We start from the raw sequence: 72089 nt of genomic DNA, 5'->3' as shown, positions 1-72089 counted from the left end.
CTTAGGCCATGTTTGGTAGTGCTTAAGTTAAAAATATGTGCTTAAAAAAAGTGCATATTTGAATATGCATTTATTTGCATTTGACACCTAATATTTTTAAGTGCTTATTTTTTAAAATAAACAGTTATTTTTTATTGAGCATTTGGTAGTCTTTTTCTCTAGTAAGCACTTAAATAAGCATTTGTGACTATTTTGTCCTTCATTTTCTTTTAAATTTTCAAAATAGTCCTTTGAAAAAACTTTTATTAAATTACTTTATAAAAACACTTTTATGAAAGTATTTTTATAAAAACACTTGTTATGAAAGTACTTTTATGAAAGCATTTTAGAAAAGCATTTTTAGAAAAGTACTTTTATAAAAATACTTTTATGAAAGCACTTTTATGAAATCACTTTTATGAAATCACTTTTATAAAAGTATTTATATGAGACAACTTTTATGAAAGTACTTTTACGAAAGCATTTTTATGAAAGCACTTTTACGAAAGCACTTTTATGAAAGCACTTCTATAAAAGTACTTTTAGAAAAGTACTTTTGTAAAGTGCTTTCCTAAGTGCTTCTATTAAAGTGCTTTCATAAGAGTATTTTTGTAAAAGTACTTTCGTAAAAATGCTTTTATAAAAGTGCTTTCATAAAAGTACTTTCATAAAAGTGCTTTCATAAAAGTACTTCCTTAAAGTTCTTTCGTAAAAGTACATTTATAAAAGTGTTTTTGTAAAAGTGATTTCATAAAAGCACTTTTACAAACACTACTTTTATAAAATAACTTTTACGAAATTACTTTTATGAAATTCAACTAGGGATAATATTATAAGTGGTATTTTAAAATTCAACCAGGGATAATTTTGGAAGAAAAAATTGAGTAAGTGCTTATTATATAAGCACTTAAAAAATCTAAGAATTTGGGGCTTAAAATATAAGCCCTTATTTTTAAAATAAGCACTTATTCCCCAAATACCAATAAGGGTTTAATGGCCCAAATAAGCACTTATTTTTCAGCACTCCAAAACATGGCCTTAAACCATTTAAACATAAACATAAACATAATAATAATAATATCAACGAAAAGAACAAAATAGTCAGATATTTGGTGAGAGGGAGGGAGGGTGATGGAAGAAAGGGGGTTCATTCAAAAGAAATCTCCTCTATTTTTTTTTTTTTTTTGTTGATAGTTGATACATTTTCAATCAATGGATATTTCATTGTTCATATCTTTGGGTAAAAATGTTTTTTTATGCTTAAAAGCATGGCATCATTAATTTTTTTCTATTAATATCTCAATGTCAGGCAAGGTGCAAACCAGCTAGTTGGTAAAGTATCCTGCTGGTGGAACATAGTGGAGACTTGGGATCGAATCCCACCTGCACTTGAATTGGGAAATGGGATACCCCCATTGTGTAGCCCTTCAAAAGAAATAAAAAAACAAAAAAAAAAAAATCTCAGTGTCAGCTAACGGAAGGGTTTAACTTGTATAATTTATCCAAAATATGGAGGTTTTGAAAAGGTCAATGTCCAATGGATGTTAAAGAAGTTGTCAAAGACTATGGGGCATTAGGGGAGACCCACATATTGTTGCATATGAACTTATATATTAGGTGTTGAATTTAATAATATCTTGAATTAATTATCAAAAAAATAATATCTTGAATTTTACATAGTTTGTGTCTATTTTTATGTTTTAATCAAACAATCAAAATTTTTGATATTTTCTCATGTTATTTTGCTTATTTATTGCTTATATGTTATAGAAAATAATAAGGAAATTGGATGTGGGTTTTGGACAAACCCACCAACCCTCTACGGCTTTTAGGGAGTAGGGACGGAATGGGTTGGAAGGTTTAGAGAGGTTTTTCTTTTGGTAATAAGTCTAGAGAGATAGGTAGGGTTTAGAATTTACAAAACCCTTCCTGTACCTAGGACTCTTTCCATCCTACGAACAGTTCTAAAGAAAAAACAATGAAATTTTGATTGTACATCACTTGCTGATTATGCTTCAATACGACAACAATAATGACATATAAACACCGTGTTACCAAACTGTAAACCATATTAAACTGAATTGTTAATAATATCTTTATTAATGTATATAATATATATATATAATACATATGTTATGTGTATGTATGTATGTATGTATATATGTATATACATTTAGACTTGTTCATGAGATGAGCTTTAGGTTCAACCTTACAATATTTCGAGCTCCGGCTTCAGACCAGGCCCATTAGAATTTTGGCAAAAGCTAACCCTGAGCTTGACCCATGAACATGTATATATGTATTCATTTAACATTTCATACATATATCGTTGTTGTTTGTTTCAATTTTTAACTTGTAATTTGATGCCCAAGGAGCTATTAATGCTTGAGAAAGTATCAATGTAACTTGTATAATATTAAGGGTTTCTAGCAGATAAGGGCAACTTTTTGCCCTGAGTATAATAAAAAGTAATATTTTTATAAAATAACTAAAATAGAGTAACTTTTTAAGAAAAAATATCAAAAAAAGGGCAGTGATATTGTTCATCATCTTCCTCTACTGATCTCTCAAGAGGAAGACGATGGAACATCGAAGCCGCTTTCGTTGACATGATGCATTGCCACAATACAACTGGGCCCAGGCGTGAAGACAGCCAGCTCCCTTGAAAAAGACATCCCCATTGACAGTAACAACCAGCAACACTCCCGACCACATCAACAAAACCAAAATGACCGAGTACCCAGAAAGCACGTTGTTGGCTGCTGCTCTTCCTCAGTTCCTCTTCCTTCCGCAATAGCCGTTGGTCATGGCCCATGGACCTCCCTCGGTTCGGCGACGACATAGTTATTCTCAGATGGTTTTCCCAAACCACATAAGCCTTGCTTTCTAGATTTGGGGAAACTAGTGGATTTGGACATGGTTGTCGTCTATGGTTTAGGGAGAGTCATGAGTAAAATTTTCTTTCTCTCACTCACTCCCATTTGAGTAGTGAGATTTTTTTTTTTTTTTATATAGAGGCGAAGGGGTATGAAGTTTGAAAAAAGATTTGAGGATATGTTTTTGCAACTACAGGCGACAGTTGGAGATCCACTTGCCGGTGTCCGACTATCAACGACGCTTTCTCGATCGTCGGAGACGACAGTCAAAGGCAGTTGTCGGAGATGATAGTCAGAGACGTGCCAAAGGCAGCGGCGGGCGACTCTGATGAATAATCTACAAGAAGAAGAAGATGAACAATAATTTTGCCCTTTTGTGATATTATTTTTAAAAAGTTAATTTATTTTTGAAATTTTATTAAATATATTACTTTTATTGATATTAGGGCGAAAAGTTGCCCTTATCTGATATAACCCCTATTATTTATAGGTGGCACTTATTAAGATTTCAATTTGATATTTGAATTATATTTGTTATTTATTTAGGTATGCATACTATTTAGTCTTTCTAATTGGGTTAAGCCTTATAGAATGACCCAAACCATATTACAAACCAGATCAAACCATAATAGAATAGTTTGGTTTGATCTAAGAATTTCTCAAACTGTAATTTACTGATTTGGTTTGAGATCTTCAAATTGAACCAAACCAGATTCGAACACCCCTATTTGTAAATATAAGATGAGAGAAAATGGATAGAACCAATAATTAGTGAGAAAAATAAGTGGAGGCTTTTTTTTGTTGATTGAATAGTTATATATGGTGATACATAGTAGCAAGAAAGATTTAACGAGAGCAAGAAGTAGAAAAGGCTTTTTGACACCTATTGCACAATGGTGGATTTGAGAGGTGAAAGGCTTACTTTAGTTTAACTTTGGCTGAGCCAGCATGAATCGTCACCAAACATAGCTCTTCCGCAAATGAATTTTATTTGCCTTAGGTCAGTTAGTTTGCTGCACAAATTTCATTTGCACTAGCATAAATGCATAAGAGTGCAAAAATGTAAATTCTTATTTACTTTTGCTTCAGTTTGACTTTGTCATGTTTAATAAGAAGTAAAATGAAGTAGTCCCAAGTTTATATGGAAAAGAATGGAGGTTGGAGGATGGTTATTTGTTTGAGTCAAGTATAACATAACCCCCACTTTATATGAAAGAGAATTTAGGTAAGCGAAAGGTGGTGCAAGTTTTGCATCAGCTTTTGCATATTATCCATGCTACTCACACTTATCACAAGACACTACATTCGGAACATCTCCCCATGAATGACATTAGATATTCCCAATGTGCTGTAAGGTCCTTTGGGTAGGTGTGGGTAGGGATGGTAATCTGATCCACCTCGCCTTAATCAAAGTGTTATTTTTTTTACTGTTGACCAGTTCAAGGTGGCCTTTGGGGAAACTTGAAACTTTGGTGACCAGGGATGGAGCAAGAGAAGTATTTGATTCACTCGGGATTTCCTACCCACTCTCTACCTGCTGTGAATTGGAGCCACACATTTCTATTATGAATTGAGAGATATGTGACTTCAATTAACTGCGAGTAGAGATGGATAAAAAAAGTGAGTAAGAAATCTGGGCTCGATCAGCACGCCCCAATAGAGAATATGTATAATATACTATTTTATATTATGTTTTATATTTTTTATAGAAATATTATAATACATACTACATATAAATATTTATATTATGTACTGTGTAAAATAAATTTTATACACATATTATATAACATGCTATAATATGTTTTAACTCAAAAAATAGCGTTGTAACTCGTAAGTAGGAATGCTTGGGGTAGGGCGCGACAAATTCAGAGTTAGGATTTCCTATTGAGGTACGGGGCAAGGATGGGGTGCGGTATGTGTGTTCAGGGTTGGGAATGGGTATACAAAAAACTGGCCTTACCCTGCCCCATTGTCATTTCTAGGTGTGGGTAGCAGATCTGAGCTTGTTTTTTGGATGCAAAACTTGAATTGCAAATAGTACAAATTTTACATCAGGTAGGAAAAGTGTTTTAAAAGCAGACCCAGAGGTCGAACTGTTTTTGCCTCTAGGTCACGGGTTAGACCGTGTAACATCAGAAAATACAACACCCACACATAGGTATAAACACATTTTATCTATAAATAATGTATAATAATATTGTGCATGTAATGTATGCATTATTTTATATTTGATTTATTTAATTTAATTTTTATTTTTTTTTATTTGTAAAAATGCTAAAGTTTGTTATTTGAGACCAAAAAGGAGGTTTTAGTGTAAATAATTGGGTGAGATGCATAGATATCAAAAAGTTATCCAAAATTAAAAAAAAAAAAAGATCACATCAATCCAACATCGAAACACAAAGTTATGGCCTCCAAAAGTTTACATACACATTTAGTCTGTGACTTATGACCTAGTCGTCGGGTTGAACAAGAAACCGCCTAAGTTGGGTAGATTTTTTACCACATCAATGGTTTTTGACCAATTCTTGTATTATAGTATAACTGAACCTGAAATCATGGGTGGGTGACAGTTCGAATGATTCAACAAGCCATGTCAACAATAGGTTGAAGACACTAGATAGAAGTACAAATCATAATTACAAACAAATAGATGCAAAACTGAACCTCTCTCTCTATCTCTTTCTCTCTTCCAACCAACTCTACTTGGGTTGTTCACGGGTCGGGTTGGGTCGGTTTATTGGCGTTTTTCCAACCGACCCGACCTGGTCAGTTTACCTAGAAATGAAACCAAAACCGACCCAGTACTAAATAAAACCGACCTAATCGGTTTGAATCGGTTTGAGTCGGTTTGGGTCGATTTAGGTCGGTTTTGTGAATGATTCTCTCGGTGTGAACGATAAAGGATTCAAGTCTAACAAAACGAAGGCTGGATGCCTGAAAATTAAAAATGATTTGATGGATTAAAACTAATATTTTATATATCAGAAATTTTATATATAATATGTATATTTCTGAAATAAAGCTGAAATATATATATTTCACAAATTTATATCTGAAATATATATAATAAAACTGAAATATATCAGATATATATATATATATATATATATATAATATCTGAAATATATTATATATATAATATATATCTAAGCCGGTTTGAGTACCGAACTATCGGTTTATATTTTTTTGTAACTAGAAACCGACTGATACTTAAGAAAAACCAACCAACTCGGGTTGGATCGGACCGGTTTGGTCGGTTTGGGTCTTGTTATGAATAGCCCTAAGCTCTACATGTCAAGAATCCGGATTTACTCCTTACAAAGCATGCTTCACACCAATCTCACAAACAATTTGGCAAAGGGGGAGTGATAGAATCATTTGATCCAAACTCTCCAAAATGTCACCTTTTCGGAGCTCCAACAACATCACATTGAACCATTGATGACACCTCCAAATACTAAGGAGCTACACAATATCGTCAAACTCAAGAACCCTCACAAAGCTCTAGGACCATATGAGTTCACTGCCTTCTTTTATCAGCCATCATTGGAAATGCTTGGCCCAAAGATATTAGACATGGTCAATGCATTCTTTGTTACAGAACAACTCGCCAAAGAAATCAATAATACCAACTTGGTATTCATCCCCAAGAACAATTTCCTAGTGGACACCTCTAGTTACAAGCCTATTAGCCTTTGCAATATGCTATACAAGATTATTTCTAAATGGATGGTCCAGAGATTGCAAGAAATCATCTCTCCATTCCAATCAGCCCGCTTCCTAAAGAATATACAAAGCTCAGATAATATTCTATTGGCCAAGGAAACCACTCGTAAAACCACATTGCAGCAAATGGTGCAGTTTAATTCATCAATGCATCTCTTCCCTTACTTATTCAATAATGTTAAGAGGTGAAGCACATCACCACTTTCATCTAAATAGAGGTTTGCAACAAGGTGATCCTCTCTCTCCTCACGTCTTCATCATAGGCATGGAGACCCTCACACAACTACTTGGAGCAACATCCATGGAAAGGAATCTTGAAGGAGTCAAATTGAACCAAAATGGCCTAGAAACCACTCATCTAATGTTCGCAGATGATGTTCTGTTATTCTGCAAAGCTGCTCCCTCTCAAGTTTGAACCTTGCCCCACATCTTGCAAAAATTGAAGATTTATTGGGACAAAAAATAAATTATGCCACTACATGAAAAATGACTTTAACTGCCGCTAAAGGTCCCTAAAACTGCTGCTAGAAACTTTACCGGCAATCGGCTAATTGCCACTAAAAGAACTGTAATTATAAGTTCTAGCGGTAGTTTTCACGGCTGTCGGTACAAATGCAAAAATTGTCGCTGAAACTATCTTTAGCGGCAGTCGCGACTGCCACTATAAGTTTGGCACGCTTTTTTTAGCGGCAGTTGCAACTGCTGGTAAATATTTTTTTGTTCATATACTCCATAATTTCTTTGTAAATTATTCCTGATTTGTTTCAAATAACTTGTTTTGTCTACATTCATCTAAATTAGAATGAAATACAAAAATCAATACAAATGCAATTTAAAAGTCTATTCTCCATTCAAAAAATTTTTCGACCAAAAAAAATCAATACACTTGAATCACAAATTAATACATCTTAGTTTCAAATTGAGACATTCTTTAACACAAATTTCATTGTCCATTCTCAAAACTCAAAACACTTGATTGACAAAAAATTCTCCCAAAATTCAACGAAAATGAATACATGCACAAAGGATGAAAACAATCATAAATAAACTTGGGGTAAGAATGAAATCTCAACTGGTGAATGACACAGAAAAATGTATGCTTAAACATAGTTTGAAATAAAGAGAATATTTGTAACTCATGAAAACTCTTCAATATTTGAAACTCAACAAAAATATTTCTTTCACAACATTTATAGGATAGCTTTTCTATTAAAAAAAAATGCAACGCTCCTCTCTTTCCACATGCTTCAGCCAACTGATAAGGGAAATGTGTTCCTCAAGATACATTCTCTAGGGCTTTGATCCCTCACTGGATGAGACAACACCAGGCCAGGGCAGATATTAGAGTCTAGGGTTGTGTATCTAACTGAAGTTTGTTTTTTCCCCCTTGTGTCATTGCAATTCTTTAAGCAGAAGTGTAATTGGATCCTACTTTGTTCAGGGCCTACCCATCCTTGATGATGAATAGTCATAACTTCTTCTGTGTCTTAAGCCTTATAGTTGATAGTAAGGCAACAGATCAACAAAGGCCTTTCCTTCAGAGTGCAAGGACTAGGTGCGTTAAGCCTTTTGATTTTCAAGAACAATAACCTGGATGAGGGTACTGCCAGGTGGAATGAACTTTTCACATTTGAAGTTCCTGGATGAGTGCAAGGAACTTGGTACCCAATTCTTAAGGTTTCAGTATTTCTGTAAGTCAGAAAATATGGAAACTTGCACTGTAACATCAATATGAAAATTGCGCAGATTTTGAATTTCAGAATGGAAGCAAAACTTGAATTGCACATGATTGAGGCAAAAAAGTATTTGATTCCTTTTCCTTCCCTTGCATTCAGCACTAATCTAAACAGAACCTAATGGCTTTGATCTTGGATGCAAGGATCCTTTGTTCACATGCAAACTTACTTGAGCCCTAATTATAAGCTTTCAACACCTAGCAGCTAAAGGCACAACCACCAATTTAGGGTAAATGGAGCACATCATTCATCCCCCTTAAACTAAAAGATTGATGCCTGACAAATTAACCTGCACATCATGCACCAGAAATCTTGGAAAACACATGGGGCAATAAGTAGGAATGTCAACTAGTTGGGTTTAGTATGGGTTTGACACAACCCAACCCAGCTCCAAAGGCACCTGCTATTGAACTTGTATTGCCTCAACTTAATGCGATGGAATTACTGAACCCACCCCAACCCCATACCAATACCAATCTGCTCTACCTCGTGAACGGTACCTTGTTCTTAGTGAAGCTTATTGGTTTATATTTAAAGATTTCCAATGTCACTATGTCACCAACCACATGACCTTGTATGTACGTGGCTACAATAACCCAATGGGTTGGAACTAGCAAAACCCAAAACGAATGCAGGTTATACTCATGTAACCCAGTGGGTTGGATCAAGGTAGCTTTACAGTTTTTTTTTTTTTTTGATGAATAAGGTAGCTTTACAGTTCAAACCAAAGAGTTGACATTCTAGCAATAACATTTATGTTTCTCCAACATGATTTGGCACTCACCTCAAGAGAGGAGATGCATACCTGAGAATTGATTATTTTCTGTCTCTGCAACTCTCCAACAAGATTTCCAATGCTGAAATTAAAAACAACTTTCAGTTGAACATGGAATATCAACAAAAGCATGCTACAATAAAAAACCATATACCACATCTCATACCTTTGCTGGAGACTAATCACTTGAGATTGTAGTTCTTTTTCTCTAGCAGAAGCTGAAGATATCTGTATATTGTGAAAGATAATGAAAAAAAAAAAAAAGGTAGAAATAAGCTACAACATCTATAATCTGAATAAAGTCGATCATGTTCTCTGTTGTTTTTCTCTTTTCCCTTCTTTTTCTAGATAATTTGAAAGCTGGCATACTTCAATCTTTTCTCAATAAGAAATCCTCAAAGTTCAAATTATACTCAACTGTTCAAGCAATCTACCATCTCAATATTAATTTTATTTTCATTATGACAATAGCTGATGAAAATAATGAATAATAGACCTATATTTAAATGGTACAGATATTTCAGGATTTCAAATTTCTATTTCTTGCCTCTTAAACTCCCCCAACCCAGTATATTTCAAAAACCTGCTGTGTTGAACACCCAGGAGAATCATATATAGCTATACTAACCAAGAAGTATACAGCTAAGATTAATAAAAGGGCATTACACAATTTATGTGAAAACTTCAAGACAGTATGAAAGCTCCTTATAGCCAAGCCTAGACTCTAAGTTCTCTAACACAATTAACAAAGTCCTAGCCAAACTAGAAAACTCAAACTTGGGGCATGAAAATCTTTTCTTTAAGAAGGGTATGGTATATCATTTAGATACTCTTGAATATCTAAATTGTTAGAGGTTAGTATGCTACTAAAACAACTGAAAACCAATAGTTTTAGGCTGCATTTGGCATTCCTTATTTTAAGGACTTATCTCCTTTTTTTGCAGTTTAAATGCCCCCATGAACACCGAGTTCTTAACAGCAAAAGGGAGATAAGTCCTTAAAATAAGGAATGCCAAATGCATCCTTAGTGACATTAATTGGCTCAAAATTTTGTGACAATATAATACTGGAAAAGTTACCTTAATTATTAATTAGAAGGCTTTGATGAAGATACTTGGAGTATGTGAATGGGAAGGCAGCAACCCAATGCCTCCAGAATTTTGGATTCTCCCATCCTTTCTCCCCATGCATCCAGGTTTGCATTAGTACTTTTGATAAATCAGATCAGTATATGATTCTTGGTATAAATTCAATATATTTATAACTACATATACAAAAACCAATGACACTAGTTTAGTATTTATACTTGCACATCCCAAGTCATAGCCAAGATGTCAATGCTTGGATTTTTCTTTTATATTCAAAGAAAAAGGGTTTCCACTGCATTTTACAAAATGTGATTGCATTGACCTCTAAAAGAGAAGGTTCTTTGGTGCATGTTGTTTGCTGATAACATAGTATTAATTGATAAAAGTAAGGAAGGGTTAAATGCAAAATTAGATTTTTGGATGAATACCTTCAAAACAAAATCCTTAAAATAAGTAGGATTAAGCCAGATATATGCAATGTAGACTTAATAATAATAGGAGTTAAAATCAAGGTACCTTAGGATTGAGACCAAGACATATCTGAATGTGACCTCTTTCATTACTTTTGTTTGACAAGTTATAGCAATGGAGAAATTGAGGATGTTGCTCATAGTATTAAAGCAGGATTGGCATCTAGGGTCTTATGTAATAAGAGACCCCAAATAAATAAATAATAACAACAACAAGAACAACAGAGAACACTTGGGACAAAAGGAAAATTTTATAAAAAATGTATAAGGCGGCTAATGTATAAGGGACCACAACTCACGTAATTTGAAAAGACATTAATGCCTCTTATTGGTGAAAAAGACCTATGCTGACCATTCTACTCTTACTATCTTAATACAGAAAGCATAATATATAAGAGAAACAGTAACATAATAATAAGGCTCCCTTAAGAATTAGTAAGTTTGAGCCAACTGATTGAACTGTTTTATCTTGTTAGCTAGCCCATTGAACTGCCAAATTGGTTGTAATAAGCTTCAGCCTTTTTTTTATTTTGGTTTTATTTTTTATGTTAGCTACTGATTACTTGTTCAGTTAGCCAGTACAAGTGTACTGACCTCTCCCAATGACCTGATCGGCCTCCAATTGGGGCTTTGACACATTGAAATGACTAATCTAGGTGTGCAAATGCTTGTCAATAAATTTTCTAGTTTGGTAACCTTAAGCTCTTGCTGTTCCATTTTCCAGATTACTAACAGAAGATCCTGGACAGAGACTTGGAGCTAAAGGCGCATCAGAGGTAATCTTGTCTATTAGATGTTGAATCTATTGTTTTCTTGGGTAGAATCACTAAGCAATAGCATTGGAGATTATGGTCCAGGTGAAGCAACACGTGTTCTTCAAAGACATCAACTAAGGCGCATCAGAGGTAATCTTGTCTATTAGATGTTGAATCTATTGTTTTCTTGGGTAGAATCACTAAGCAATAGCATTGGAGATTATGGTCCAGGTGAAGCAACATGTGTTCTTTAAAGACATCAACTAGGACACACTTGCCAGGCAGAAGGTGACATTACATGTAGCTTGTCTTATTTCTCACCACAGCACTGTTCTAACCATTGACACCATGTATCTGAGATTGATCATGTCATCTGAATTACCATGGTTATTATAGGCTGCACTTGTCCCTGCTTCGGAAAGTGCTCTTGATACAAGCTACTTCACAAGTCGGTACTCTTGGAATCCATCAGATGATTGTATTTATGCTGCCAGTGAATTTGAGGGTTCTAGTGACAGTGGCAGTATAAGTGGCTCTGGAAAAACATTGTTATTTTATGTGGGCTTTTTTCGGGCTTAACTTGTATTTTGAGCCTCATTAACAATGATAAACAGGGAGATGACTGTGGAAGTCTTGCTAAGTTCGAGCCTAGCTCATCAGTGAATTACTCATTTAGTATTTTTTCATTTAGGGTATGTTTTATTGGCCTTGCAAAGTCAGTGCTTTGGTTGCTTTGCTTTCAGCTCATATCAAAGTAGTCATCAATCAATTGTTTTCACATAAACTTGGTATTAAAGTAATAATATATGGACATAGCTTTTGGTAGTTGCAAGGCTGATGTGAAAAGAGTTGAGTTCACCTACTCATTAAAGTCATAACAAATTTTTATTAAAAAATAAAGGCCCTGACCCCCCCCCCCCCAGTGTTTAAAAGGTATAATACATTTAGTGTTAGTTAACACAAACAACTTCTCAATCATGTCAATAGATCTTAAATCTAGGAAACCAATATTATATTGTTTAAATTTAATTGCATCATATATGCATAGTATCACCTGCATAGTAAAGACTTAAGGATATATAAATAGTTTTAATTATAAAGCAGATAACTTCGTATCAGATACTAATCAGCATAGAACAACTTAAATTAAGTGGGTAGAGTTAATTAAAAGAGTACAACCCTAACAATTGTTCCAAAATGTTTTGGACCTTACTTTGATCCTCCAAATTGTGATGTGATACTTATGCCTCTACATCAATAGCAAGGTCCAATAATACACCAGCAATGTAATGCATTTGTACAAGAGATGATGTATATATCTACTTGATAAGGCTGAGATCATGGACTTTAGGACAGCAGCTGGCAGTTCCTCCATCCAGATTGACCATAGGACAGCGGCTAGCAGCAGGTGCCAAATAATCACACCTTTACTGCCCAGTCCCTCAATATGCCAATTATTGAGGAAATCATGAGTTATCTTAGGGAAGATCCAATTCAACTGTAAATTGTTAAGAAAATGAACCCAGATTTGTCTGCTCATGGGGCAATGCAGGAAGAGATTTTCCACTGCCTCCAAGTCATAGTTACATAAAGAGAACATTTCAACCACAATGGCCTGCTTGTTAGCTGCAATGTTAAATGAAACTCGGGTAGGATTCTACTAAGAGTCTGTCTCCAAACTAATAATGATGTCAAAATCTTAATCTTGTTCAATTGCCTAGTTTTAGAGTGATGCCTTCAAGGAAATGAGGTTGAGCTTTTATCATTTATCAACAAATGAGGTTGGGCTTTCTGAATACCCTTCCAAACTTATCACCCCCCATTTATAAGCCCATACTTGGCTGCAATCATCTTTCTCCACCAGTTGTCACTGTCAACATCGGATCTTGAGAGGCATTTTCTCAGGAGAGTTATGTTTGTATCTTTGATTATGTATAGTCCCATACCACCCAATTGCTTTAGAGAGCAGATTTTTGCCCAGTCTACCAGGTGGATCTTCTTGTCATCCTTTCACCCATTCCACAAGAACTCCCTTTACAACTTTTCCGGCTTGTTCCTTAATATTTACTATTATTTATCTTGTTCCTTACATTGTATTTTTGTTTGTAAATATTTATGGAACAGTTTTTACTTACTGGTTCTTAACTCAATAATTTTTAGAACTTATACTATTCTTGTTTATTCTGTATATTCTAGTTTCTTATCCTTTGAAGGGATTGCTCACATATTCAAGAATCTGTCTTTGTTTTCTTTCAAGTTGGTATTTGAGGAATTAGCATACAATAGTTTGATGCCTTAATTCAATTAATTTTATTTTCCTGCAGTTTCTTAAAATTCAGGTTGGCATCTGGGCCGGTGATATCAATGACATTGTTCTTCTGGATGTGACACCATTATTTCTATCTCTAGAAACACTTGGTGGAGTTAAGACAAAGATTAGCCCAAGGAGCCCAACATTGCAGCAGAAAAAGGAGAGACAGAAGGGGAAGGTTTAGGACAAGTTTGGGTCTTCCAACGTTACCCTATGCATATTTCCCTTCTCTCTACCAACTGAAAATAAAGTAATTGCAGCATTTTCAAGCAAGTCCATATGAATCAAACAAATTAATAGGATGGAGTAGCAATTACCTTCAGTGGTTTATTGAAGAATAAGAAACCTAACTGTCCTTGGACTTCCGTAACAGTGTCAAAGGCAATAAAACCCCTAGCTAAATCTTCAAGAAAGGGCAAGTTTCATCATATAAATCAACTTTTGCATTCTGTTACGTCTACAATACTTCACCATTTATAAATGAATACTAGAAGCTATCAAGCTTTTATAGTTATTTGGATTTTCAACAAGAACTATAACTGAGTAAACGATGACCGAGGCCAACACTAGAAAAATTCAAATAATAGGAAAAATTTTGCAAAACTAAAATGTTAAAAACAAAATGAGAAGCAAGAAGGAACCTACCTCTAATGTAGTAGCGTTCTAGAGTTAGTTCAATGCTGCGGTGAAGAGACCGAATCAGCCACTGACGTTGAAGTCGCTGGTTGGAGCTGTCCGATGGAAATCTGAGAAATCTGAGACAAACTCCATCGGTCATGAACAGTAGAAAAGTGAGAGAGAGAGAGAGAGAGGGAGAGAGAAAGAGAGAAAAATAGAGAGAAATATTACCTATTCACGCCGGCTGGTGTCGTTGCCTCGTTGGATGTCGTCCCATGGGAAAATGCCGACTGTGAGAGAGAGAGAGAGAGAGAGAGAGAGAGGGCGGGAAGAGAATGGGGAAAACGAAAGAGGAGGGGGAGGGGAAACCAAATTCGCAGTCGCTATACTCTCTAGCGGCAGTTTTAAACGACCGCTGCTATAGAATATTATTTAGCAACGGTCACAATCCAAACCATGCCATGAATCAACGTCAAGATCACACTCCAAACCATGCCATGAAGACCCACATTCCCATTGAGAGAATAAAAAGGAACACACAATTTCCTAGACCAACCTCTGCCTACTAAAGAAAAATGGGGGTTTAGGCATGATTTTGAAAATCAGACCGGAGCATATGATTGGACTAGTTGATTTGGGAACCGGTCAAGCATTTGGTTCTATTTCACCGTAATGGCCTCGTTTGCTTTGAAATTTGACATCTAAAAGTATAATAATTGCATTAAGAGATATATTGGTATTGGTAAACATTTCTTTCCTATGAGCTCTAAATGCAAAGAATATTGCTCTGAATTCTGAAAATTATCAAATATCCATTTTGACCCTATATATGAGAGTTTTTGTTTGTCTTTTTGGGAGTGTCATTGGAAAATAAAAATTTGTATGATTGCATTTGAAGAGATAAGAGGTAAGAAGAAATGAGCAACCAATTTTCTCTTAAAGTTAAAAGATTCTTCTTAAGAGATAAGAGTTAAGAGGAAACGAACGGACCCTAAAATTGCGTTTTAGCCAAAAATCATAGATTTGGTCAATGACATGCTGACCTAAGCAATTGAATCATCGAGTCGAACAATAGTTTTTTGTTTTTTTTTATTTTATTTATTTTTTAAGTCAAAATGGACCATCCATTTAAATTGGACGGTTGAACCATTCGACCTAGGAATAGGTTCTAAGGACGGTTTCATGTTCAGTTCGGATTTTAAAACCTTGGTTTAGGAATGGCAACGGGGTGGGGTGGGGACGAGGAGCTAGTCCCCATCCCTATCCCCATGGGGATCCCCACTTCCCGTGATTTTTTATAATGTCAACAATTTTTTTTGTTTTTATTTTATTTAAAAATAAATAATTAAATAATTAAAATTTAAAATCCTATTAAAAAAGATTCAAACATATTAAACCAAACTTTTAAAAATATTAATATATAGATATATGTATACATATATACATATAAAGATGTATGCATAAATAGATACATATATATTAGTAGGGATCCCACAAGGCGGGGAGTGCTCTCCCCATCCCCGCTCCGTCCCCACCAACAGGGATGAAAAAAACTATGTCCAACAAGAAAATATGGATACTTCTCACTTGTCCTACCACTCCATAGGCCATGGACATGAATGCCAAATACTTTCTTAAAATAATCAGTTTTGGAGCATAAAAAGGACACTCCAATTTAGGATGGTGGAAAAAGTGCATACAACATTTTAGAAGAAATCAAGCTAGCGTAATATCTTTGGATACTAAAAAAATGGTTCCTTAGTGATGTGGAGTAATCTGGTTGCTCCCTGCTGGAGATTATCTAGCTGCCAGATCGACATGAACTAGGTAGTTTGCAAGAGAGGAGTCAGAGATCCCGGGGTGGCTAACCCGACGGGGACACTCCAATGGCTAAGTTAGAACACAGGGGTAGTAGAGAGTTTGAAGATGATAACAGCGAGTTAGAGAGCTAGAGAGCAAAGATTACACACAATAATAAAATGAACATACCTCCACCCCTGGGGGGTGAAGTCTTTATATACTGGAGTCCCTATGGACTGGTGGAGCGGTTCCTGGATCATCGCTATAATGGGATCCGCTTGCGTGTTAGGTGGGCAAAATGTCACCAACCAGTAAGACTGTCCTCTCCGTTTGAACCGGGGAGTTGGTGAACTAATATAGTCGTTGCGAGGTACGATCCCGTAAGACGCGGAACATGGTGGCGAAATCCTCGGGGTTGTCATGCAGAGGTCATTTTGAATGGGAGGCGAGCTGCCTGTTAGGTACCGAGCTGCTTGATGGCGAGCTGACTGGTGGCAACCTTTCTGAGCTCGTGCTCTTTAAGTCCGTTCTGATACGAATGCCGAAGTGCCCTTGGATTGAGGTGGTCTTGATTTGATCTTGTGCCGAGGTAGTCTTGACCCAGGTGGTTCATCTGTTCGGGTTCGATCTTTAGTGAACTCGGTTCCGTTATCCTGGTTGCGACCTGGTATCGAGACGATCTTAGTTCGGGGTATCAGAGTACCCGAGGTCACTTTGTAGCGAACTGATTATGCTGAGCTGTCACTGGCGCCGGGTCACATCCACGTGCCGACCTGACCATGTCAAGTTGTCGCTTATGCCGAGTCATGTCCACGTGTCTCCCTGTCATGAGGTCAGACCAAATTCCCCTTCATCACTTAGTTCACACATTACATGACCCGTGGATACCCTCCATAATGGGGTTCTCACACCAAGTGAAGCAACTATTTCCATCTTGAGCAACTTGAAAGTAAGTGACCTTCTCCAAACTGAACAAACTTGGAACCAATCCACCATCTACCATTTTTTCAAGACATTTAAGTATCCGACACATCTTGCCTATTCAGCTCCACCACAACTTGGGTTTGAATCGCTTGATCTGGAAAACAACACCCTCAAGTAAATTTTCAATTACCTCAGCTTACCACAAGTTCATCTCATCACTTCCATCCTCGTCCACTCCTCACTTCACTAGAAAGGCAGCTTTTGAAAACAAAAATCCCACATAGATGCCAAATTTTTGTATGGAAACTCTTATGGAATAGTGTGTTCACCGAAAGATAGATGTATTGCATATGGCTATCAAATGATGAACTAGACTGCCCTTTCATATGCAAGAGCAGTCTAGCTTTTTTCTTGGGTCAAGTAGGCTTCAACCCTGACAAGAGAGTCAAACCAACATTTTCACACAACAATAACAGGATGGTTGCACTCTTTAAAATGTACAATAGGCAAAGAGGCTCACCTCTATCTCTTTGGAAAGGGGCGTGTTCTACTCTATTTTATCTGGAAAGCGCACTAATGTGGGTATATTTAATTGGCTTGTTGGATCGTGACATGTGACATCAGTAGGGGTATTATTGACTATCGACTGTTCATTAAGGGCACTCAGGTAATTCCCACCCTTAGTGGTTTGTTGAGCACTTAAGGTGGGTGCATTTACTCCTAGGCCAGTAGCATGGGGTCATGACCGGCCGACACCCCTTCATATCTCCTTATGTGACCGCGATACACGGAACGATTACATGTCGTGCATTACTCCCTTGTCAAGCAACTCCTACTATAAAAGGGACACTACAACCAGAGGTATGCACACTTATTGCAACTACCACTTGTACTCTTGTGGTGATCTCTATTCTCCTTAAGCCCTTGGCTGACTTGATCGCCAGAGTCCCCACCCTTGGGAACACTCCCGAGGCCTCTGACGTCTTTTTTACTATTGATAGATTGGGCATTAACCTTCGGACCTCAGGAATTACTTGGCTGCCCTCGGCTCCAAATTTGGCAACAACATTTGGCGCCGTCTGTGGGAAGCAACTTAGATCATTCCCTTAAATAAACATTAATAAATCATCTAATATTTCCGAAAAGAAAGGAAAATGGTTGATAACCAAGACAATGTTCCTCATTCTCATAACTTGGTCACCCAAGAGCAGTTTAGCATAGTGCTCCAGCACCTGGACAGCCTAGCCTAGCAATTGATTGAGTTACAACACCCAACAGGAGGCCTCCCATATGGGAGCCGCCCCGTCAAGGGCCAGGACCAACAAGGCACAAGGCCCACCCACGTATCGGTGAGCTAGCGCTTAAGTGCACGCATTGCTGATGTCTAGTCAAATTCTGGCAGCAGTAATCACCGGGAAAGCAAACACTGGTCCAGCACATCTCGGCTTCCTCCCAACTGAGGTGGAAACCATCAGGACTCATATGCCCACGACGTACCAGAACCATCAAGACCATCATACCAACCTCCTTGCCTCGAATCGCAATAAGGACGGCGGTGGGCATTCAGGCCACTACAACCCCTCTCACTAATCAGGGGATGGTTGATGTAGTGCTTTTCCCCACCCATGTACGACCTCCGTGATTACCTTACTTGTAGAGCTCAAGATCAGGTCAACTCGAAGAATTTTGGAAATTGAGCGTATCTCTCCCGAGGAAGAAAGCCTCTGGACCCAGCCGAAGTCCCCCTCCCTCAAATTGACCAACATATCAGGGACCTCCAAGCACAAATAGGCGCCATGCAAGATGAGCTTAGGCAGGTCAAAGAAGGCCAAGGTGATACGTCCACCAATCAACCAACCTCATCGACTCAGGTGAAGGCCTTTGTCTACTCCATCACCTTAGAGCCCCTCCCACCAAACATTAAAGCACCTACTCTCGAAACCTATGATGGGAGCATAGACCCAGAAGACCATTTGGAGCATTTTCATGCCCTAATGCTCCTCCAACGCACTGATGTGTAGGGCCTTTCATGCCACTTTCAAGGAGTGGCTTGCAAATGGTTCTCCACACTCCCACCTCAATCCATAAGCTCCTAGGATTAGATGGGGCACTTTGTAAGCAGCTAACAATGCTAGAAGATTGTCATTTCCGTGATGTCAGCAAAAATGTGGGGAGAGCCTTTGAGATTATATGAATAGATTCAATCAGGAAGAACTCGAAGTTAAGGACCTAGACCCCTTAGTATCTATGACTGCCACCATTAGTGGCCTTCACCCAAGGCCCCTCAATTGGTCCACCTCCAAAACCCCACCCAAGAACAAGGCGGAGTTCCTAAAGTACAAAGCAGATAAGGAGGCTGAGGCCAACAAACAAGCGCCTTAAGAACCTAGAAATGGGTCCTAGTGAGAAGAAAATGAAGGACAGAGACGGGCCAGTCGATGGCCCAAGCAATAAGAATAAGGAGAAGAAGACACCAGTCCCATCCTTTGACAAATACACTCCCTTGAACGCTTCCCAAACTCATATTCTCATGCAAGTAGGGAAACAGGAGTACATTAAGTGGCCCACCAAACTCAAGACGAATCCCAGAAGGGAAAACCCTAAAAAGTATTGTAAGTTCACAGTAGCACAAACCACTATACTAAAGATTGTTATGATCTCAAAGATGAAATCAAGTCCCTCATTACGTAGGGACACCTAAAAGATTATGTTGGGGGTAAAAACCTAATGTCCTCATTTGCACCAACTCTAGCCGATCCCAGGCCCAACTATCCTCTCATCAAGATTATCGAAGTCATTATTGGAGGCTCGACTATGGGGGGCATGAATGCATCACCTCGAAAGGAATACGCCAAGCAGTACAATGTCCAACACCAGGCACCAAAGAGATTAAGGCCAGAGGACCTCATCTCTTTTTTTGACGACAATTTGAGGGGGGTAGTTGTACCCCATGATGATGCGTTGGTGGTGTTAATGATCATTGCCAACTATGAAGTAAGAAGAATCCTCATAGACAACAATTCCTTGATTGACATCTTGTTCTATGAGGCATTCAAGAAAATGCAATTGACACCAAACTGACTGCTTACCATTGATGTGCCTTTAGTTGGGTTATCCAAAGCAGCTGTTAGACCAAAAGGAAGAATAGCTCTACTAGTCAAGGTAGGAACTGAACCTTGACGTGTCACTCGAATGATAGAGTTCTTGGTTGTAAAGACCAGTTCACCTTACAACGCCATCATCGGTTGGCTGACCCTTCACGCTCTCAAGGCCATCATCTCCTCTTATCATTTCACCATGAAGTTCCCCACAAAGCATGGCATAGAAGTGGTTAAGGGGAATCAATAAACTACCAGACAATGCTATGTTGCAACACTAAAAGGCATAAATAAAGAAACCCTACCAGTAGAAGGGCTCAACCTCAGGGATGAACCTGCCAGCCGACGTCACCTAGTTGAGGACCTCACCTCGGTTATCCTAGATGAAGCCAAGCCCAAAAGACAATGCAAGTTAGGTCACTCTTCCCTCATGATGCATTTTCTGAAGTAGTAAGTTTCCTCAAGGCCAATGCTAACATATTTGCTTGGCCTGTCGCTAAAATATCAGGAATTGACCCTTCGGTCATGACTCATAAACTGAGTGTGGACCCAAGCTATATGCCGGTTTGGCAAAAGAAGAGGAACTTTGTACTAGGACATTGGAAAGTTATTGGAGAGGAGGTGGACAAGTTACTTAACGCTGATTTCATCAAAGATGTACACTATCCTAAATGACAATCTAACGTAATCATGGTTAAAAAATCTAATGGGAAATGACGAATATGTATTGACTTCACAGATCTCAACAAGACCTCTCCCAAAGATAGCTTTCCTTTACCAAGAATAGATCATTTGATTAACGCCACGACAGGATACGAGTTGTTGAGTTTTATAGATGCCTTTTTAAGCTATAATCAAATACGAATGCACCCAGGCAATGAGGAGAATACATCATTCATTACCGAGCATGCTACTTACTATTATAGAGTGATGCCTTTTGGACTAAAGAATGCTAGGGCAACATACCAAAGCCTTGTGAACAAATTAAAGAACATATTGGGCAGAACATTGAAGCCTAAGTTGATAACAAGGTTCTAAAGAGTCTCAAGGCGATCCAACACATTGCCAACCTGGATGAGACATTTGGAGTGCACCTTCAAGGTCACCTTAGGGAAATTTCTTGGCTTGTGGTCACCCAACGAGGCACAAAAGCCATCCCTGAGAAGATACAATCCATACTAGACATGTAGCCCCCTTGGTCAATCAAAGAGACCTAGGAGCCCATTGACTGAGTTGCATCTCTTAGCCAATTCATGTCCAAATCATCCAAAGGTGTATACCTTTCTTTCGGGTCATCAAGAAGCTAAAAGACTTTCAATAGATGGAGGATTGTCAAAAAGTCTTTGAAGAATTAAAAGTGTACCTCGCCTCACCACCACTACTCATGCAGCCTATTCCGGGAGAAACCTTACTCCTATATCTTTTAGTCGGGGACGAGGCGGTTAGTTTGGTGTTGGTCTGAGAGAACGGAGGATTGCAAAAACTGGTATACTATGTCAATAAGGTCCTGCACGATGTCGAGACCAGATACCCAGATGTGGAAAATACAAACTTTGCATTGGTGATTTCTACCAGGAAGTTGAGACCTTATTTCCAAGCCCACACCATCACAATATCAATTGACCAACCCCTTAAGAAAGTACTATCAAAGCTAGAGACCTTGAATAAGTTGGCTAAATGGGCCATAGAACTATCAAAATTTGATCTGCACTACCAGTTGAAACCTGCAATAAAGGCTCAAGCACTAGGAGACTTCCTAGTCAAGTGTACCTTCGACTAAAGCCATATTTCTAACCAAGAGGCTCGGCCCTCTTGGACTTTGTATGTTGACGGATCCTCTAACACCAGGGGGAGTAGAGCTGGCCTCATCCTCTTAACTCTAGATAACAACAAATTGGAGTATGCACTTCGGTTTGGTTTTCCCGCCTCAAGCAATGAAGCTGAGTACGAAGCCTTACTTCCCAATCTCTAGCTGGCTAGAGACCTCGAAGCTGAGCACATTGAAGTTTTCAACAACTCAAAGTTGATTGTGAATCAAGTAAACAAAGAGTACAAGGCCATAGAACCCAACATGACCAAGTACCTGGGTAAATTGCAAGACCTAGTCAGGCAGTTCCAACACTTCATTCTGCATTAGGTACCCTCAACCGAGAACTCCCAAGCCGACGCCCTTTTCGTGTTGGCCTCCTCGGGGTCAGCCCTTGGCCACCTAGTACATATAGAAAATTTGGAATGAGCTAGTATAAAGGAGAAGCATGTGTGTTCCATTGAAGCCGAACCTTGCTAGATGGACCCCATACTCATTTATTTGCAACACAAATAGCTACCACAGGACAATAACGAAGCAAGGAGGGTCAAATGGTAGTCGACATGGTATATAATATTGGAGTTGTACAAAAAATCCTTCACCTTGCCCTATCTCAGATGCATTTGTCGTGATGAAGGGGGATATGTATTGAGAGAAATTCATGAAAGCATCTGCATCAATCACCTCGGAGGAAGAGCCTTGGCACAAAAAGCATTAAGGCAAGGGTACTTCTGGCCGTCCATCCAGAAAGACGCCATTGAATTGGTACAGAAATGTGATCAAAAAACTAGACTAGACAAATCCAAAGGTCTTTGGGCAAAATAACTATCCAGTGTACTATTGATGTACCGAAGAACACCTCAAACGGCCATTGGAGAAACTCCCTTCAACTTAACATGCGGAACAAAAGCTATGATTCCAACAAAGATCAGCTAGCTGACGCTTTGAATAGAAGCATACAATGCAGCCAACAACGATGACGGGTTAAGAAATAGCCTAGGCCAACTAGAAGGTGTTCGAAAACAAGCTCAAATTAGGGTCATCGCCTACCAACAAAGGATAGCAAGATACTACAATTCTCAGGTCAGGGAGTGTCATTTCAAAGAAGGAGACCCCGTCCTCAAGAAATTCATTGTCCAATTGTCAGAATCCCTTGGTTAAATAACCTTGTGAAGGTTTTACGTCTCGAAGGCCTCAATTTGGAGCATATCATTCGCACTCATAATAATCCTTTAAGGGATCATCCCCCATACAAAAAAAAAAAAAAAAAAAAGAAGAGAGAGAGGAAATAATCACAAAGTAAAGAGAACTTGTAAGGGTTCATAGACCCAAGCAATAGAAAAGGAAGTCCAACTACTGGACATCATCCCTAGTACTCTCCTCGGCAATCGCCCCTTGTCCATTGGCTTGAAGAGCGATGTCACCACCCTAGTCCCTGGCCACGACCTCCACTGGCTATTAGGCCTCAAGGAAAGGGTCCATTTGATTGATGTCAAAGTTGGGGAAGACTTTCAACACCTGGATCTTGCAATTCTCGAAGCCCTCTAGGTAGGCATGAGAAGTGAAGCGGGCCAAGTCTCTCTTGTAATCATCCGAGGCCTTATAGTTGGCTATGGCTTGTGGAGAGGATTCCTCAAGTTGCTACTCTAATGAGCTAATGGAAGACAGTAATTCCTTCACCAACTCCTTCGCCGAAATCTTGGCCTCGACGTTCTTCCACCGCTCATGTTCCTTGCGAATTCTCCCCTCGACCGCCTCTTGCCTTAACTGCGCTTCGATCACCTAACACTTGAGCCAATTGATCTCCTCTTGTGATCGGAGAAGCTGTTGAATCAGGACCCCCACCTTGTTGTAGAGGTCGATGGAGTAGGAGACCATCTACGAATAGAAAGGTACAAGTTAGTAGGGAACCAACAATATACATAATAAACAACGAAGTTCAAAATGGTACATCGATCGCTTTGTCCAATAAGGTGTCTCAGATAGAGTTAACAGAATATTGTGTCTAGGACTGATGATCACCAGGGAGCACCATCCCTACAGCAAGTTGCCATCTGATGCCTGCCATTGATAGGATATCCCCTTCCTTGACATTCCAAGATGGCCAGAAGACCTGATATGCAGTCAAAGGCTTGTGATCTTGAGGATCAGAGGAGTGTGGCACAGTAGGACGAGACCCGCTAGAAGTCCCCTTGGCTCAACAATCCCTCACTTGGAGTTTTTTGGTGGCATGCGGATCACAAAAACTTTCGATTGGGCGCTTTTGCGCAATTGCCTTCTTCTTGGTCGCCTCAGCGTCGGCCCTCACCTTGGTCGTTCCCTCTTCTAGTTGCCTTCAAGGGAGGGGGTACCCTCAGCCCCTCCCTTTTTTGCGGTTTTCTTCTTTACGGCTACCTCAGCTAACAATACCGCCTTCATGTTACCCTCCATATCTACAAAAAAATGCGCTAACAAGATACCGATCGATCGCGATCAAGGTCTACGACGACTCCGGACGTGTACTTTTGAAATGGTAGCATAGCGCTGAATATAAAAATCATCAAACTTGCCACGTGTCAAATCAAAGGTCCTTCGTTTCAACCGTCCGATGGGTTCAAGGTCGAGAAAGAAAGGGATAAGGTGATCGGAGCCCAATCCCTCTTCGTTCATCTACTCGAAGGCCAGAACGGAAGAAAAAGAAAGGAGAAAGTAGAGGAAGAACTGAAGAAGAAATGGCTCAGGCACTGACACTGCCCGTCGCACCTTCACTTTCATTGCTCTGCAAGGGAGGAAATCCTTCTGCTTCTCTCTCCAGAGCTGTTTATTTCCCCAATTCAGCCCCTCCAAAGGTACCCATTTCTTCTTCCTCGGAGCTTGTTTGTTTGTCCATTTTTTTAGATTTTTTTCTTCAATTCTTTGCAGTATCGTGGTCTGAACATCCAATGCGCTCGTGTTGGAGGAGTTGAGATCCCAAACAACAAGCGAATCGAGTACTCTCTTCAGTACATTTACGGCATAGGCCGCACCAGAGCTCGCCAAATTCTCTGCGACCTTAACATGGAGAACAAGATCACCAAGGACTTCACAGAGGAAGAACTGACCACCCTTCGTGAAGAAGTCTCCAAGTACGAGATTGAAGGTGACCTGGTAATGCTCTCCTTCTTCTGTTTCATCTCTTGTGTCTGCCCTCTTTCTGGGTTTTCGGCTTATTTGTCAAATGGGTTTCTGGTTTTGGTGTTCCAGAGGCGTTTCAATGCTCTCAGAATTAGGAGGTTGATAGAGATTCAATGCTACAGAGGGACGAGGCATCAGAAAGGGTTGCCTTGCAGAGGACAGCACACGAAGAACAACTGTCGGACCCTCAAGGGTAAGAGGGTTGCGATTGCAGGAAAGAAGAAAGCCCCTCGTTGAGAACTCGGTTGTGTTTTTAATCCTTCAATTTATTTGAATTTCTGGCGCATTTTAGTGTTTTGTAGTATGGATTCAATTGTATTTAGTAAATTCAATGCCTTTTGATCTTCACAACTGTGTTTTCTTTCCTGATATGCATTAATTTTCTCCCTTCATGAGGTCGTATGAAGCTGGAGTCAGATAAGTGCTTGAAATAATTTACTTTTTTTTAGCTGAATCTGTTTGAAACTCAAAGTGGTATCTCTTGTTCATTGTGATCTTGGGCAGCCTGAGCGCTTGCTTATAAGCCAATTCTGTGCTTTCATCTCATAATGCTCAATATATTATCAATGTCTCTTCAGAGGAGAGAACTGCAGCAGTGAATAAAACAAGACCAAATCCCCAAAAAAAGAAAAAAAGAAACAAAATCAAATCTGAAGCAAAAATAAACCAGAATTTACACTATCTATTTGTACTCTCATACATTTACACCACTGCAAATAAAATTCCCACGGCAAACAAACCGAGCCTTGGTGACAATCCCAACTATAAATGGTATGCTTCAGGAAGTTATTGATCAATAACTGACTGTAGAAACACTTACATTCTCCATAATTTTTTTTTATCGTCCTAATCTTGCTTCATTGCCTATGCTGTTTTCCAAATAACCCAGTTTATAGGCAGAAAGTTTATCATCTGCTTTATTGCATTCAACACTCTTCAAACATAAAAATAAACACAGGAAGGCCTACAACCATGTTTCACAAGCATTTTCAGATACATCAGTCAATATTTTGGCCTATAATTAGGCCAGACTATTTTTTTTTTTCGGCTATTCAAATGGAAAGATTTTTACCACTGTCTTTAGGGATAGACAATATGGATCTGCCTTTATTGCCAACTTGAAATAGCTACTGTCATTCACTTATTTGTAAAATCTAAGCATTTAATGGATCTATTCCAGAGATATTTTACATATAATCAGTTAACCACCATTGTCTCTGTATTTTTAAGACTTCTGAATTGGTCTGCATGAACATCATACACTAGGTCTATGTTTGGTTTGATAGAAAGTAAGAGAAACAGAAAGTTGGGGGAAAGTTCTTGAGGGCTTTCTGTTTCTCTCTTGGTTTCTGTCAAACCAAATACATCCCAAGTAAATTAATATACATGAGAACATGGTTAGGAAACATTAAGTTCTTGATTCTCAACCTCAACGGCAGTTTCACTTGGTCAAGCTCAAGCATTATTGTTATGATTACAGACAGTCCTTTTATGAAATAATTCTTGCCATACCTACTCAAGTATAGAAGGATATAGCCTTCAAAAATGGAGTCTAGCCATATAGCTACAGCTTTCTCTGTGGTTGTACTCATGCCAGTGGCTCCACCATGTTATGGTTTTCGTGGAACATATTCTAAGTTTGCTATGATTTTTTGGCACAAGTATACTAGTATAGTACTCCTAAGGCACTATAACTTTATCCCCAAATATATACTAACGTTGAAGCTAATCCCCAATCTAAAGCCATTCCAAGCTAATCCTCAATCTAAGAAGTGAGAACAAAATGAAGAATTTGTGCCAATCCAAAGCCATTACAAGCTAACCCAACCTGATGCAACCTTCAGTTAGTTGGGTTAGGGTTGAGGAGTTGGATTGAATTGGGTTAGGATTGATTGCATTTGACGGAATGCCAAATTGGGTTAGGATTGGGGATGAGGGTTCAACACTTCAATCTGACCTAACCCGGCTTGACTTTCACTGTTTCACATCTAATGTCGAGGGATACAACTAATATGATGTATGTGGAATGCAGAAGTTTGATGAAAATGGCTGGGATTCTACTTGCAAGAATCCCCTAGCTTGTGTAGGAAAAACAGGTATTGACTCGGCCTATTAAATGGGTTGAATCTTACCTTGTTGAAGTGTACTTGTGACAGCAAACTCTGAAGTGCCAAGACTCATCTGAATCAATTTTGATGTATTTTGTTTTGGAACTAGTGGGGATCCGTGCATCTTAAAGATAAACAATAGAAACATGTAAGAGTATACAATTGTTTTATATAATAATTAATAATCATTTATATTTTTAATAATTTTTTACAACACAAAAATAACAATAATTAATTTTAGATGGGGTTGTTTATCAAATTTAGGGATGACAATTTTCCTCATTTCCCCGATCCTTGTGGGGATCTACCCCGAATGGGACAGGGATGGGGATGATTTCCCCCCGTGGGACGGAGATGGGGACATTTTCATCCCTGTTGGTGGGGGGCAGTGCGGGGATAGGGAGAACACTCCCTACCCTATGTGGACCTCGATCCCCGCCCCATGGGATCCCCACTAATATATGTATATATACGCATACATTTATATATGTATGTATGTATACATACGTCTATATGTTAATATTTTTAAAAATATGGTTGAATATGTCTGAATTTGTTCTAATAGGATTGTAAATTTTAATTATTTTTTTATTTTTTAAATAAAATAAAATAAAATAAAAACATAAAGGTTGACATTATAAAGAATCATGGGGAGTGGGGATCCCCATGGAGATGGAGATGTGGATGTGGATGGAGATTTTCGCGGGGACGGAGATGGGGAGAGGGTCCTCATCCCCACCTTGCCCCGTTGCCATTATGAATCAAACTAATGAAACCAACCAACCTGATTTCTAGTATTTTCAGTCGGCTTTGGTTCAACAATTTCCCAACCTGACTAAGTTGGATCATTTTCACTTTGGTCGTTTGTAAACTGACTAAAATCGAACGACCCTACCATACATATATATTAATGTTTTATATTTTAAATATATATTTTTTAATACGGGAAAGTGGAAAATTTTCAATATTTCTTAGGCTAAAATAGTTTATATCATAAATTTAAATTTTAAACTTATTTTTTAATAATGTCATATAAGAGTATACAATTGTTTTAAAACAATTGCATACAACTTATTTTATTTTATTTTATTTTGAACTGATTGACCAAACAAAAATTTGACCCAAACTAATATAATCTGAGTGACCAACCCCCCAACCTATCCATGTCGATTTGGTTGGCCAAACAGCCTACAATTGTACCGAACCAACCTAAAGATTAAGTTTTTTAAGTTATTATTAATAAACAATAATTTTGTTGAAAGTTATTTTCTAGAATTATTAATTGGTATAAATGAAATTAGTTATTTACAATATTATTTATTTATTAAAATAATATCATTATTTAAATTATAGTACTATTAATACATTTTTGTAATTTTAACTATTTAAAATCTAGTTATGTTAAATATTTCGTTATTTAAAATATTTAGTTATTTAACTAAATATTTATAGTCTTAATCTATTTATTATAGTTGAAAGTTTTTTAATAACTATTTAAAATAGATTGTTAATGATTTAAAATATTAATTTTAATATTTTGTCATTTAAGATATTTAGTTATTGAAATGTTTAAATAATATTTCATTTCTAATGTTAGATTTTTATTATTTGAATAACATTTAGATTGAATAGTCCAGAGAATCATAATTTATATTGTTTGTACATAATTTCATGATGAACTTTGTAAAAATATATAATTATTAATAATATGAATATTATTAAATCGATTATAATTATCTTTTGTCTTTCTAATAAATATTTTAAAGTTATTACATAATTTTGTTAGAATATTTAAATAATTCTTAAACTTTTTAATTCAAATTTTCTTTAGAGAGAACTTAGGAGAAAATTAGGAATAGTGGGGGAGGTTGTTTAAGAGAAATTTTAGGATATTAGATTATTTAGGTTATTGGAACCTGTGAGAGAGATTTTAGGAAGATTTTTTGGGAAAAGTAGAGTTTCTAATTGGTCATTTCAAAAATGACAAGGATTAAAAAAAATTTTAAAAAATAAAAATAAAAAAGAATAATTGGTAGTTTCTTATCCGAGCAACCATTTCATGCAACTACTGTATTCTTCACAGACATAATGGTATCTATGCAAGTCTCTCTCTCTCTCTCTCAACAATTTTATTTGTATTTGGCTCCTTGAGGCCACTAGGCTCAACAACTGTGTAGATTATCATAAGAAGATTCAATGTAACATAGCCACATTTACCAACCTTCATAACAAAGTGTAGGTTTTGTTAGATGCACGGAATGGATTTAGGCACTCAATGCTACATGTCTTCACTGTGATCAATAGCCAACGCCAGTGATTTAAACATGCATTGATGGACCAAATGTTTGTTTGATCATACACTACAATGGTAAAATCACAAGTTTGGAGACACAGATATGAGTCTGACAGTGGCCATTCTGTGCTTAAAAATGGATAAGCTCATAAAACTACATTGTCTGCATTTCACATTTTTTATTATGAGTGGAAATGGAAATTGATTTCTGATTTTTATTATGAAATGGAAATGGAAACTTTTATTGTCAAAAATTTGTATCGATAAACCACAAACGTTTCTAGTAGAAGCAGCAATGATACCAAATACAACCCAAGACTCTTTAAGAATCTGAGATCCCCACGAATCATCAAAATTCACATCTTTAAAATTCCTTACATTTTGGGATTTTGTCTCTCATTTAATTAATTGGTTCCAAACCTGTGGTATGAAACAAGGACACACTAGTGATCAAATAGAAAGCAAATCAGTCTGGTGTTTTGAATTTAAATCAACAGAACCTCGGTGTTTCTTTTGGGTTTGGGGGAGGGGTTGCAAGGAAGTGCTGCAAAAAATTTTAAATATTTCACATATTACTTAAATAATTTTACTTAAAATATTACAAACTACTATTTAAAAATAGTAATTAGTAATTTTACTTAAAATTACGTAAATATTTAAAATTTTACATATTTAAATATGCAAAAATCCTACAAACTTTACTATTACTTAAATCTGTAAAATTACTTAAATATTTAAATATTACATATTTAAAATTTTACTTAACTACTATTTTAAATATTACTATTACATATGTAAAATTTAAATTACATATTACTAACTACTATTTAAAATTTTAAGTAAAATTTAAATATGTGATTTTAAGTAAATTTTAAATATTACTTAAATATGTAAAATATTTAAATTTTTAATTAGTAGTTAGTAATTTTAAATATTTTACATATTTTAAATATGTAATATTACTTAAATAGTAGTTAGTAAAATTTAAATATTACTAAAAATTTTAAAAAATTTACATATTACTTAAATATTTAAATAACAAAATATTTAACATGACAAAATTTTAAATAGATAAAATAATGAAATTATGCAATAAATTAAAAAAAATCTTAAAAGTAGAAAAATAATTATAATAAAAATCACAATATTCATATTAATAATAATTTAATATTTTATAAAATTAATAATGAATTATGTAATAATAGTACAATTATAATTGTATGGATTCTTAAATTCGATAAATAAATAATATTTTAAGAATTTAAATAATAATATTATTTCAATAACTAAATAATATTGTAAATAAATAATTTCACTTATATCAATTAATAATTATAGACAATAACTATCAACAAAATTATATTTATTAGTAATAATTTTACAATAATCGTGTATATTCATTATATATTTATATATACTATAATTAATACTTATTTTATTTTTAGTAATTATTTATTGTTTTTTATAAATATTCTTACAATAATAATTTATAAATTTATTTTTATTTTTGTTATTTAATAGAAAAATTTTCAATAATTATTAGAGATTAAACAACTATTATTTAACTTTTGAAATTTAATTTATCGTATTTATTATATTTTTGTTATAAATTTGTTTTAGTAATTGTATATTTTTTTATAATTTATAGATTAATACTTATTAGAGAATAAACTATTATTTAAGATTACACTATTTATTAACTAATTTTATTATATATCTATTATATTTTCATTTATAAACTTATTTTCAATGATTGTGTACATTTGATATAACTTTTCAATAATTATTGGAGATTAAGCTATTGTTATTTATTTGTGATTAGACTATAAATTTAGTTGAAATTATGAGTGTTCAATGATTGGCTCAGTTCAATTGCGGATTGTTTTGCCAACCAAATTGATCTGGTCAAGTCCGTAGTTTTTCACTCGAAACTGATTGACCATTAGCGAAAACCCATGAACTTGGGTTGTATCGATTTGGGTCTATTTTTGGTTTAGTTTGTTTGTTCAAAAGATTTAAACTTAAAAATTAACTTTAAATTTCATAAATTACAATGATATTATTATAAAATAAATTATGATATAAAATATTTTTAGGCTAACAAATTAAATCTATGGGAATTATGATATAAAAAAATTAAATCTATGATATAAAATATTTTAGGCTAACAAATATGGGAATTTTCCTACTTTCCTGTATTAAAAAATTAAATTTAAAATATAAAATATCAATATATATTTATTAAACCAAAGCCAATCTGAAATACTAGAAAACCAACCAACTCGGGTTGAGTTTGATCGGATTGTTTATTAAAAAGTTAAAATATTAAACAATTATATACTCTTATGTATTTCTATTGTTTAACTATCGCTTAAAAAAACATGGGTCCATGTCACCATGCCTCTCCTTACTCCATTATCCCCACCCTGCATTCTCTTTGACTTTCTCTCCTCTCCCCTTCCCACCACTCCCATTAAGCTATGTTACCCAACTACCTAAAAATAGTTCTACAATCTCTCTCCTAAGGTATCTCATTTAAAACAATAGGAAAGTATCATGTTGACCCACTACCTAATCAATTCCTAAAATGCATCCCCCCAATCTATACCCACTTTTCTTCATTTAAAATATTTATATTAATTAATAAATAGTTAAATATGGTTAATATTTAATCCCACCCATATCCAATGATTATTAAATAGTGTTATTACCAAAAGTTAATAAATACGGTTAGTAAATTACCAAAATTTAATAAATATCGTTATTAAATAACTTATTAACAATATTTTATAAAAATTGAAAACTCGTTAACTAATTTCTATAAAATTGAGAATTATATTTAACAATTATCAAAAAGTATAAAATTTTAGTTATTGTTATTATTATAATTAATAACCAAATGCAAATGGAGGAACAAAATTTTATCATGTTAGAAAATGAAATTACTAATTAATTTATATTGAAAAATAAAAGATAAATTAGAGTAATTTTATTAGTAAACTACCAAATAAAAAATATATTTAATAACAATTTAAAAAAAATCAATAAATCCCCGTAGTTACACAAATATAATAAATTTTTCAAAAATTTTCATAAAATAACATTTTTGAAATTAAAAGATATAAAGTATTTGAAAGTTTATTTAAAATGTATTAAATAACTATTGAAAATTATTAGAATATTTTGGAAATTTTAGGAAAATTTATTACATATGATAGATTTTGGAAAACCATTGAAAAATTATGTAATTTTCATTGAAAATAATTGAAAGTTATTAAAGATAAATGACTATGGGAAATGGAAAACTATAATTTGAACAAATTATTAAACAAATTATTAAGATAAATTAGTATAATATTGGAAAAAGGAAATTATTGGTTAGTTTATATTAGAAATTATAAGATAAATTAGTATAATTTTGTAAGTAAACCATTTAAACAGAAAATAAATTATTTAATAAAATTTTAAATAAATTTGAAAAAAAATTCAAAATTGCACAAGTACAATAAAATTTCCAAAATTTTCATAAAATTACATTTTTTAATATTAAAGACAATTTAGTGTACTTTTAGAAATTTACCATGTAGTTGATACTCATTATATCCTTTTGATCATTTCTATCATCAAATTGAATATTGGGTTGACAGGGATAGTGTTTTCAAAACTGGATCAAACCATATGGTTAGACTAGAAAAATTGGGAACCGGACACCGTTTCACCTTAAAACTGCTTTTTATCCAAAAACCGTTTATTTGGTTAGTGAACCGCTGACCTAGGCGGTCGAAATGTCAACCCGAACAACAGTTTTTGGCCTTTTTTTTCTAATTGTTTATTTTTTTGTCAAAGCGGGTCATCCGTTCGGACCGAACAGTCAGGCCAGTCGACCCCAGAATGGTTCCCTATCTGGTCCAATTTTAAAAACCTTGGACGGGGAGTGGGTGCCTTGCCTTAAGCTTGGCTTGGTGTGCAGGCATGGCTTGGCCCAAGGCCCAGCCCATGGACCAGCGCGACCCACGACACGACACAGTCCCATGTGGACTCGAGTCATAGGTCGTGCTGAACTGACCCCCTAAATTATCCTAGAGGAGGGAGGCACGACCTGGGATGCCTTGTGGACCAGCACGACACGACTCACTCTTTGTGTAGACCACATGTGGGTCGTGTTGTGCTGACCCAATCTACACCTCTACTTGAACCCGCCCAATACTGGGGACGGGGCAGGGAAATTCGAGGATTCTCCATCCTTGATGAGGAGTGGGGTGCCTTGCCCCTAAACTCGCCCGATATTGAGGAGTGGTTACCTTGCCCTGAACTCGCGTGATACTGGGGACGAGGCGGGGATGGGGTAGAGTGTCTTGATTGTGGGGCAGGGAAAGGGATGGGGTGCCTTGCCCTAAAACCACCCCGTTGTCATTCTTATATAATTGTTAATTACTAGTGGAATTAATAAAAATGTTATCTTTTATAATTATTTTTATTTTTTTTAAAATTAATCAAAATTTCATTTAAAAATAAAAAAAATTAAAAATTATTAAAATTACTATAAATTATTAATAAAACTAAATTTATTAAAAATATTTGTTCATGTTCAATTAAAAATAATTATTTTTTTAAATATCAATATTAAATAAAAAATAAAATTATTAAATCTTTCAAATCTTCCCGTGCATCGCATGGGTCCCTGCTAGTACATACTTGTAAGTATTAATATTCCAAATTATACACTACTACATAGTAGTCATAAACGCATATGTACACTACCCTCTTCATGGGACCGATCATCCAAATGCTAGTATATTGTTCCCCCTAAAGAAAAATACAATACTGTGATGAGCTGTATAAAAACTAGAAAGGATAGAGTTAAAAATGAATTGATTGGAAGGGGCCAAGGAGTAGCTCCAATAAGAGATAAAATAAGAGAATTTAGACTAATTAAGATGGCTGCATGTATAGAAGACCATTGATAGCACCATGAGAAGAAATGAACTAATGCAAGTTGTGTTGGGGTTGTCATATTTTTTCAAACGCTAGATTATTTTTAATCTAAAAGTTGGTTTTGTCATTCCTTATGTTAAACAGGGTTTTACATATAAAAGATTTATTTTATATGTAGGGTTAGGGTTTTTCAAAAAAGTGAGAAAGAAATTTACTCCTTTTTCTTTGTTGAAGAGAAAAAAAAATAGAGGTAGAGAGAAAAAGGGTGCTCTTAATGTAAGAGTGGAGTTCTTCTCTTGCTTTTGCTCTTCGGGTTGAGAGAGGAAAATGAGAACTAGAATACAAGAGTTCAGGGTTGGTTTGGGTTGCAAATCACAAGGTACTTGTACTACTCATTTTCTATTACCAAAAAAAAGTACTACTTCTCATTTTCTTTCATAGTGAATAATAATTTTCGTCTTTCTCGTGGAGATAAGTGATAAGGCAGAACTGTGTAAATTCCTTGTGTTCTTGGTGGTGCTTGTTTTTATTTGTCTTTTCTTAGATTTCATTATGTTTATTGTTATTGGGTCTTTCTTGATTGCTATTTTAAATATTTTATGGTTTTATCATGTCGGTGATTGTTGTGAGACCCCAACAAGTTGTAAGGGGTAAAAGAATTAGGGGTAAATAAAAAAAGACATGGGTCAAGGTAAGCGAGAAATGATTTAACCGCTCACAATTTAACAATGGATATGCCAATAAACAGAATGAAATGACAAAACATTATTTATTTAGCTAACCCCATATATTTGGGATAAGATTTGGATGATGATGAAGATGAACATTGTGATAAGCTATAGGTCCACATTTACCAATCCCAACTAAAGTAGGACTATAAGTCGGCTTGAACTACATTGGGCTCAGGTCAGTGCTGGAACAACTGAAAATTTAACAAATTTCCAACCCAACCACCCAAATTGCACTATTGATGCAGCCTATGTTATCTGGTTTAAAAACATGGAAACATAAAGGGAAATGTAGCTGATTTTCATTATCTCAATGAGCTTGGGTTGCATATAATGCCCTGAAGTGAAAGTGGGGTGGTGGTTGGTTCATGAATCAAAAAATGGTTGGTGTGGTTTAGAAAATGGACTGACTTTTTTACAAAGTGGTGCAAGTGGCAAAGTATTTTTTGAACCATGTAATTTAATATGGTCTTAGTTGTGTTTTAAACTAGACAATGCAATATAGGGATGTTCTATTCATGATTCATTTTTTTTACCAAACATATGAATATTAATTTTTTTATTTGTCTATTTATTTTTCCCTTCAAGAATCTGCAATTTTGCAAAATAACGACTTTTCTACTCTTTTCATATAAAATGTATTTGAAAAGAATAATCAAAATGTAACTCTATTATTTCAAATTTTGATCTTTCTAGGTCATAGAAAATTAAAAAGCAATAAGATCATTTTGAATATATTAATTCATCAAGTCACGATCACTACCGTATTGCTCAATTCATCAAAAGCAATGTATTGCATTATTGTCCAAAGTTTTTGCTTGTTTGTGGTGTAAATCTGACAAATTTAATTTGTATTTAGTTCAGTTTTGCATCAATTTATTTATAATTATGATTTATACTTCTATCTTATGCAAAATGTGTATTTTTTTATCTCATTTGCATTCATTGAAAGTGCAAATTTTGCCTAAAAAAAACTGATACATAATTCCCTCCTACAATTGTATTTCATTTAAAGTGGGGATGACATCTAACTTACTTCACTACCAAACAAATGACCCACCTCTCACATCCCTTCTCTTTTATGTAAAGTGGAGATTACATCAACTTAATTCCTATATTTCTTCTCACAAACAAATAAGAGAAAGTCAAATTTAAAGCAAAATTAAACCAGAATTTATAAGAAGCCTATAGATATGCACTTCCATGCATTTATAGCATGAAATCAAATTAGCACCGCAAACAACCTTAGCCAAAAGAGATAAAAGTGTCAGCTAAAGAATTCTATAGATATCAAGGTTCAAAGTATCAATACGTATACATCCCTACAAGGGTTGTATCGGGTCAGACTATGGTTCAGAAGTAGCCAGGACTTAAACCAACTCCTCTGAACTGATTTTGAAAAAAAAAAAAAAAAACTTAAAAGAAAACACAGATACAGGCCGATATGCCCTACCGTATCGGCCTGTGTGAATACTTTGAACCTTGATAGATGTGCAGGTTTTAATATTATTTTTACACACCATTTCTTCTATCTCATCTTAGTTATAGTAGAGAGTTAGTATAAGTCAATGAAATGAAATGAAATGCAGAAAAAAACAAGAAGAAAAATGCTAGCCTGTTCATTCTATATGATATGAGAATGAACTGTGACCACACAGTGAGACAACCACCCCTCTATTGGACTGGATTAGGTTCAATCCAATCCAATTCAATACGAATCCATTACAAATGGATCAGGTCCAATCCAATCCAATGAATATTTTAGACCATTTTGGTCTGATCCAATTTAATGTTTTGACCGTCCAATCTCTTCAAATTTGTTTTAATTTGGATTAATTCTAACTTAAACCTGGTCTATTGACACCAATATTCCTATCTTTTATCAATGAATCATATATTGGCTCAATCCAACACAATACAATATAAATTTGTTATAGATGAATCAGGTCCAATCTAATCCAATAAATACTTTGGACCATTAAGTTTGGACTGTCCAATTCAATGTCTTGTTGGTCTGTCCAATTCTCCAAATTGATTTTGATTTGAATAGGGTCCAATCCAAAACCGATCTCATTGACACCCCTACATGCATGCCACTATAGGACTCCCCTATAAACAAGAGAGAGAGAGAATAGCCTAGCTGTCCATAGTCTAACAACTTAGCTAATATAATCAAGGTTTAAATACATATAGACCACTTTTACATATACCTGGTTTCACCTAGTAGTTAAGTTGGTTACTGTGACATCCCTCCCTTTGAGCTTCGTCAGCAATTACATATTTACAAGCACATTAAAACTAATAAAACACATGTTACTTATATCTCCATACCTTATTTATCATAATTTGAGCACTTGGTCTAATTGATGCATTTATGAGATTTATATGAATTTTCCTAATATATTCACAATATCATAATCTTACACCATATCTGTGTATTTCCAAAATGTATCTAAAAAATATATTAAAATTGCAATTTCAATACTCTACCAACAGTTTGAACCTTGAGCAGAGTATAATCCAAAATTGCATTTATGAAGCATGTACCAGGTGCAGACAGATTACTTAACAACCGAGGGGTATGTGTGATTGTTAGCTTTGTGCCATCCACATTGTTGTTTTATGGATGTCGAAGTTTTCATGCATAGCATGGACTCCCGCCTAACCCCCTCCCCTCTCTCTCTCTCTCACCCTCTTCTTTTTTTACTCTACCGCTGCTTCTCCATTAAACCGATTTACAATCAAAAAGCGATTACCATCCTAGCAACATGAGGAAGAGCGGGGTTGAGCCGTTCTTTTGTTACATTATATGGAGATTGGAAGGTTCCTGGGTTAGGTCACGATGGAGGGGTTGCGGGGTCCAGTGGACGGAGGTGACGAAGGGGGCAAGGGCGATTAGGGAGGTACAAGGAGTGGGCACGTCCACCGGCTGCTGTAGATGAAATCCTTTCTCTCAAATCCGAGTTCAACTGGTTGCTGTAGGAACAGGCACTTCCTTGTCGGAACAGCTCCTCGATAAATTGCAGCAGGAGTGGATATCGTTGTAGACCCCCCCCCCCCCCTCTCTCTCTCTCTGGATTTGGGTCTCCAAGGACCAAAAACACCATTGTCTCTCTCAAAAGGTAAAAGGGTAAAGTGAGGCATTGGCAGAAAAGACAGCCACATCATCATAGGAATTGAAAAGGAGAAAAAGAAATCTCCACCGTCTTCATATCTCCTCTCAGACAATAACAAAAATTAATTCCAAACCCTACAATTCCTACGATTATCTTCTCTCTAGTCACCAAAACTTGCAATTAAATAAATCAGGAAGGAATTTTAGGGGATTAAACATGTGTAAGAAAAGCCTTCAGAAAGAAAAGGAGAACAGGAAGAAAGAGAAAGATGGAGGGAAGAGAGAGAGGAGAGAGAGGTTAGAGGAGGATGGGCTGCCGGTCGAGAAGAAAGGGACAATGATAATATTGGGTTTAAAAAAAATTAAATGTCACTTGGTGTCACATGTGTATGGGTTTTGATAGAATATTAATGGATGCTACCGATAAGGGTAGAGTTAGTCAATCATCAGAAATAATAAGGGTAATGTTAAACAATAGTCAAACAGTAAGAATATACTTTGTCAATTAGCTAAACCATAAGGGTAATTTAAGAAATTTATCCAAAAACTTATTTGTTCTCTAATAACAACATAAAAGAAAGAAATATGTTCGCTTGTGTCACCAAGATTCTTTTATATTTGGCGATGTCATATCAGACAATTGTTCACCAGTTTGATATTTGGAAGAACTTCGACAAAGATAGGTCAAGGTTTAGGATAAAATCTAAAATATGCATGGAATAGGCAAAAGGGGCGAGGCGGGATGCCCATTTTGGTCATTATCGTCATCATCATCCATGCCTTATTCTAACTATATGAGGAATTACATGAAACCTATTTGGCCAATTCATTCTATTTAAAGCCATATCCACTTAGAATGCCCATTTTGGTCATTTTGAAAAATTCAATCCAGACCCCATAAATTAGGATGAAGATATTTTGGTATATTAATGACTTCTGACCGCTGTGTTAATGGTTAGGGGGCATTTGTCACACGGTAAAAGCTCAAGGGGGTTTTGTCACAAATTAAAGTACAAGGGAGCCTTTATAATTTACCAAAAAAAAGAAAAATATGGACAGGCCCAATGCAGATTTCTGATTTTCACTGCAGAGTTACAAAAATTCAAAATGTCAAAAACCACCACTCTATACACTAAAGCCAGCCTAGGAATTAGTATCAATTCCGAACTGACACCCACCTCAACTGTACTTTGTACTTTGGGACTACAAATTGTAACCCTGGGCTGAATTTTCTTTCTCCCAAAAAAAAAATCTACAATTACACTATAATTCAATTATCATGGTTACATGGATTCTGGACCTTTAACCTTTAGCCGTTTCACTTCTTGTGCTCCAATAGTTTACACTTCAAATAGACAACTAAAGTATGTGTTTTTTACATGCATATGACTTGTCTATAAAGTATGACTTAGTGTTATTGATATGTGTTCTTGGGTTTTGAGTTATCCTCCATATATCCAAAGTGTGTAGCCACTCTGTGATACATATCATAAAATTGCTTTTCAATACCTTTTTTTTCATTTCTGATACTTTTAACCTTTTTTGCACCTCCTCTCTCCAACAGTGACATTGACAATCTGAAAATCCTTTTAAGGGAAGGAAGAAGCCTATAAAACCATTGGAGCAAGTCCATAACTTGGTTTTGAATAATGAAAATGGTATCTTTTGGAGACATCCAATAAATTTTAGAATGATACAAAGAACTGAAGATTGATTCACCAAATAACTTACATGTTTCCACTAGCACAAGCAGGATCAATCTGAATAGTATAGTATGTGGTAGGATTCATGTAAGGGTAAATAGAAGAGTTTTGGAACTTTTCAAGCTCCATCATGGTAAAAGAAAGTTATAGGCCATTTAAAACTAGTAAATATATTACCAAAAAAAACACTAGTAAATATATTACCAAAAAAACACTAGTAAATATAAATGTACCTTTAGACTGTAATGTTAAGGCATGAAATGATGTTTCAGAGGGTCCAACAAAAAATAATGGTCCTAAGGACTCTTGGCAATAATGAAAATTTGAACCTGAGAGCAACTGAAAAAATAGTGTATCGTTTGATTACAGTACATAGATTATGGGTGAGCATTTTCAGCCCGGCCCAGGTCTGCATCAGGCCCACAAATTTTAGGGCCAGGCCTAGGCCTAACAATTAAAGCCCAGCTCAGCCCAAATATATTTAAGGGTAAATTGCTGAAGTTTGGTAATTACAGTTATCTCTCCTGAAATTTCTTACAAATCTGCAAGTAGACCCCTTCCGTTAGATTCCTCTAACAATAGGCACAAAAATGTCCAAAATACCTATGCAATTACTATTGAGACTACTTTCTACAAAGGAAAACAATACAAATTTTATGAACAACAGAAAAACAGAGAATTTAAAGTTGAGCAGTTGATATGAAGGGCAAATTTGAAAAATAAATCAATTTCAGAAAAGAGACTGGAAGGGTTTGGGCAAGAGAGTCATGTGAAGAGAAAATTTGGAAAATAAAAATTTGGTCAAAAGTTACTGCATGGGTATTTTAGACATTTCCATGCCTCTTTTTAGCAACAACCAGAAACTTCAAGGGAGGTTTCAACAATAGCCTATATTTAATTGTATGTATTTTATATATAATTTATATATTGTACATATGTTAATCTGGCTCAGTTTGGAATGAGTATAAAGGCAAATATGTAGAGTGCAAATCCTTGTATTTTGTATGTATTTGCACTGTACATATTTGTATTAATAGTCTTTCCAAACTGATCATTCATGCTTATATATGCCATATAATATAAAATATGAAAAATTCCACTTTAGTATTCTGAACTTTGGGGGTAGTGTCAAGTTAGTACCCAAACTTTCAAAAACTGTCAATTTAATCCCTACCACTAACAGTCTGCCAGTTATCTTATCATGTGATGACACACAATTTTCAAAATGTCAAAACTACTCTTGAAAACAAAACACTGTTCATTGCCTTCTACCTTAAGACTGTTCAAAATTATCAGGTTCCCACCTTTCTCTTATTCATCATTCCCATACAACAAATAGTTGGAAGAAAAGGGGAATCCTCCATTTTCCTTTGTTATTCACTCAAAATGGAACCCGCTCACTAGTCTAGGTGGCTACGGAACCCTCGAGTTATCGGAGGTCATCGCCTGGGCTCAGCTTGGTATACATGATAGCCTATAAGTAACTTACTGAAAACCAATAAAAGAATGAAAATTACAGGCAGATCAACGCTTAAATTATTAAAAACTAACTTGGATTTGTTAATCCGCAGGTGGGTTTACTCAACGTGGATGGATACTACAACTACCTGCTAACCTTCATCGACAAAACTGTGGACAATAGCTTTATCATGCCTTCTCAGCGTCACATAATTGTCTTTGCTCCAAATGCGAAAGAGATAGTTCAGAAACTGGAGGTGTGGGTTGTTTTCTTCAGTTGTAGTAGTTATCTAGAAGTGTGAGACTGATTCCAGAAAACAGAATGGAAATGGAAAAAAAAAAAAAAGGGAAAGTCTGAAAGTGGAGGATGATGCTTTAGCAGACTCTTTTCTACACAACTCTCGTTTCTTTTGCTTTTGTTGGGTTTCTTTTGATTTTCTGTTGAAGTCGAATCAGTTTCTGAATTTCTCCTTTGTTTAAAAGGGGGACAGAAAATGGTAGAACTGTTGAGGGAAAATGAAAGTGTTTTTGGGGTGATGGGAAAATAGATAAGCCTGGTAAGAGCTCTCTGGTTATTTTGAGTTTCTTTCTTTTTTTCTCTACTATCAAAACAATCATGTAAAGAAAAAAAGGAACAAGCAAATAGTAGAAACAAATAGAGCAGCTTTATTCTCTTCTTCTCTATCATTCCGTTGTGCATGCCTTTGGCTTTGATTTTTGCTGCCTCGTCTTCAAATTCAGAAGTGCACCGGGGACGACGATACAGGACCCAATAATTGCAACTACAGAGTTGCTGAAATGGAGGGAGTGGTTAGAGATCCGATACGAACCAAAAGAAAATTAGATGATAGGTGAAGGGTATTTTTGTCCTTTTATATGATACTTAACATCAGTTAACAGTTTTGAACCAACTTAACACTTTTTGTAAGTTTGGGTTTTGTAGTGACACGTTTGAAAGTTCGGGTACTAACTTGACACTACCCCTAAATTTCAGGGTACTAAAGTAGAATTTTCCCTATAAAATATTATGCATATGTAGTATTTTTATTATTTTATACATAAAAGCATAGGCACAGAATCAGGCCTGGCCCGGTCCGGTCCCAGCCCATGATCACCCCTAATATGGGTCCATTAATGTTAGAAATTGATTTTTTTTTCAGTAGAAATTGAATTAGTTTAGGTTATTTATTTATTTGATGAGCAATTGAATTTGTTTTTTCTTTTTTTTTTTCGCCTCAGGGAATGGAGCCAGAAAACAGAGCAAACCAAGTCATAGCAAGTATGGTCTCTAAGAATTACTCCATTTTTTCCAATTATGTAAGAAAGTACAACAGCATAGAAGAACAATCTATATTGCTTAATTTTCTAGCATAAGTGAAAGCTTTTATTTCCCTGGCACAGGAGAAAGTATAACGGACTAACAGCTCTATTCTGGCATGGTTTTTGCCACTCAGACTAAATTTTTGCTGCAGTAAAGTTAGAGTAACTAAATAATGTCTTTCAGATCCAGCATCTGCCATGCTCTACTGACATTAAAAGGGGTGTTTGCCAATATGCACAATTTTACTTTTTTCAAAAACAAAAACAATTGCCACATCAGCTTATATATTGGCAATCACCCCTAAATTGTCAGAATGTTCGTGAAGCAATTATAGGTTCTGCTTACAGATCTGTAAGACGCAATTATATTAAAGTTCCCAATAATTTTCTAGTGAAACCATTATCAAATGCCAAGCTACAACATATAGCACACTATTTAATAACTTGGGAAAATAGATGATCAACATGTCAAGTTAGTAACTCCAACTTCCCAGAGAAGAAAAAAATAACCACACCTTCTGAAGGGAAAAGGGCAATGATGTACCTGAAAAAACAAAAGCAAAGCTCCTCATTAGAGACAGGATCTGGCTACAAGATTAATGGCCATTTGTTAAAAAATCAAATAAATATGGAATTTACTTGAACCAGAAAGATAGGAAGGGAAAAGGACTAGTCTTGCAACTGCTGTCAAACATGTTACCGATGAGATGTGCTCAGGAAGCTACCACATTTAGAGGTTCTCACCTCACAGAGGAGAAATTGTATGCTATAACACTTAAAGTATCATACAAAGATGACATATCAAAGACTAAAGCATCGATGCAATATAATTCTAACTTAAATAGGCTCAAGCCTCTTTTGTCTAAAAGAACACAAGAATTATGAATCAGTAAACACCAGAACTATTACCATAGAGGTGCTTCTGCGTCAACAACAACCCAGAGTTAAAACCCAATATCATGATACAAGGCACTATTAAATTCTGAAGTTTCCGAATTAACAGACATAACACACCCACAAGAAAGCTACAATTACGATGATGACACATGCAACCTAATGAAAAGGGTTCAAAGACTGCATAGTGATACCCATGCTGCAATATTACTGCAATGAATCAGATCAAAAGCTTTTGGAATCATGGCTTCAGTGTTTAACATCCTAACCTTGATGGCTATAATGCCTAAATACAGATACAGACACATGCACAGATAACAGCATATGGGGTTACGACTCTCCATTTCCAAACATCCTGGACAGAGATATGGGCATAGGAATTCCTGCCTGATGTTGCCCTTTTTTGGGCCATATGATCCAATGAGGTTCCAAGTCATCCTCTCTCTCCTCCAGTTCCACTGTTACTGAAAAGTTTTCCACCCACCGAGCCCTCTTCTTAAACTTGCTATTTTTCCAGGTTATGATAATACCACCAGCCACACCAATTGCAGGGTTGAGAACCTGCAAAAATGTAGTAATACCAGGTTATGATAATACCACCAGCCACACCAATTCCACCCACCGATTCAAATGTGGCTTTGAATTATAGATGTCTTTACAAACTCCAGATTCATTTCCTTCAAAAAATGTGGCTTTCACTTCTCAATTGTGTGTTTGTACCAAAATGATAAATCATTGTTGAAGGTGCAAAGAAATGACATGAGTCAGTAGTAAGAAATCTGTTACAAGTTGAAGGGGCTAGAAGGGCTGGGGGCAGACTAAAAGGACATGAGTCAGTAGTAAGAAATGATTTAAGCACTCATAAACTAACAATGTATATGGCATTAAACAGAACAGAATGGTGAAACAGGATTCATGTAGCTGGCTCAATATAATTGGGATAAGGCTTAGATGATGATGACCAACAATGATTCATGAACACCCTGAATTTAGTCTTCTAATATTCCATGATTTTATGCCTATCATGATTATATCCGTTTCTAGTTCTGCCTCCCCTGTTCTCCCCCTCCCCCTTCTCCCACATGCACACAACGTGGAGGTGTTTGAAGATTTCCATAGGATGGAAATATAAATAAGGGAAATAATGCCACTTGCATTAAGCTCATTCCTAGAAAAGGCGTGAGTTTGGAGGTTAAAGACTTAGGACTGATTAGTTTTCTCAGAAGCCCTCTAAAATCATTGCTAAAATTCTTTCTAATCAGCTTAGAAAGGTGATTGGTAAGGTGGTGGCCATTTCTCAAAATGTCTTTATCAGAGGATGACAAATAGTGGACAGTTCCTTGATAGCAAATGAATTGGTAGAAGAAAGGAAAAGAACAGGTTTTCCAGGTGTTGTCTGCAAATTAGATCTTGAAAAGGCCTACAATAGAGTGGATTGGATATGTTTGCGGAACATGATGAGACTGAAATGCAGGGGTGTACTCAAAGAGCTCGGTTCTCTATTCTTATTAATGGATCCCCTCATGGATTATCCAAAGCTGCTAGGGTATTACGTCAAGGGTGTCCTCTCCTCTCTCCCCCCTCTTGTTCACAATGATTGCAGATGTTCTAGACTGTTTTATGAAGAGAGCTCTGAGCTGTAATCTAATTCAAGGGTTCAAAATTGGAAGAGAAGAAGTCCATATGTCTCATCTCTTGTACTTTTTTTGGTAGTAAGCAAGGTTGAAAATATCAATACACCCCAATATGCTGGACATTTCCTATCAATTGTTTCAACCACACTCATTCTTTTTCTTTTTTCTTTTTTTTTTTCAAAATTATTCGTGTGAGCGCGGGCGGTCTTAGGCCTGCCTACCCCCTGAAATTGGTCAAAACCCCAAGGCTATGTTAGGTTTTTTGAAGGAAAAAGTAGGGAAACCTTTACAAACCTTGTATAGGCTTTCCCTACCTTACCCTACTTTTTTCCTTCAAACCAAACACAGCCCAAAAGCCATTTCTTTAGAGTATCAGTGACCTGCCTGTATGATATGTATTGGCCGATCAGGCCAATATGTTGTGAAATTTGATCCTTGGTAGTAAATAAAAAAGAAAATATACTAAAAGGGAAGATATTACAAAAAGGTGATAAGGAATATCCTAGAATAAGAGAAAAGCAAATCTCCATCTCAAACCCCTTTAGCTTACTGACAAAGCTTCCCAACTGGGAGAAAAACAACACAATGAACACCCAACCCTGAAAAGAACAAAGGCCTGAAAAGGAACACTTTAATACTTACCTCCTAACACTCAAAACATGCATCTTAAACACCCAACCCTTCACTAACTGATCTCCTTCCCGACCAAGATAGGAACAGGGAAGAAGAAAGGGACAAACAGGGAACTGAAAAGACTCCAATGGGGTTTGACAAGTCAGAAGGTGAATTCACCCTCCGGTGCAGGAAATAGGGTTGGTAAGGGAAAGAATGTGGTAGAGCTTCCATGAAGATTCTAAGCTGGAACGTAAGGGGTTTGGGAGGAGGAATGAAAAGAAGCTTAGTGAAAGAAACCCTTGAGAGGGAAAATCTGGATATCATCATCCTACAGGAAACTAAAAAGGATTTGGTGGATAGGAAATTAATAAAAGCTGTATGGGGATTAAGAGGGAAGAAATGGGCAACCTTGCCAGCCATTGGGACAGCAGGAAGAATCATCATTGCATGGAGAGAGGAGGTGGTTTCAGGAACAGAAATAGATGTTGGAGAGTTCTCCATCTCTGTCTTGTTTACAAATGTATAAGATGGCTTCAACTGGATTCTGACAGGAGTGTATGGGCCCAACTCCCCTTGGGACAGAGAGAGATTTTGGGAAGAGCTTGATTCTCTGCACGAATTTGAAGGCTTCCAGTGGTGTATCGGAGGAGACTTCAATGTCACAACATTCAGCCACGAAAGCACTAATAGTGGGAGAATCACCAGAAGCATGAGAGAGTTCTCTGATTTCATAGCAAGACACAACATCTGTGATCTCCCCCTTCGCAATGGAAGGTTTACCTGGACAAATATGCAGGAGAATCTGATCAGTTGTAGGCTTGATAGATTCCTGATAACTACAGATTGGGAGGAACACTTCCCCGACTTATTCCAAGAGATCAGACCTAGGTGTACATCCGATCATTGGTCAATTGTGTTAAAAACTGAAGTCTCAAAAAGAGGAAAGCACCCCTTTAGACTAGAGAAGGTTTGGACTCTACATAAAGATTTCAAATCTAATGTGGCCTCTTGGTGGGAGGAGTGTGAGGTGAAAGGTTGGGCTGGGTTTTGTTTTCTTCAGAAGTTAAAGTACCTAAAGAGGAAGTTAAAATCATGGGGAAAGGAAGAGTCCAAAGCATCTGCTGAAGAAAAAAATAAGTTAATTCAGGAATTGGATGAGTTAGACTGCAAGGAACAAGATGGAAATTTAGATGGCCAGGGGAGAAGAAGGAAGGAATTAAGGAAAGAGGGGGAAAAGGTAGTTAGGAGGGAAGATGTATACTAGAGGCAAAGATCTAGAGTAAAATGGTTGAAGGAGGGGGATAAAAATTCAAGATTTTTTCACAGCTATGCCACAGGAAGACAGAAAAAAATTACATCTTAAAACTGAAGGTGGCACAAAGAGAAGTGGAGGAACAAGAGGAGATAGTCGAGCAGTTTCTGAATTTTTTTAAGGAACTGTACATAAAGAGTAACAACAAATCCTTTTACTTGTCTAACTGGGAAGGGAGTTGTTTGTCGGAGGGACAACAAGCTTGGCTAGAAAGGGAAGTTAAGGAAGCGGTTTTTGGTATGGATGGAGGCAAATCTCCTGGTCCGAATGGTTTTCCTTTGTTATTCTACCAATTGTGTTGGAATATAATTAAATCGGACTTAATGGAAGTGTTCAAGGATTTCTTCAATTCATCCATCGTAAAGAAAGGTAGCAATTCAATATTCATCACCTTAATCCCAAAAAAAGGAGGAGTTTTGGAAGTAAAGGACTTTAGGCCAATAAGTTTGGTGGGCAGTATTTATAAAATTGTGGCTAAAGTGATGGCAGGCAGACTAAAGGAACTGCTTAGAGATCTAATCTCCAATAGTCAATATGCTTTTGTAAAAGGAAGGAAGATCATTGATAGTAGTTTAGTGACCAATGAATGTGTTGAAGACAGAAGACAAAAAGGCAAGTCTAGAGTAGTTATAAAACTCAATTTGGAGAAAGCATATGACAAAATTGACTGGGACTGTGTACTAAATATGTTGGAGTTAAGAGATTTTGGAAGAAGATAGGTGCTTGGATAAAAGGGTGCCTCAATTCTGCTCCGTTCTCGGTGCTGATAAATGGAGAACCAAAAGGTTATTTTCAGGCAAGTCGGGGTCTTAGGCAATGCTGCCCCCTTTCCCCCTTTCTCTTTACTCTGGTTGTAGACATTCTCAGTCACTTCATTGAGAAAGCAAAAAGCCTAAACCTGTTGAAAGAATTTAAAGTTGGAAGAGACTCAATTCACTTGTCCCATTTGATTTTTGCTGATGACATCATTGTTTTTTTGGAGGCTGATCTGGATTCTATCATTAACTTGAAAAAGGTCCTTGTGTGTTTCAAGAAAGTTACAGGTCTCCAAGTAAATTTTAGAGCAGCATTGTGGGGATAAACATAAGTGAAAGTCTGGTAAACAGCTTCAAGGCGATCCTAGGTTGTAAAGTGGAGACTTATCCGATCTCATACTTGGGGTTGCCTCTCAGAGGGAATCCAAGAAGATAAAGCTTCTGGGAACCAGTAGTGGAGAAGTGTGAAAAAAAATGGCAACTTGGAAAAAAGGCTATCTTTCAAAAGGAGGAAGACTCACTTTAATAAAGACTTCCCTGGCTAACCTACCTAGTTACTATCTCTCAGTATTCCAAATCCCAGCCAAGATCAGAAATAAAATTGAAAAGCTGCAGTGTGACTTCTTGTGGGATGGGGGTGGAGAGAGCTGGAGGACTTGGAATAGGAAGGATCAAGGAAAAAAATGTAGCACTTCTGGGAAAGTGGCTGTGGCGGTTTCCTCTAGCATAGAACACCCTTTGGACCTTGGTCATAATCAGCAAATACAGAAAGAATGTCAATGGTTGGGACAGCAAGGTGAATCAAACAAAAGCCTCTAACCCTTGGAAAGGTATTTGCTCCATTTATGATATCTTTATTTCCTTTGTTAGATATAAAGTAGGGGATGGGGCCAAAATCAAATTCTGGACTGACCTTTGGTGGGGAGAAAACACTCTAGCCAACAGATTTCCTCATCTTTTCAATCTTTCCCAAAACAGAGAAGCTACTTTAGCCTCCTGTATTTCAGACTCAACCCCTGCTTCAAACTGGAACCTATACACTTAAGGGATGTGAAGATTGAGGATCTTGCCAAACTCCTGCATGCCTTAAGAGAGGTCTATGTTTCCCCCTCAAACCAAGACCAATGAATCTGGAAGCTCCATCCAGCCAGTAAGTTCACAACTAATTCCTTTTTCAGAGCCTTGGTATTGGGTGACACAAAGTACGGGTTCCCTATGAGTTTGGATTGATCATGTACCCTCTAGAGTCTCTTTTTTTGTGTGGGAGGCTTGCTTGGGAAAATAAACACCTGTGATCTTTTACAGAAAAAGCTCAATGGAAGGCTGTACATTTCTCCCCATGTCTGTATCCTTTGTCTCAGTAATGGTGAGTCGGCAAACCATCTCCTCTTACATTGCTCAGTAACGAGGACGATATGGCTTTACTTAACCTAGTAGGGTACAGCTGGGTTTTCCCGGAACACAGAAGATATATTAAGACAATGGCAATTGGCAAGGAAGTGGACTAGGCAAACGGGGGAGAATATATTAGCATACGGTAGCTCAAGCAGTAATTTGGGGTGTTTGGGAAGAAAGAAACAGTCACTTGGAGACTTAATCTCTCATATAATATACTTGTGCAATCAGTGGGTGCAGAATTCAGACAGCTTCAAAGGAATATCCATGAATATGCTTCAGCAGAATGTAGTGGAAGTATTGTTCTCCTCTCCTAGTCCTTCAAGAGGGAAGAGCATCCCCCATCAAAGAGAGGAGAAGGAAGTGACTTTATATTTTGATGGAAGTGCTACAGGAAACCTGGGAATAGCAGGAATTGATGGAGTATTTAAGAGGAGGGATGGCCACCCTTTGTGGGTATTTAGTGGACCAATTGGAGTTGCAGATTCCACAATGGCAGAAATTTTAGCTGCTTTAACGGGGCTCTGTATCACAAGAGACCTAGGCTTCACTGATCTAACAATCAAAGGCAACACGATAAAGTGGTTAGGGGAGAAGGAAGGAGGTCCATGGAGATTGGCCCCCTATTTAAATGAGGCTAGAGATCTGTTAAATTCCTTATCTGTAAACCTTTGTTGGATTCCTAGGGAATTAAACTTTGTAGCTGATAGTTTGGCTAAAACTGGTACACACAGGGATTTTTTGTACAGTGATAGAAATATGCCTTTATAACCTGTGTAGCCTGATTGTACATCATCACATGTACTCTCTGTTTTCTCAATCAAGTTAATCTCTTTTCTCAAAAAAAGATATGGTCTCAAAACCAATGGAAAAACCTTACTCCAAAACAAATTCTTATCCTCAAATAGGGTGTTGGGAAGAATCTTGAATGAAGAAGATGATGCTTATGGTCTTCTTGGAAGGAAATAAGGATTATCTCATTAATTTGGGAAGAATCTTGAAATGTCATGAAGCAGTTACTGGGCTCAAGGTGAATTTGTCTAAGAGCAACCTTTTGTGAATCAGTCTATTTCAGGCTGAATTGAATGAACATAGCCTGATTTTGGGGTGCAGGATAGAGATTTGGCCTATAAAATATCTAGGACTTCCACTTGGGAAAAATCCAAAGGCAGCAGACTGACTCTAATTAAAGTAACTTTCTCAAACCTCCCTTATTATTTCTCTATTTTTAGGATCCCTGCAAGGATAAGGAACCATATTGAAAAGCTTTAGAGAGATTTTCTGTGAGAAGAGTAATGATAGGAGGGATCACTTGATAAATTGGAAGAAGGTTTGCAGGCTAAATAGGGATGGGGGATTGGGGCTGGAGTGTTTGGACGAAAGAAACATTGCTTTTCTGGGCAAATGAGTCTGGTGATTCCCTTGGGAGCAAGAAAGTCTCTGGACCTTGGTTATAGGAAGCAAATATGGAAAGAATAGGAAGGGATGGGACAACAACCTCTCCCTCAATAAGTTCTCCTCTCAAAACTCTTGGAAAGGTATAAAACAACTCTTTAATTTCTGTTTCCTTTCCTGAGATAAAGTCTTGGTAATGGTCAGCGCATAAAGTTTTGGACAAACCTTTGGTTGGGCCCCACAACCCCTTGCTATTACCTGTCCTAATCTTTTCCAGTTGATCTTGGACAAAGAGAGCTCAGTCTTTTGGGCAATCCTTAGAGAAGATTAAGGTTTTCTCTTACAACCTTAATTTCTGAAAAGCTCAACTCTGAATCTCTTGATGCCTCCTCTTTGCTAAATTCCCTTTCTACTGTCTTTTTGACCCCTCCTTTCCTGACAAACACATTTGGTCTCCATCTACCTCCAGTGTTAGACAGTTTTGTATGCCCTTAGCTTCAATCAAAATTGATGTACTTTATGAGTTTATTGTAAATGAATAAAAGTACATATTTGATTCATGTTCCCTTGGTATGTTTCTGTGTAATACCCTTAAACTGGACACTTATTGAGACTCGTGTTAGTTTAGAAAGTTCACAGCCAGTGGGTTGGTCTAGGGAGACCTATCCTGACAAGGCTGACACTGTGGTGCCACCAAGTCGGTTGGGGTGGCTTGTCTCAGCTACCGGGGTGAGACCCTAGGCACATACAGTGTATGATTAATTGAATCTTTGAACTGGACCAGATTTCCGGTATTGCCCTGGACCTTGGAGATTGATGGGCAAAACTGAAAAGTTACACCCGACCCCTAGACTCGATTATGATACTGCACTAGGTGTCGGATCGGGCTGTCTTTGATGTACCAATCAGTGAGATCCTTAGCGGGGGTCAAAACCTGGGTATGTTGGGACAATCTGAGAATTCATCTGAGTGGGTGATCATAGTGACAGGATCAGCCCCTTTGTCGAACAAAGGTAATGATCGGGGATGCGCTCTCACTGTTGGAAACCAAGACTGCCAGCAGCCGATTTCAACCGTTGAAATTTGTTTTGCAAAATATATTTTATATGAGATATAAAAGTATATATATTATGGTTTCTAAAATGTTTGCAAAAGGTTTTAATTCCCGGGATCCATATAAGTGGAGAGTGCAACACTGTTCCTTGCAGCCGAGGGAGAGGTCATCTCTTGTCGGGCAGTGTATGATCATTATGGGCTGAGAGGTTAAGTGTAAGACCATTGAGGATAATACCTGATGGGCTAATCTTGCATCTGCCCACAGTCCCTGGGTGTTACAAGGTGGCTTGGCCCAGGGACCACTTAGGGTAAGTGTTGGGCCCATAGAGCCCATTTGATGGGTTTCAGGGGGTGCACTGTCTTAACAATGTATTCGACCAGGCCTTGTAACAAAGGTTGGGCCGAACCCATGTGGCTGATGTGTAGATCAATGCTTGGGTCCCACGCCATACAAGGAAGCCCAACTGGGCAACAGTTAGGAAGGTTAAGTGAGCACATAAGCTTAATGGGCCTAAAGCCCATTTCGAACTGGGCTATTAATTTAGTTAATTAAAGGGGCGAATTCTGAGATGGATTAGCAGTTAGAATAGGGTCTTAATCCTATCCACTCAGAGAGTCCAGATCTGAATGTGATTCAGATCTAGAAACTTCCTAATAAGATTAGGATAAAGCTAATCTAATCTGCAGATAAGATAAGGGTTTATCCTTATCACTAGAAGAGAAGGCTGATCCAAATATGATTTGGATAAGCACCTCCTAATGGGATTAGGAGCTGATCTTTTCAAGTTAACAAAAGGAAGGAGGAGGCGGCAGCCTTGAGAGAGAACAAGAAACACATCAGATCCTCTTTTAGTGCTGAAATCAAGAAGAGAGAATTCTGCACCCTGCGAATACTCTCATGCCGCCTCCCTGCTCCTGCCGCCCTGTTTGCCAGTTCGATCTCCAGCTGTGGGAGAAGTCAAGATTGGATCTTGACATCAGTTCTTTGAGAAATGATTGAAAAAGAAAGCTGTGCTCACGTTCCATCCTACTGTTTCTTGTAAAGGACAGAGTTCTTGGGGAAGAACACTGTTGATTCTGCTCCATCCTGCACTGCACCATCTTCAGTGGGAGCAGTCTTTGGATCCTTCCTTGGGCGTGAACACCTTCGTTGGGAGATATTACTTCTCCGTATCAGGTATTATTCTCTCCCATTCCTTTTGGTTCAGATCTGGTTCAGTTTAAGGTTCAAGAAAAATTTTTGAAATTCGCCCCTTATTCCGCAATCTTTGGGCGTCCATGGGATGGATCTCTCAACCCTTCATCCAGCACTTTTTCTATTAAATCCTACTTCCTAAAATTAGTTGAGGGCTCCTCTGTCTTCTCTTTCTCTAACAGAATGGTTTGGCATATGATTGTCCCCCATAAAATGTCCTTTTTCATTTTGGAAAGCAGCCTGTGAAGCTAATGTTTATGATAAAATCTTTAGGAAGAGAAAATGGCAGCTTTATATCTCTCCCCACGTTTGTGTGATGTGTACAAAAGACGGGGAATCCATTGGCCATCTTCTCATTAACTGTGAGGCTGCTTGTAGTTTGTGGCAGTTTTTCCTTACCCTCGCAAGGAAATGACAGCTTCTCTTGCCTAGGAATGCAAACAGTTTGGATTCGAATCAGGGTACATCCGAACCCTATCCAATAATACAAATCATAGATCCGATCTGATCCGAAGATCTGATTGGATCTCACAAACATATTCAAATCCAAATCCGTTAAGGATGTTAGATATAAAAAATAACAAAAATGCAATAATATATATATATATATATTCAGATCAGATAGGGATCCAAATTTAGTCTGATTTTTAACCGGGTCCTATTATCCGATCTGAAAGTCTGATAAGGGGATATCCAAATCCGACAAAATAGGATCAGATTTCAGGTCAGGTCGTATCATGATCCGATCCATTTGCACCCATACTCTCCCCCCCCCCAACTCAGTGATTAAGTTTGCTAAACAATGACATTGTTGCAAGTTGGGCTATAGGGGTAGTATGTACTTGAAGTTGGTCATCCATGATGTCATGTGGTGTATCTGGGAGGAACACAATAGAAGAATTTCTGATAACTCTAAAACTTCTCCTGAAGGACTGAAAGGCAAATATTGGCAATGCTCAACTCTTGGATGCTGGCCAGTAAGAGGCATTTCCTTTGATGACTTGAACAAAATTTTATAGCAGATCCTGAGTTCTTCTCCAGATCCTTCATCCAGGATGATTACTCCTCCCCCAGTCCCCCTAAACCTCCTGGTTTCATTCTTCAGTTTGAAATCCTTCTCAGAGCTAATGGTAACCTAGTTTGGGCCTATAGTAGACCTGCAGAGGCGGTAGATGCAACAGCGGCTGGAATTAGAGCTCTTCTTGTGTGCCTCAGAGCAGCTTCTGCCTTAATTCTTCTTTGGTGGTTGAGCAGGATTCCAAATTGGTAATAAGCTGGATGAGTGACAAGGAGGGAGGCGCATGGAGATTCAACTTCTTGATGAAATAAGGGATCTTGCAGCTGTGTTTGACTGTGCTTTTAGATGGATTCCTAGATAACTTAATTGTATGGCTGATGGTCTTGCCAAATCTGGAGTGGATAGGGATTTTCTGTATGGCAGAAATATTTTACCTATGTAAATGGTGGGAGGCTTTTTTGGTGTTTTTGTTCTTTTCTTTGTGTTGATTAGCCTGTATCCTCCCCTTCTTTTCTGCTGAGCATTAATGAAAGTTACCTTTTCTCAAAAAATTAAAAAAGAAATGCTATTAGCTTTGTCATTGAGACCCCCTATGTAATTCGTAATACTTTATTATCCCATGCCGACATTCCCTATTAGCTTCTTTTTTCAAGCCAAAAGAACAAATGTGCTTTTTTGCAATGAACAGTGATTTTGTTTGCTCTTCTAACTTCTCTATGACACCCCCCAAGAAGTCTCCAAATTCTTACCATTTTTGTAACATCCAGAAGGATATTTCAGCATCTCACTCAATTCTGGTTGTTTGTTCATCTCCCTCTCCCCATTTTGTTCTCAACCATATCAGGCCATTGATGTGAGCTGGCCACCACCACTGGCGCAACTTCCTCTACATTCAAGCCCCTTGATCCCCCAGTGTGGATGATTAAGTTTTCATGCACCTGTACAAAAATTGTCATGCTTTCTTCCAAAATTGTAATAATTGTCTTCTCCTTACCTGTTGTTAAGGATGTGATTTAATGATATGGTATTATGGATGTTGAAATAAACCATCTTCACCAGTTGACAGGATAACCACTTTGCATTTCCCTATTGGTGGTTGAAGTTGAATACGACAGTGGGTTGGGTTCCCAAATATAAATAGCTCTGTCCCTTGTCTGGATACCTGCCTAATCATTCTTATTTTGAGTCATTTTTTGTGCCAAGGCTTTGAAGTGGTGCTTTGGCAGAAGTTAGGTTTGTAGCACATTCTTTCTTTAACATTAATAAAACTTCGTTAAGTTGCTTATAAAAAAAAAGTTTTTTTTGTCAATTATATCAATCTAAGGTTTTCAATTCACATGTCCAAATAATTTGTTTTAGTATGAGTGTTTTTCTCTTTAAACCCATAATTTATTCAAGTTTGTACTTCCATGACTTTTCTTCTTATTTTTATGAAATATTTTAATGATACATAATTTCGTAAAATCCAATGGATGTTTTAATATTTTAAACCCTTATGAAATGATAAATAACATAATATCATAAGAAGCAAAGTAATAAGTAAATCACAACTTGTATTAAATTAACAAAATAAAATAAGAGCTATAACTATCAAGAATGGAAATAATTTTTAAACCATAAAATTATTCTAAGTAGTGGAAGAGGCCAACTTGAAATGGTCTTATCATTTTAAAAGCATTGATTTTAGCACTTTATAATGTATATTTATTCAAAAGAACATGCCCTTACATAATTTCAAAAAAATATTAAAAAACTTTTTCATAGATTAATATTTGCAACCCCAAATTTACAGAAAATTGATTACCAAAAATAAATTTACAAGAAATTTTCAATATTTCCAACATATTTCTTACACTCAAGTGGTTGACATTACCACAACATTTTAAACTTTGATCTATGTATCATGATAAAGTGACCATACCACTACTTTTAAATAAGATTTTGACCATAGTGGTATAAGCAACTATCAGGCTTAAATCCTCCTCTCTCCATTTCCAAATTCCAATAGACCTGTCTTCTCTCCTAGGCATCATATTCTCCCATATGCATCAATTAAGCAATTGAAAAATGGCATACTTGAGACAATATTTGTGATCCCAATGAACCTTAAGACACCAGTACAGAAATTGCTTGCCAGTAATCCCTAAGAAGGGAAGAGTCCATGTGACAATTAGATTTGATCATTTCTAATCTCATATTCTCATCAGACTGAACAGGTACTCCATCTTTCAAATGACCAACCAATTCAAAAGCATCTATTACCACATTTTAGGTCATGACAGCTTGCAAATAAAACTGAAGAAACAAAGAAAAAAAACTATAACTTTAGAACTTACTCCTCATCAGATAGCAATCTAGGTATGATAACTTCCAATACCAAACCTTCATTTCTATCTGCCCACTAGCTACTGTTACTCCCCTAATGCTAGTACCCACATGAAATTATGCCTAGATAAGTTAGCCAATGTGTGGTAGATATCATCATCTGATGGAGATAACAAAAATAAGCAATAAAAGCTTACCAAAAGAAAATATACATTATATGTAAATAATAGGCAATTGCACAATTTTGGTCCCTGTTGGGAGGAGGGGACTGAATATGGACCAAACCTATGGCCCTTTTTTGACACAAAGTGACTGCTTTCAGGCTGGAATACACATTCTAATACTTGGCAACCTAGATTTTCTCATCGCGCCAAGCACTGCCTTAGATATAAGAGTGTCCTCGCTCTGTTTTCAACTCCTTTTGTTTCATTTTCTTTCCATTTGAAGGAGAGACCAGAGAGATTATGATATGCACACGAAAGTCATCCAGCTCATCAAATAAGAACCCTTGGAAACCTATATGATGATCAGTATCTTTCCTCTCCCCTTGAACTAACCAAACCTGTAGGAACTAAAAAGCCATATCAGGCCACCATAAGTTGCATTATTTCAATGTTAGCTCAATAGTGTGATCGATACATCTCTTGTTTCATACCACCATGTTGGGAGTGTAACTTCAATCCAAAAACCAAAAGACAGAGAACAAATAAAGAATTGCCGTACAATGATACCACTTGAAGCAAGAAGTGGAAAGAGTTAATTGTTAATGACAATAAGCTATGTCTAGTCCCAAGAATATAAGAATTATGAATGCTTATGTGTAAAACTTTAGCGAACAAGCCATACACTCATTTGTATCTTACTACTCATGGCATGTTTAAAGTATAGTGGTGGGATGGTTGAAAGAAAGAGGGTAAGGAAGATGGAAGCATAGATACACCATGAGAGGGGGGGTGAAAGTCATTTCAAGGGAGCTGGAGTCTTCTTTCAGATGAATAGATAAGCAAGCCCATTGGCTGATTTTTTGGCAAAACAAGGGGTGAACAGGGATCAATTTTTCTGAGTTTAGTTGTAAATAAAAATGGGTTGATGGAAGAAGGGCAGCTTTTTATGGGTTATATACACTTTATATGTATACTTAATATTTTATTATCTCAATAACAGTTACTTTTATTCATAAAAAGAAAATGTCTATTTTCTTGTGAGTTGTGAACCTGTTAAAGCAACAGTTGACCTCACCATCTCTCAATTGATAAAGTGTACAAGATCCAGGCTTACAAACGTGATTGGAAGATCCACTACCAAGTGAGAGGTCCATATTCTAACACCAAAGAGTGATAAATTGCTGAAATGCAGTATGGAAGTTTCAAAAGTAGAACACATATCCTCCTCCCCTTTGTATACCAGAAAGCTTGGCTGAAGTTTCTTTTCTACCCTCCCTTTTGCTCCTGCCACTTTAACTTACCAAAATGATGCATATATTAAAATACAGGTGGAACTTATGGTTGTCAAGCAGAAAATTTGAGAATGTTCCATGGTTGATTTGTTTTTCCTTTTTAATATATTATATGAAAATTTGCTAAACACAGAGTAGAATGACCCAGGAAGATACAAAATCTCGACAAGGAATCTATAAATAGAAAGGAAAAAATCCAAAATCCTAATATAAAAACTAAAATTAACATAAGCTACATGATCTTGATGAGGAGAATCTTAGCCTTCTAAAGATCATCAATGACAGAACAGAAAAAAAAAGTAATAAATCTTTACTTCTAGAAGACAATCAAAGACATAATTAAAGTAGCAATAAAAATTATCAATCTATAAGGTACTTACCAAAATAAGGAGATGCAATTTTGCCTCTCTGTCAAATTCATCCACAAAACTTAGTCACAACCATCTTATACAACAAATCAATAGAAGAATGAGAAATCCAAGCCAAAATCCACAGAGCTTCTACTCTTCAGTATTTCTTCTATCCTTTGGCGTGCATGCTTATAGACATCTAATAAAAATAAAAAGGATCTTTTGTCCTCTGCAGCACGTGCTGATGTCTCTCTAGATACTCTTTGTAACTCTCTAAACATCATAGAGAATCGTACATTAGGTTCAAGTTCAATTGTACAACCACAATAATCAGTTACAGCTCCATCCTTTGCATTTCTTGTCCATCTCTTCAAGATGTATTGTGATGGAAGTTGTTTTACCTGTCTTTCTAGAAGAACATACAAGGAATGTGAACAAATGATCCCCGAAAACTCAAATTTCTTACAACTGCACACAACTGTTATGTTTGATGGATCAAATGCAACAACATACTTATGAAGCCCATTGCAATATTTCACTATGTATTCAATTTTTGTTCCAACCTCGAATTTATTTTGAATAACACAATCAAGAGATTCTGAATATTCCTTTTCAAACACCCTATATACTGTTGGAGTATATATAGATGCCGCTTGCCTCAACATTTGTATCGGAAAAGGTAAATGGGGGGTGCTCCGGCTCATTTTGACATCCATTTCCAACTCTTTAAGACGATAGTCTGCCACGACTCTTTCAAAATGATTAAAAATCTGAGATAGATCAAGAGTTGATTTCAAGTATCCCTTCAATGACATATTCATGCTCCCACTCCTTTGTGTACTTACAATATCAGCACAAAAATGATTTCGTCCATATGCCAAGGCCCACTTCTCTTTTACTTCAAATAATTCTTGCAACCAAACATTTTCTTTTAAATCATACTTTATAAGCATATCATTCCATGCTCTAAGAAACTCACCCTCTTCCTCGTACTCATATATACATCTACAAAAGTCTTCTTGAAAAGAAGAAGTGGCAAAAATAATTTGCAAATGGTTAGCCGCATTTTGATATATATGCCATGTACAAAAACGATGGCTTGTTTTTGGAAACACATGTTCTATTGCATGTGTTATTGCTGCATCTTTATCAGTAAGAATTGTTATTGGTTGTTTGCCAGACATTGCTCTCAAGAAAGAATGGAAAACCCATTTAAAAGATTCAACAGTCTCATCATATAGTAGTGCAGCTCCAAAAACAACAATTTGTTTATGATTATTAACTCCAACAAAAGTTGCAAACAGTCGCTCTTCATCATTTGTTCTAAAAGAAGTATCAAAAGAAATGACATCACCAAAATAGTTGTAATCAGCCACCATCCTTGCATCTGCCCAGAAGATGTTGGTTATTTGATCCGTTGCATCAAGTTGTATCGAGTGAAATGATAATCTGTTCTCTTCTTGCAATTTCTCAAAGTATTTCAATATTGCCCCTGCACCTCCTTTTTCCATTTCCCTCTTCCTCTTTTCTTTCAAATAGTTATCATAATCATCATGGACAACACCAAGATCCCGATGCTCTCTAACCTGTTCACCTTCTTTCTCCATGTCCCTTTTCCTCTTTGCATACAAACAGTTGTTATAAGCAGCATGGCTAGCTCCAAGATTCTGAAGTTCTCTGACTTGTTTATCCATAACTGAAAAACTTGTTTTCGGTAATATCAAGGTTGGTTTTGGTAAAATTAAGGTTGATTTTGGAAGTGTTGATGAACTATTGGATTCAGCCCGAGTTGAATGTGCTAATGCTGTTTTCCCATTCAACTTTAGCAATTGTGATATTCTTGGGTTTAGAACCATATGATTATGAGTTCCTTCAAATTTAGTTACATGGTACTTTCCATTAGCTTGCAAGGCAATAGTTAATTGTGCCTTACAACCAGTTCTTCTATTGTCACGTCGATACTTCACATGGACCCGTCGTTTATCAAAAGCACGATGACCTTCAAAAGAACAAACAAATATTCTATCTTTGTAAACACCAGACTTTAATTTGTGTCCTCCTTGTATTCTGACACTGAAACCCACATTCTTAGCATATTCACTATAGAAATCATATGCATCATTCCATGTCTGAAACATCATTCCTACTTCTGGATCTTTCTGGCCTACTTCTTCTACAGGAGCATTTTGCTGTGAGACATTGCATGAATCTAGTCCACATGCAGATCTACATTCCTTCTCTGTACCCTCTTCAGTTCGACTGTTCAGGTTAATATTTTCTCCACCACTCATTGGAAAAATGCTTCTGTTCCTGGTAAAAAGGAAAAAAATAACCACTCCACTCTAACTACTATAATTTCAAATATTAAATTTTCAAAACTGAAATAAATATAGAGACATTAACCTGCCATTATCTACAATTGGCCTACAGTAGATATAAATAAAATGATAAAAATACAAATGTGCTTCAATTTTGATGTTAACTACAACATAAACTATAAACAACAAAGCGTTTCAGAAAGAAACCAAGAAACCATAAATTACTAAAAGGAACCTAGGCTGCTAATGTGTTTTTTTCTTATATTGGGTCCTTTATTTTCTGTTTGTCTAGTGTTATCTCCAACCTGTTTTCCATCTCAGTTCTTTTTTTTTTTTATGAAACAGGCAATGTATTGTATTGTATTGTATTAAAATATGAGAGAAATCAAGAAGCATCAGCCCATGTACAATGAGAGCCTGTACATTGGGAATATACAAAAAGATTCAACGAAAGAAAGATCCAGCTTGCAAAAAAGAGAAAAGTTGGACACCCATGAACGCCCTTTGTACACTTAACCAGGAACAAGCCTACAACCTTGTTTCTAACTGAAGTTACACCAGAATAATTGTTATCTGTGTCTTTCCTTCCAGAGAGCCCACAGGATGGCAGATGGAAAAATCCTCCAAAGCAGTTTGCCCCTAACATTCAATCCCTTGAGGGACCACCCTTGCAGAAGTTGAAGAACTGATTCAGGTAAGCAGGACTGAACACCAAAGCATGACCAAGCCATTTCCCACAGTAGGGAAGAAAAACTGCAATGGATAAAAAAGTCATTGGAGGATTCAGAAGTCTCATTGCACAAGGGGCACAAGATATTAGAAAGAAGCATCCCCCTTTTGAGCAACAAGGCATTTACCAAGCAAGGCAGTCCAAACCAGGAAGGCAACCTTGGTGGGACATGGGAATTCCAGATCAAAGTCCAAGGGAAATCATTGTCCCCACAAGACACCAAATCGTTGTAGGACTGAGGAAAACCTGCCTGAGGAGCTCCAAGAACAGACTCTTTCATCTTCAGTCCGATGATTAGGTAGGATGCTTTGAACAAGGCTTAACAACTCAGTCAATGGGCTGATTTCCCAATCATTGAGGTTTCTTCAAAAAGTGGGGCCCCAAATGACCTCCTCATTCAGAGTCAAAGCAGTCTTCAAGCATAACATCCTTATCAAGTGCAATATCAAAAAGAGAAGGGAATCTCTCCTGTAAAGCCAGGTTTCCACACCACCTATCATGCCAAATTTTGAGGCAATTACCTTTACCAACCTTGCACCTGATGCCCTTCAAGAAAACAGGGAGAATAGAGGCTATATTGCTCCACAGAGCACACCCCTTTGAGGATAGACCAGGGCTTAAATCCCAACCAAGGTTTGTGAGCCCATATTTGACTTCAATAATCCTTCTCCATAGGCTATATCTCTCTTTGTTTGTTGATAATGGTTAGACAGGGGTGTTTTTGGTCTTTATCTCCTTTCTTATATTCTCTCAGTATTTGGGCACCCAGATAGGGGCCTTCTTGTAATTATTATTTTTCAAATTATAAAATAAACTTTTGAGGGTGTGAACAGTGAACGACACACACCTCTCGACCAAGGTTCAAAGTATCGATACGATACATGTTTTGGCAATATCGTATTGGTACTTAGAAGCGCCCAAAACTCTATTTTTTTTTTAGTTTTTTTTTTCAAAGTTTGGTTTTTTGGGAAGCTAAAAACATGTTTTTTTAATTAAAAAAAGTTGGGGTTCCTAAATGCTTGGAAGCAGGCATTTCAGATCATATCGTTTTTAAAAGATACGATACAATACGCCCAATACGGACCGTATCCTATCGATACTTTAAACCATGCTCTCGACACATTGCTCTCTTCTTCCTCTCCTTCTTCTCTTCTCTTCTTTCTTTCTTTCTCTTGAAACCCTAGTTTTTGCAACTTGGTATCAGAGCGGGTATAAGTATCTAGGAGTTGGTTCTCTGCTGATCTCCTACCCAAAGGCGAACTGCTGACGTCAGACCGCCACCGGATGCCGTCAATAGTCCGTACAGGTATCGGCGGCAGTCTATGAAACCAACACAATTTGATTCGTCCTGGTTTTAAAAAAATTTTGGTATGATTCTTGTCATTATATGAAGCTTCTATGATTTTTGGTGGATTTTTCAAGGAAAAAATCACAGAAATTCCAGATCTGATGTCGAGCCATGTTCAGTAGGTTTAATGATTTTTTTTCTGCTATAAAACCTAGACCATTCAGGTTGTTTTTAAATTTGGGATTGACGAGAAGTGGTCCCGTAATTTTCTAAGCATTGTGTGATTTTTGGGAGATTTTTTCTCCCTCTATTTTGCCGCCAACCTAGTTTTTTGGGTCTTCCTTTGGTTTTTAACCGTGTGGTAACCTAGTTTTTGGGTCTAGAACCTCGGTTAAAGTGTTGGGGGTCATTTTTGGTTGGTGAAAAGGTGTCTTGTTAGAATATGGAATCATCTAAGGATTTTCAGATGGTTCCCGGCATACTCTTAGGAACTGCAGATATTTCCAGTGGTATGATAACTACTGTTAAACTGGATAGAACTAATTTTTTAGAGTGGTCTCAGTTTGCTAAACTTACCATTACTATGAGGGGTAAACTAGGATTCATCACAGGAAGGGAAGTGAAGCCGAGTCCTAAAGACCCAAAATTTGCAAGGTGGGAACAGGACAACTCCCTTGTTATGTCATAGCTGATTTACTCAATGCAGCCTCATATTGCCCGAAATTACATGTTTCTTCCATCTGCCAAGGATATCTGGGATAGGGTAGTTGCTACTTATTCCCAAGTTAACAATACTGCTAGAGTGTATAAGCTTCGGAGGGAAGCTTGCAGTATGCATCAGGGGGAGAGATCTATTGCTATGTATTTCTCTTCTCTACAATCTATTTGGGAAGAAATGGATCACTTGAAAACTCTAGTTTGGAAGGACCCTGAAGATGGTGAGCAGTATCAAAAGTACATAGAGGAGAATGGAGTCTCTGATTTTTTGGCTGGCTTAAACCCAGAGATTGATTTCACCAAGCAACACATTCTTAGTGCAGGCATTGTCTCTCTTGCTACTACTTACTCTCTTGTACAAGGGGAAGAAAGCCAAAGAACCTCCATGATGCAATCCTCTGTGAATTATCATTTTGCCTATATGTCATCTTGAACCAAGCAAAATACTAGCAAACATCCCATTGCAGAGAAGGTCGAGGATGTTATTTGTGAGTACTGCAAGAAGCCAAGACACACTAAAGAAAGGTGCTAGAAGCTCAATCCTCTATTTCTTCTCCTCCTCCTCTTGTGTATCGACCTCAATCCTGGCAATAGTTTTTCATCAAGCACAGTAAGAGGATGGCTCCTAAAGCATAATGCCCATCACAATCTGATTCCCTAGACTCAGGTAATCTTGAATCTCCTGACAATCATATTATTGATTCTAACCTTGATCTTCCTATTGCCATTCGAAAAGGGAAGAGGACATGTAGCAAGTATCCTATCACTAACTATGTGTCTTATGATGCTCTCTCACCTTCCTATTGTGCCTATATTTCAGCTATCTCTTCTGTTTCCATCCCTCATAGTGCAACAAAGGCAATGCAGTGCCCCCATAGGAAGGAAGCTATGAAACAAGAAATTGAGGCCCTAATAAAGAACCAGACTTTGGAGGTTATTCCTTGCCCTAAAGATAAGATTCTTGTTGGGTGTAAGTGGGTTTATACTATTAAGCACAAGGCAGATGGCTCAATTGAAAGATACAAAGCTTAGCTTGTAGCCAAATGATACACTCAAACTTATGGCACTGGTTATCTGGAAATCTTTGCTCTAATTGCTAAAATGAACTCTATTCGTATTATCATGTCTCTTGCCGCCCATTAATCGTGGCATTTATATCAAATGGATGTAAAGAACGCCTTCTTTAATGGGGACTTACAAGAGGAAGTATATATGGACTTACCACCTGGGGTAAGTTTTCCTAACAATGATGGAAAAGTGTGCCACTTAAAGAAGTCTTTGTATGGGCTAAAACAGTCTCCAAGAGCATGATTTGACAGGTCCAGGAATGCCATCTTAAAGATTGGTTTTTCTCAATCTCAGGCTAACCACACCTTATTTATTAGAAGAGTTGATAGTAGAGTAACAATGTTGATAGTATATGTTAATGGCATTGTTGTGATAGGTGATGATATCACAGGTATCTCTCAGTTAAAGTCATTCCTTGCTTCTGAATTTGAGATTAAGGACCTTGGTGATCTCTGATACTTTCTTGGTATTGAAACTGCAAGATCCAAGAAGGGGATTTTTTTGTCACAAAGAAAATATGTACTTGATTTGCTTCATGAGGTTGGAAAATTAGGGTGTAATCCTATAAAAACTCCAATTGGTCCCAACCACAAGTTAAACTCTACTGAAGAAGTTCTTCCAAACAGGGGGGTATATTAGAGATTGGTGGGATGCCTTTTGTATCTTTGTTTGACTAGACCTGACATTTCCTATGTTGTTGGAGTGGTTAGCCAATATATGCATGAACCTGGGACATCTCATATGCAGGCGCAGTTAACAGAATTTTAGCCTACCTGAAAGGATGCCCTAGCAAAGAGATGTTAAGTTCTAACCACAGCCATCTAAAGATTAAGGCTTACACAGATGTTGATTAGGCATGGTCCATTGATGATAGAAGATCTACATCCGGTTATTGTGCCTCAGTTGGAGGCAATGTGTTTTCCTAGAGAAGTAAGAAACAATCTGCGGTTGCTCATTCTAGTGCTAAGGCAGAGTACAAGGCAATGGATCATGGAGTGTCTAAACTACTCTGGTTGAAGACCTTATTGACTAAGATGGGCATCCAAGCAGATGTTCCAATGAGACTATATTATGACAATCAAGCAGCCATAAATATTGCTCACAATCTTGTCCAACATGATCGTACAAAGCATATTGAGGTTGATAGACACTTTATTAGAGAAAAAATTGCTAGCAGAGAGATTTGTCTTCCTTTTGTAAGGTCAGAAGACTAACTAGCTGATTGCCTCACTAAAGGTGTTCACCATCCAAAGTTTGCTAAGAACCTTGCCAAGCTGGGCATGATTGGCATATATGCTTAGTTTGAGGGGGAGTATTGAGAATGGTTAAACAGGGGTGTTTTTGGTCATTATTATTTTTCAAATATATTCTCAATATTTGGGCACCTAGATAGAGGCCTTCTTGTAATTATTATTTTTCAAATTATAAACTAAACTTTGAACAGTGAACAACGCACACCTCTCGACACATTGCTCTCTTCTTCTCTTCTCTTCTCTTCTCTTCTCTTCTCTTCTCCAACACCATTTACCCAAAAGAGCCTTATTAACCAATCTAATGTTTCTGATACCAAGGCCTCCAAATTTTCTAGGCTACCACACAGATTTCCAGTTCACCAAATTGAATTTAAAATTATTCCTCCATCCAGCCCATAAAAAGGCCCTCATTTTCTTCTCTATATCCTTGCAACACTTATAGGACTTTGGAATAAAGACAGATAATAAATAGGGAGTGAAGACAGGACACTCCAGATCAAGGTGATCTTACCTCCTTTTGACAGGTATTTAGATTTCCACAAGGGCAATTTCTTCTCAAATCTTTCAATAACAGGATCCTAGGTCCTCCTAGAACTGCACCTAGCACCCAGAGGTAGGCCAAGATAAGTGGAGGGCAGCTTCCCTAACTTGCAGCCTAGAATGTTAACCAAAATGGGATCGAGGAATCCTTCTTCAGTTTTCATTAACTCACACTTGGAGAGGTTGATCTTGAGGCCTGAGACAGCTTCAAAGCATCTTAGAACAAAGCCTAGAGAAATCAAGTGATCAGCAAACTGGAGCAAGGGGATTTGATCTCTTCCCACCCCAACTTTAAACCCTTGAATAAGGCCTCCAGTTGATGCCCACAAGTGAGCTTACTTAGAGCTTCCATAATTATATTGAAGAGGAAAGGGGACAGAGGATCCCCTTGCCTTAAACCTCTTGAGCCTTTGAAATTTCCACAAGATTTGTAATAGTCACTCAGTTAACAATTTATATGGCTCATAACAGAGAAAAGCATGACTCATATAGCTGAACCCAAATAGTTGAGAAATGGATTATATGCTTAGTTGATTTGAATGTAATATGTATTTGTGCTGATGTGTTCCTTCCTTCTTTTTCCCTTTGAACAGAAATTAAGTATCAAACCTTCAAGAACTTAGACAACATTTAAATTCACCCAAAATATATCAGAGAAAATCATAAACACTACATTTATAAGGTCTAAGATTAGCTAAAGCACTAAACTACAGAAATCTTGTAGTCAAGGGGGACACAAAAGTGGTAGCGAGATGGCATAAGGATGAGGAGCAGATCCCATGGAAATTTAGGAACATCATGAAGGAGATTAACAAGCTGAAAAATTGTCAATGTAACACCGGTTCAAACTTCAAAGGAATTAAAGGAAAACCATGAATTGAACCACGGAGTCAATGGAAGTGCCATTTATTTCATCTCATTCACAGAGCTAGTACTTCAACTAATAGATGCCAAAAATCAGTAATCACCATCTGAATGCATACAATGCATTCTGGTAGTCAAAGCATTTGAATGCCACCACAAAAAATAACAAGGATCCTAAACAGCTTTACTACAAAGTAGAAAAAGTTTTTCATGATAATACTTCCCACCATTTTGATTCAACAAATCCAAACATGCGCCATGTCAACTCCTGGTCCAGATTATATCCATTTAAGCAAGCAGAAGGCAAACACCGCCTGGCTCATCAGTCAGGCAAACATAACCAACAAAAAGAAACCACGTTGTTCAAACGCAGAAGTGAGAGAACTCCACCCCAAAGCAACAAACCTGGATTACATCCACTGTCATCATAATTGTTCTCATCCAGAAAGCTTATTGATCAACAATGGGATTGTTTGCCTTCACTTAGTCATAATGAATTCTCCAAAAGTATGTTGTATCAACCTTAGCAACCATTACTACTCCTCTCATTGAACTAGAGCTAGTCACTAATTTCTCAACTAAAAAAGAAAAAGTCAACCACTCAGACCAAAGCCACTAATCCAACCCAGAGTAAAAACAGACAGATAAGACGACACACACAGCCCAGAGTAAAAACCTGCGATTGGAAAGTCGACAAGCCTCGTCCAGCCTCTTCTCCACCCAACAGAAACAAAACGAAAATCTTCTCTAACATGCGGAGACACACACACAGAGGAGCTCGCTACTTCGCCTAACTCATTACCAAAAAGATAGAAAAAGAAAAAGAAAAAAAAAAAAAAGCGATTTTCTTACTCCCAGTGCAATTCGGAAAAGGAGGCGAATTTCTCCCTTTTCTCTGCTAAATCGATTTGAATCAGTAGAGTTCAAATTTCAAACCCTCGCTCCTGTTCAGCTCTCCCAAATCGTTCTTCTTGTTCAGTTCCTCACGGTTCTTTCAGGCTTTCAGCTCCATTCCGTTCTGTACCCGTTAAGCTTTTTCTAGTGTAAATTTAAGTTTTTTTCAAGTCCGCGGAAAAAAGCGTTGAATGGGAGACGTGGCCTGTTTCTATTGGTCAACCATAGCGTAGTCTAGGTCTGTGGTCGTAGGAAAGGTGAAGCTCCCCACGTCCCCAACGATTTAAACTGCCATGGCAGCAGTAGGCGCGGAGGAGAACAAGACACAGAGGGAGATTGGGAGAAGGAATGGCTCAAGCTCTGGCCATGGCGAAACCTCTCGCACTTTCATCATCGGTGCTTCGTAAAGGAGGGGACCCATCTTCTCCTTCACCCTCCAATGCGCTCGCGTTGGGGGCGTTGAAATCCCAGACAACAAGCGGATCGAGTACTCTCTGCAGCATATCTACGGCATCGGCCGAACTCGAGCTCGCCAGATACTCTAGGAGGTTGGCCTGGAGAACAAGGTCACCAAGGACTTGACCGAAGAGGAACTCACCACCCTTCGTGAAGAACTCTCCATCGAAGTAACCGTGGAGGGTAGGAAAGAGAAGAAATACATGATCGAAGGTGAACTGGTAATCCTCTCTCCCTCCTTTCTCTGTTTCGTCTCGTGGGTTTCGATTCTTTCTGCTGTTTAGTGAAGGATTCTGCTATTTGAGTCTCAGAGAGCTTTCAACGCGCTCAATATTAGGAGATTGATTGAGATTCAGTGCTACAGAGGAACCCGGCATCAGAAAGGGTTGCCTTGCAGAGGGCAGCACACGAGGAACAACTGTCGGACGTTGAAGGGTAAGAGGTTCCTGTTGCGGGAAAGAAGAAGGCCACTCGTTAACAATTCGACAACTGTTTTCATGAATCCCTTTATTCGAATGAGATTGTTGGGAGATTGGATCACTTGGTACGGTTATAGTCTCTACGAATAGTGTTTTCAGAGGGTTTTGTAATTGTGACAAGTGATATTCCCTTTCGATCTTCATATCCGGGTTCAGTAACCTTTTCTTCTGGGTCACTTCTATCTGGGTTCTGTTAACTTTTTTTTTTCCTTCTGGATCACTCCATGGTGTATGTGTCTGTTTCTATAACTAGTGAATGTGAACTATGAACTTCTTAGTAATTTTCCATTGTGTGTATGTGTTTGTTTCTACAACTATAATGAATGTGAATTTTGAAGTTGAGATCTGAGTAGTCGGTAGTGCTTGAAGCATGTTGTTCTTGTTGCTGCTTTTTATTAGGTATAAACCGAAAATAGTTTATACAGCATAGTACATATCTATGTTTGAAGTTTGTCAGAGAGTGGTCTAAGTCTCTTTAATTAACCATTTCTATACTTTAGTCTGTTCATCAACATATTCTCTCTCTTTTGAAGCCACAATGGTGAATTATCCTGTTATTACATCTGAACCTACTTGTCATTGCTGCATATTCCTGTTTTCCTTCCTTCTGTGGCTTCATGCCTCCTGGTGCTCTCAACCCACTTCTTGCTATGAGATGGCATTCTTTAGGCAGTAGCTGAGAGATGATCAATTTCTTCATTCTCATCCATTGTGTTGTCAAGCCTCTCACTTAGTTCTGAGCATTGTATTTGGTTTAGAGGTCCAATGTCCAATCAACCCTCATTTTGAATGAGGTACCTTTCTTCTCATGTCATTGTCTTCTTGATAGATGTTTTCTGTTTACCCAACTATCAACTATCTTCTTATCTTTGTTTGCACCACTGCTATGGATGAATGAATATATGCAATGAATGGTGTGAAATACTACTCTTTTCTTTCAATATGGGCATATGGGACATTTTTCCCTTTTCAGCCATAGTTGTCAAGGTGACACCTAGGCAAGCGCCTAGGCAACAAGGCGCCCTTGGAGGCTTGCCTCGCCTAATCGCCAAGCAGTTTTCTATAGCGTGTTATAAAAAACTTTTATATTCTTAATTTTTTTAGATTATAATTATAAAATAGACTCTTTTAAACTAAAATATTCATTTTGTGTGTTCATATACTAATTTCTTTTTATTATTTTCTTATTTGTTAGGGCTTAATCAACACAAACATTGCTAAATGTTGTATTGAACCCTCAAAGACTTCAAAACCTGAACCAATAAGTAAGGAAGAACAAAATGTTGTCCAATCAACACATTTTCTTCTTTTTCTTTACTAATTTTGCGTGTTTATTTACTAACAGAAATAGGGGTTCAGCCCTATTTCTTCTTCCTCGTTTTCTTTTATTCTTTTCATATAACAGAGATAGGGGGTTCAGCCCCTATATTTTTTTAATTTTCTTTTCTTTCTTCTTTTGCTTCTCATGAATATGTTGGAATATGTTAATTTTCTATACTTTAACATGAAGTTTATAATTTTCTTATGAAAATTATGGATATTTATTAAGGAAATATGATTATGGAACCTAGGAAACTACCCTAGGATACATGTTTTTACTTAAAAAAATCCATCATCGCCACCTAGGTGACAAGGCACCCCCTATCGCCTAGCCTCGCCTTGGCACCTTGAAAACTATGTTTTCAGCTACCTATATAGGAGGGGATAAAGGGGTAATAAATCAATCTAACAATTTCCTGTTTGTCGTAAGTTAGAAATAATGTTAAAATTTTGGTTATTTACCCATCTTTATGCTTCTATATCTTTGCATTTTGATATTGTGATATGCTTTTGTTAAGTTCTTTGCATATGTTTTGTCCTTTCAATGGATGTATGTTGATGTTGAACCAATGTCATAAAGAAACTAGTATGGTACTCATTTTTGGTTTATTTTATTAACTAAATTATTTTTAGTTAATTGATTAATGGTTTAATATCCAAATCCAGTCCCAATCTGTTATAAGCCCAATGGATAAGATTCCATTCATATCTAATATTAACAAATCAAATTTGGATCTAAGTATATCCTATTTCATATCCATCTACTACAGTGTTTAGGGTGCAATTTGAGCATAGTCAATGATATTATCCTCTGATCAAGGATCAAAGTATCGGTATCAAGTATTGCATCAAACAACTTAGATACAGATATAGTAGTGTTTTCAAAGTGCAAAAGGGCGCAAGACGAGGTGCACGCCTTTCTAAAACAAAGCATACAATTTTTTTTGAAAAATTAGAAATTGAAGAATATAATTGAAAAATATATAATTAAATAATTAACAAAAAGCCTATAAATATGTCAAATAACAACAAAAATGTGAAACAAGAACATTTAAGTTCTCAAGAGGAAGAGTCATAGACAATTTTCTACAAAAAAAAAAGGTCTAAGGTTTCAACCATTCTTCAAGAATCAATTAGCATCTTCTTCATCTTTATTTGGAAGTTCAACTTCATCTTCATTGTCATCTAACTTGTAGTCATCAAAATCCTCTTCCATTTCTTCATCAACATTAACTTCTTCCTCTTCTTCATCTTCCAATTGAAGTTGTCTTGCTCTTTTGCCACTAGCTTTTGTTGTTCTTTGAAGTTGAAGCTCTAGATCTTACCTACCTTCTTGGACCTTCAATTCCAGAAGCATAAGCAACATCTCCCCATGTTAATGTATCATCATTAAACACCAAATCATTTTCTACACCATCCTCGTCATGCCATATCTCCCCCATTAATCATTCACTATTCTCATCTATATCTTTTAATGAAACGGGGCATTGGTGTTACATGAGTCAAAACTTTCTTTAAGCATCTAGTTGAACTTAACAAATACCAAGCACTCACATCTGGATGCACTACATGTTAAACTTAAAACTTTCACTGCAATTTTTTGTAGATTTGGGGTAAAAGCATCAAATGTGGTCTACCAATTAGTAAAAAGTATAAAAAATAATCGAATTAGTGATTAGGCAAAATAAATATATTAAGAATATAAAATATTATATTAAATCAATGTTATTATTTACCTGGTGCTTTAATCTTCCTTTGGGAGATAGTCATATCAAAACCAAAAATGTCTTATGCATTCTTGTACTTGGATAATTCATCAGTAATTACACTTCTCTTGATCTTGTCATTTTCAAATATTTCAATTATTTTCCCAATCATAACCTCTTCATCAGACTCATTTCTCTTTTGATCATCATAATAAAAGTGTGGGTTCAAAAAGTAATATGTTGCATGCAATGGTTGGTGGAGTTGGCATTCCCACCT

At 36.8% G+C, this 72089-nt stretch overlaps 2 protein-coding genes and 1 pseudogene across 6 annotated transcripts; 2 read left to right on the top strand and 1 right to left on the bottom strand.

Moving 5' to 3' along the window:
* Window positions 1-24609: 24609 nt before the first annotated feature.
* Window positions 24610-25467, top strand: LOC148873915 (small ribosomal subunit protein uS13c-like). The gene is made up of 3 exons (XM_088963592.1): window positions 24610-24794; window positions 24868-25092; window positions 25189-25467. The coding sequence occupies exons 1-3, from the start codon at window positions 24678-24680 to the stop codon at window positions 25354-25356; spliced, it is 510 nt and encodes a 169-aa protein (XP_088819718.1). The 5' UTR covers window positions 24610-24677; the 3' UTR covers window positions 25357-25467.
* A 17276-nt stretch (window positions 25468-42743) lies between these two features.
* On the bottom strand, window positions 42744-67961 carry LOC148873914 (protein FAR1-RELATED SEQUENCE 5-like). Of its 4 annotated transcripts, XM_088963589.1 has the most exons (4): window positions 67810-67961; window positions 58210-60489; window positions 44061-44234; window positions 43119-43323 (listed from the first exon to the last, which is right to left on the bottom strand). In XM_088963589.1, the coding sequence occupies exon 2, from the start codon at window positions 60468-60470 to the stop codon at window positions 58287-58289; it is 2184 nt and encodes a 727-aa protein (XP_088819715.1). In that variant the 5' UTR covers window positions 60471-60489; window positions 67810-67961; the 3' UTR covers window positions 43119-43323; window positions 44061-44234; window positions 58210-58286. The 4 variants fall into 4 exon arrangements, with proteins under 4 accessions (XP_088819714.1, XP_088819717.1, XP_088819716.1 ...); XM_088963588.1 differs by lacking the exon at window positions 44061-44234 and having other exon boundaries at window positions 42744-43323; XM_088963591.1 differs by lacking the exon at window positions 44061-44234 and having other exon boundaries at window positions 42744-43323; window positions 58210-60483; window positions 67810-67937.
* Window positions 67962-68081: 120 nt separating this feature from the next.
* LOC148873913 (small ribosomal subunit protein uS13c-like) lies at window positions 68082-68924 on the top strand (annotated as a pseudogene). The gene is made up of 2 exons (XR_016104779.1): window positions 68082-68528; window positions 68619-68924. The product of XR_016104779.1 is annotated as a small ribosomal subunit protein uS13c-like (transcript).
* The last annotated feature ends 3165 nt before the right edge of the window (window positions 68925-72089 follow it).

The sequence above is a fragment of the Nelumbo lutea genome, chromosome 1 (genome assembly GCF_056320005.1).
Source record: "Nelumbo lutea isolate HS-2025 chromosome 1, American lotus-T2T, whole genome shotgun sequence".
NCBI classification, from domain to species: domain Eukaryota; kingdom Viridiplantae; phylum Streptophyta; class Magnoliopsida; order Proteales; family Nelumbonaceae; genus Nelumbo; species Nelumbo lutea.
This window is presented reverse-complemented; position numbering and strand designations above follow the sequence as displayed.

Bases quoted from the DNA above. Each gene is read 5' to 3' on its own strand.
- LOC148873915 (XM_088963592.1), top strand. From the start codon at position 24,678: ATGGCTCAGGCACTGACACTGCCCGTCGCACCTTCACTTTCATTGCTC. The intron at 24,795-24,867 runs GTACCCATTTCT...AATTCTTTGCAG, and splicing joins CCAATTCAGCCCCTCCAAAG to TATCGTGGTCTGAACATCCA. The intron at 25,093-25,188 runs GTAATGCTCTCC...TTGGTGTTCCAG, and splicing joins ACGAGATTGAAGGTGACCTG to AGGCGTTTCAATGCTCTCAG.
- LOC148873914 (XM_088963588.1), bottom strand. From the start codon at position 60,470: ATGAGTGGTGGAGAAAATATTAACCTGAACAGTCGAACTGAAGAGGGT.